Source organism: Salvelinus sp. IW2-2015, linkage group LG1 (genome assembly GCF_002910315.2).
Source record: "Salvelinus sp. IW2-2015 linkage group LG1, ASM291031v2, whole genome shotgun sequence".
Taxonomy (NCBI): Eukaryota; Metazoa; Chordata; class Actinopteri; order Salmoniformes; family Salmonidae; genus Salvelinus; species Salvelinus sp. IW2-2015.
Genome location: NC_036838.1, coordinates 26,038,690 through 26,109,248, shown reverse-complemented (window position 1 = coordinate 26,109,248; position 70,559 = coordinate 26,038,690). Strand labels below are relative to the sequence as shown.

Here is a 70,559-nt window from a genome sequence, read left to right as displayed (position 1 = left end):
CAAAACAGTTAAGTCTGAAAACTTTAGATTTTTAATCTGAACAATCAGGTTTAAACTCCCTGTTTGAAGACTGATTTAAGGTCTGTCAATCACACAGGCATCATCTGATTTAGGAATTTGCAGTGTGCATGCCTTTGTGAGAGACGACTGGTCATCTAAAGCATCATGGATTGGTCGTTGTTTAGCAACATTTGAACTGTAAAGCCACATTGGTACCTGTGCTGATTCATTGACTTCGCTGTGTAAAGGCAGAGATTGCACACTCAAAATTCTGACACGACGTGATTTGAACCACGCATACCTTCTGATCTGGAGTCAGACGCGCTAACCGTTGACGGCCACGAGGTCTTGGAAGAATTGCATCTAGGGGGGGATGCTAGTTTCAGATTTTGTTGACTGTCATCTATTGGAATGAAGGCCTGTGTCTGGTGAAATGTTACGATCTGACGTGCATCTGCCCGGCAGGTTAGGTGTATGAAAACAATTACATGCAGAGCCAGGATGCTCTAGTCGGTAGAGATCAGACTTTTAATCTGAGGGTCCCGGCTTCAAGTCCTGTTCGGGCGTTCTTTTAATGTTCCACTTCCATCAGAGCAAGTCTTTCTATAATTGGCAATTTCTTGTCACTTTCCATGACATGTCTCACTGTGAAATACAATCCCCATAGCCAAAACAGCTTAGTCTGAAAACTTTAGGATTTTTAATCTGAAACCCAGGTTTTAACTCCTGTTTTGAAGACTGATTTAAGTCTGTCAATCACACAGCTATAATTTGATTTAGGAATTTGCAGTGTGCCATGCTTTTTGTGAGAGACGACTGTCATTCTAAAGCATCATCGGATTGGTCGTTGTTTAGCAACAATTTGAACTGTAAAGCCCATTGGTACTTGTGGCTGATTCATTGACTTCGCTGTGTAATAAGGCAGAGATTGCACACATCAAAATTCTGACCACGACGTGATTGAAAACGCAACCTTCTGATCTGGGTCAGAGCGCTACAGGCGTTGCGCCACGAGGTCTGGAAGAATCGCGATCTATGGGGGGGATGCCTAGTTCAGATTTCGTTGACTGTATCATTTGGAATGAAGGCCTGTGTCTGGTGAAATGTACGATCTGACGTGCATCTGCCCGGCCAGGTTAGGTGTATGAAACAATTACATGCAAGCCTGGATAGCTCAGTCGGTAGAGCATCCGACTTTATCTGAGGGTCCACAGGGTATAGCCTGTTCGAATTCGCGTCGGCGTTCTTTTCTATGTTACCCGTTCCATCAGAAGCACGTCTTTCTACGAATTGCAATTTCTGTCACTTTCCATGGCATGTTCACTGTGGACAATACAATCCATAGCCAAAACAGCTTAGTCTGAAAACTTTAGGATTTTTCAATCTGAACTCCAAGTTTAAACTCCATGTTTGAAGACTGATTTAAGTCTGTCACACACAGCATCATTTGATTTAGGAATTTGCAGTGTGCCATGCTTTTGTGAGAGACGATGTCATCTAAAGCATCATCGATTGGTCGTTGTTTAGCAACATTTGGAACTGTAAAGCCACATTGGTACTTGTGCTGATTCATTGACTTCTGTGTAACAGGCAGAGATTGCACACATAAAAATTCTGACCACGATGTGATTGGAACACGCAACCTTCTGATCTGGAGTCAGACGCGCTACCGTTGCACACGAGGTCTTGGAGAAATCGCATCTATGGGGGGGATGCTAGTTCAGATTTCGCGGACTGTACATTTTTGGAATGACGGCTGTCTCTGGGGAAATTGTACGATCTGAGTGCATGGCACACTGCAAAGTCTTGTCTATAATTGCAATTTCTGTCACATTCATGACATGTTCACCTGTGGACAATTACAATCCCATAGCCAAAACATTTTCAGTTCCTGAAAAACTTTAGGATTTTTAATCTGAACATCAGGTTTAAACTCCTGTTTGAAGACTGATTTAAGTCTGTCAATCACACAGCATCATCTGATTTAGGAATTTGCAGTGTGCCATGCTTTTGTGAGAGACGACTGTCATCTAAAGCATCATCGGATTGGTCGTTGTTTAGCAACATTGAACTGTAAGCCACATTGGTACCTGTGCTGATTCATTGACTTCGCTGTGTAAGGCAGAGATTGCACACATCAAAATTCTGACCACGACGTGATTTGAACACGCAACCTTCTGATATGGAGTCAGACGCGCTACACGTTGCGCCCGAGGTCTTGGAAGAATTGCATCTTACGGGGGGGATGCCTATTCAGATTTCGTTGACTGTATCATTTGGAATGAAGGCCTGTGTCTCTGGTGAAATGTACGATCTGACGTGCTTCTGCCCGGCAGTTAGGTGTCATGAAAACATTACATGCAGGCCTGGATAGCTCAGTCGGTAGAGCATCAGACTTTTAATCTGAGGGTCCAGGGTTCAAGTCCCTGTTCGGGCGTTCTTTTTAATGTTCACCTTCCATCAGAAGCAAGTCTTTCTATAATTTGCAATTTCTGTCACTTTCCTGACATGTTCACGCTGTGGACAATACAATCCCTAGCCACAAACAGCTTAGTCTGAAAACTTTGGATTTTAAATCTGAATCCAGGTTTAAACTCCCTGTTTGAAGACTGATTTAGTCTGTCAATCAACAAGCATCATTTGATTTAGGAATTGCAGTGTGCCCAATGCTTTTGTGAGAGACGACTGTCATTTAAAGCAATCATCGGATTGGTCGTTGTTTAGCAAACATTTGAACTGTAAACGCCACATTGGTACTTTGTGCTGATCATTGACTCGCTGTGTAAGGCAGAGATTGCACACATCAAAATTCTGACACGAGTGTTTGAAACACGCAACCTTTGACTCTGGAGTCAGACGCGCCTACGTTGCGTCACGAGGTCTTCGAAGAATCGCATCTATGGGGGGGATGCCTAGTTCAGATTTCGCGGACTGTATCATTTGGAATGACGGCCTGTGTCTCTGGGGAAATGTACGATCTGACGTGCATGGCACACTGCAAAGTCTTTTCTATAATTGCATTTCTGTCACATTCCATGACATGTTCACCTGTGGACAATTACATCGCATAGCCAAAACAGTTTAGTCTGAAATTTAGGATTTTTTAATTCTAACCTACCAGGTTTAAACTCCCTGTTTGAAAGACTGATTTTAAGTCTGGTCAATCACACAGCATCATATGATTTAGGAATTTGCAGGTGGCCCATGCTTTTGTGAGAGACGAGTCAGTCTTAAAGCATCATCGGATTGGTCGTTGTTTAGCAACATTTGAACTGTAAAGCACATTGGTACTTGTGCTGATTCATTGACTGCTGTGTAAAGGCAGAGATTGCACACATCAAAATTCTGACGCACGACGTGATTTGAACACGCAACCTTCTGATCTGGAGTCAGACGCGCTACACTGTTGCGCGCCACGAGGTCTTGGAAGAATTGCAGCTACGGGGGGAATGCCTAGTTCAGATTTCGTTGACTGTATCATTTGGAATGAAGGCTGTGTTCTGGTGAAATGTACGATCTGACGTGCATCTGCCCGGCAGGTTAGGTGTATGAAAACAATTCTACCATGCAGGCCTGGATAGCTCAGCGGCTAGATGCAATCAGACTTTAATCTGAGGGTGCCAGGGTTTCAAGTCCCTGTCGGGCGTTCTTTTAATGTTTCAATACCTTCGATAGAACAAGTCTTTTCTATAATTGCAATTTCTGGTCACTATTCCATGACATGTTTCACGCCTGTGGACAAATACGAATACCCATAAGGCCAAAACAGCTTAGTCCTGAAAACTTGAGGTCATTTTAAATCTGAACCTCCAGGTTTAAAGCTCCTGTTTGAAAGACTGATTTAAGTCTGTCTAATCACAACAGGCATCATTTGATTTAGGAATCCTGCAGTGTGCCATCTTTTGTGCAGAGACGCTGTCATCGTAAAGCATCATCGATTGGTGTTGTTGTAGGCAACAAATTTGAACTGTAAAGGCCACATTGGTACTTGTGCTGATTCATTGATTCGCTGTGTAAAGGCAAGAAGATTGCAACACATCAAAATTCTGACCACGACGTGATTTGAACGCAAGCGTTCTGATCTGGAGTTCAGACACTACCGTTGCGTCACGAGGTCTTCGAAGGAATCGCAATCTATGGGGGGTGCCTAGTTCAGTATTCGCGGACTGTATCATTTGGAATGAACGGCCTGTGTCTCTGGGGAAAATGTACGATCTGACGTGCATGGCACACTGCAAAGTCTTTCTATAATTGCAATTTCTGTCAAATCTCCATGACATGTTCACCTGTGGACAATTACATCCCATAGCCAAAACAGTTTAGTCTGAAACTTTAGGATTTTTAATCTGAACCTCCAGGTTTAAACTCCCTGTTTGAAGACTGATTTAAGTCTGTCAATCACACAGCATCATATGATTTAGGTTTGCAGTGTGCCATGCTTTTGTGAGAGACGACTGTCATCTAAAGCACATCGGATTGGTCGTTGTTTAGCAACATTTGAAACTGTAAAGCCACATTGGTACTTGTGCTGATTCCATTGACTTCGCTGTGTAAAGGCAGAGATTGCCCACATCAAAATTCTGACCAAGACGTGGACTTGTAACACACCAACCTTCTGATCTGGAGTCAGACGCGCTACTTTGCGCCACGAGGTCTTGGAAGAATTGCATCTACGGGGGGGATGCCTAAGTTCAGGATTTCGTTGACTGTAATCATTTGGAATGAGGCCTGTGTCTCTGGTGAAATGTACGATCTGACGTGCATCTGCCCGGCAGGTTAGGTGTATGAAACACAATTACATGCAGAGCAGGATAGCTCAGCTTCGGTAGAGGCATCAGACTTTAATCTGAGGGTCCAGGCTTCAAGTCCCTGTTCGGGCGTTCTTTTAAATGTTTCACCTTCCATCAGAAGCAAGTCTTTCTATATTGCAATTTCCTGTCACTTTCCATGACATGTCACACTGTGGACAATAAATCCATAGCCAAAACGAGCTTAGTGTTAGCTGTAAAAGCTTTCGGATTTTTAATCGCTAGAACCTCCAGGTTTAAGCTCCTGTTTGAAGACTGATTTAAGATCTGTCAATCACACGCATATATGATTTAGGAATTTGCAGTGTGGCCATGCTTTTGTGAGAGACGACTGTCCATCTAAGCATCAATCCGGATTGGTCGTTGTTGTAGCAACAGTTGAACTGTAAAGCTCACATTGGTACTTGTGCTAGATTCATTTGACTCGCAGTGTAAAGGCAAGAGATTGCACCACATCAAAATTCTGAACCACAACGTGATTTGGGAACACACATATCACCTTTGATCTGGGAAGTCAGACGCACGCTAACCCGTTGCGCGCACGAGGGTCTTGGAAGAATTGCATTCTACGGGGGGGGATGCCTAGTTCAGATTTCGTTGACTGTATCATTTGAAGTTTTGGCTATGGGATTGTAATTGTCCACAGGTGAACATGTCATGGAATGTGACAGAAATTGCAATTATAGAAAGACTTTGCAGTGTGCCATGCACGTCAGATCGTACATTTCCCCAGAGACACAGGCCTTCATTGAATGTCGGTAGATGCTCTTTGGCCTGAATGTCAAGCATAACATCTGGAGGAAACCTGGCACCATCCCTACGGTGAAGCATGGTGGTGGCAGCATCATGCTGTGGTGATGTTTTCAGCGGCAGGTACTGGGAGACTAGTCAGGACAGAGGAAAGATGAACGGAGCAAAGTACAGAAAAACCTTGATGAAAACCTGCTCCAGAGAGCTCAGGACCTCAGACTGGGGCTAAGGTTCACCTTCCAACAGGACAACAACCCTAAGTACACAGCCAAGACAACGCAGGAGTGGCTTTGGGACAAGTCTCTGAATGTCCTTTAGTGGCCCAGACAAAGCCACGACTTGAACCTGATCAAACATCTCTGGAGAGACCTGAAAAAAGCTGTGCAGCAACGCTTTCGCTTTGTCAACCTGACAGAGCTTGAGAGGATCTGCAGAGAAGAATGAGAGACACTCCCCAAATACAGGTTTGCTAAGCTTGTAGCGTTAAACCAAAAAAGACTCAAGGCTGTAATTGCTGCCAAAAGTGCTTCATCAAAGTACTGAGTCAAGGGTTTGAATACTTAATGTAAATGTGACATTTCATATATATTTTTTTTATATATAAAGTTGCCAAAATTTCTAAAAACCTGTTTTAGCTTTGTCATTATTGGGTATTGTTTGTAGAAAAAAACTATTTAATACATTTTAGAATAAGGCTGTAACCTAACAAAATGTGGAAAAAGTCAAGGATTCTGAATACTTTCAGAATGCACTATATAACTTTATTAGCTGGATTGTCTGTCTTTGCAATTTGTTTCTTTTCTTTTGTGCTTATCAGCATATTTAGCTAGCAGCCTCCATGGATATCCGCTATTACTTGTGCTAATTTTGTTAGCATTCTGGTAATAGTAGCATTTTTGGCTCCCCCTTGTGTACTTAATCGGTAATACTGTAAATCCCGGTTTGAGAGAAGGACAGTATGAGGATATGAAAATCTGGATACCGCCCAACCCTACTATTCAAGGAGAGTTTGGCGGAAGCTTTAGGTTGCTAAGAAAAAGACAAACTGAATTACTTTCGCAGAGGACTGACTTGACCACACAATTTATTCTCATCTTGAGCAAAAGCTATTGGTTTCTACCCAAAGAAAATGTTGTGATGAATTTAATAAACAAGAGACCAGCAACAAAGGTGTGGCAGTAGCAGAAACAGCGGCATCTAGTGGGCAAAACCTGGTACTTTCACGCTAATTTATTGTAAATAATGCAAATGACTTCAATTACTATTTTCTCTAAACAGGAGAGAAAATCATCACCAGATTCACAGGGAATACATTACAAAGGATGAAGAAGCAATACTCCAAGCTGCAGCTCCCTACTTCTTGTCATTCTTAGAGGAGGGATACTGTATACTGGTTGTTGGGGTGGGATTGGCATGGGTTGGTGGGGTCCGTGCGTGGCTTTTGACCATTTTATTGGATTCCTAAGGTCTTACTCAATTGTAGTAATAAGTTTTGTCCAAATCGGATGTCGGGTACTATATTTATTGAATATTATATGAATCCTATCAATTAAAAGGCCAATTTGGGTGCAATCAATTATCTTAATTTTTCAGAGATCAAATGAAATGTTAAAAATACAATGTTTCAGCAATGCTAATCTTATCCGTTTCTAACTACAGAAACGATTTTAAAACAATCTGTGGGTGTCATGACTTGCTGAAATTTCATGACATTCAATCTCAAAAAGCACAAGAAAGAGGATTTCGACACTCACCATCTCTGATTGTTCGGAAATTATTTGTGTAGTTAGTAACAGACACAATTAGCATTCCAGAAACATTATATTGTAGAAAGAGAAATTGAGAAATTAAGCTAATTGACTGCACTCAAATTGTCCATTTTTGTTTATAGGATTCAGATAATATTAAATAAATATAGTACCCAATATCTGATTTGGACCAAACTTCTTCCTAAAAATGTCTAAGACATAAGGAATTGTCTAAGTTATTGTAAAAAATTGTCAAAAGCCATCCACGGACCCCCCACACCCCATGCCAATCCCACCCCAACAACCAGTATACAGTATCAGTTCTCTATGTTTGACAAGTAGTATGAAGCTGTGGCTTGTAGTAGGCTATTGCCTCTCCATACTACACAATGTATTCCCTGTGAACCTGGTGATGTTTTTTCCCCTCTCCAGAGAAATTAGTAATTAAAGTTGCTTGCATTATTTACCTTAAAGTAGTGTGAAAGTTACCGGCTTTGACCGCTAGATGCCGCTGTTCTTGCTATACCGCCTAACCCTTTTATCCATTTTTCTGATCTCTTGTGTTTATTAAATAGATCACAACAATTCCTTAATAATATGACTTCAATGACAAATTGAAGTCACAAATTGAACATCACCAGATTCACAAAGAAATACATTACATAGTATGGAGAAACAATACTCCAAGCCACAGCTTCATACTACTTGTCAAACAGACAACTGATACTGTATACTGGTTGTTGGGGTGAGATTGGCACAGTAGAGACTGGTGACTTGAACAATTTAGGAGGATGGGAGACCCACGATATAGGCGCGGAACGCACAGAGACGACAAAGTGTGTTTCAAAAATCGTCAAAGACTAATTATTTTAACCTAAAGCGTTTAATAAAGACATTTATAGTACAATATTATGGGGAATGGGAACGAGAGGGCTACTTACACAGTGTTGGGAAGGGATCACAGCAGTGATTGCTTGAGGGTATGAGGCATGAGTTGAGGTGTTCAGATGCTTGACTTTCAGTGCAGGACAGGATTTGACTGGGAAGACAAAAAACAGTAACACAACACACTACACAGTTAGACAAAATAACTAATAATGAGTTACTCCAAGCAAGGAGTAAAGTCATTGATGTGTAATAATGTTATTGTGTTTGTGTATGTGATTCTCTACATACAGTAATGAAAATTGATAGGGATACTCACAGTGCTTGGAGAGGAAACATTCAATGTGCCAGTGGATGAGACGGCACATGAGACGTGGCTTCAGTTCATGTCAGGAGAGAGTTGACAATGGTAGTGGAGTGGAATGGTCATCACCTCTTAATCAGGGAACAGGACGGGACTTAGCTGTAAATACAAATAGCAGATACATTCCATTACAGCTGCGCCATCGTAGGTTTGAACAAGTTTCCCCATAAAGTTAAACTCAGATATCTCAAAATTCACAAAGCCAAACACAGACTTCGCATCTCGCCCACTTGACACATCAAAGTAGCCCAAGAAACGTTCCTGAATAAAGCTCTGTTCATCCACAATGACTGACCACTGCGAGCAGACTGGTGGCACCATAGGTCACAGAGTGGTGGGGCAATTTTTACCCCCTGGGGCCCGGAGTTTTTCCTTATATGTTAACCTAACCAGGAAAACTTTGGACACTATAAGGTATGACTGATTAATCAGTTGTAAAAAGGTTTTATGAGGGCTATGATGGGACCAGTTTTTCCTAATCAGGTCAAATGTTTTTTTTATTTTTTACAAATGTCCTACACTTGTGGGGATGAAAACCCTGTCAAACTGCAGCAACCTTATACTTGTTCATATGAATTATATTTAGACTAGACTAACAGGGGGATTTCCTCTACCCAGACACAGAGACAACAACAGATAGACAATAGAACTCACAGGGCTGAGCTTGATTTATGCGTGTTTGCATCATGCAGGCCTATGCAACTGTAGGCCTTATAAAATATTAACACATATGTCATCACTATTATGTTGATTGATTAATTCCAGTTCATAATTTTGGATTGAAAACGTATAGGCAGCCTAGCCAGCACAATTTTGAATATAAACCAAATTTGATCACATGCACATTTTCTCCTGACACACAAATGGAATATAAATGCATAACATGACCAATTACTTACCCTGACCAAATGGACAGCGCACATTGGATGTATGCAGCTGCTCTTATTAGTAGCCTACAGTTGATCAGACTGAAAAATTGTCTCGTTTTCATCCCGTACCGCATGTCAGATCTCTAATGTTTAGGTGTAGCCTAGGCTGCTACAACGTTCATGTAATGAGTGTTTGCTTGTGTCTGTCTGTGATTATGTGTTATAATCTTTGCTAAATAAATACTGGATAGTGAAGAGCCTACTTGAGCGCACATGAAAAAATGTGATGCGTCAAAGTCTGCATTATGAAAGCTGTCAAATCATTCTGAATTCCAGGACCTTGAGCCACTCCAGGACCTTGAGATGCTTCTTACGGAGCCACTCCTTAGTTGCCCTGGCTGTGTGTTTCGGGTCGTTGTCATGCTGTAAGACCCAGCCACGACCCATCTTCAATGATCTTACTGAGGGAAGGAGGTTGTTGGCCAAGATCTCGCGATACATGGCCCCATCCATCCTCCCCTCAATACGGTGCAGTCGTCCTGTCCCCTTTGCAGAAAAGCATCCCCAAAGAATGATGTTTCCACCTCCATGCTTCACGGTTGGGATGGTGTTCTTGGGGTTGTACTCATCCTTCTTCTTCCTCTAAACACTGGAGTTTAGACCAAAAAGCTCTATTTTTGTCTCATCAGACCACATGACCTTCTCCCATTCCTCCTCTGGATCATCCAGATGGTCATTGGCAAACTTCAGACGGGCCTGGATGTGCTGGCTTGAGCAGGGGGACCTTGCGTGCGCTGCAGGATTTTAATCCATGACGGCGTAGTGTGTTACTTCTTTGAGACTGTGGTCCCAGCTCTCTTCAGGTCATTGACCAGGTCCTGCCGTGTAGTTCTGGGCTGATCCCTCACCTTCCTCATTATCATTGATGCCCCACGAGGTGAGATCTTGCATGGAGACCCAGACCGAGGGTGATTGACCGTCATCTTGAACTTCTTCCATTTTCTAATAATTGCGCCAACAGTTGTTGCCTTCTCACCAAGCTGCTTGCCTATTGTCCTGTAGCCCATCCCAGCCTTGTGCAGGTCTACAATTTAACCCTGATGTCCTTACACAGCTCTCTGGTCTTGGCCATTGTGGAGAGGTTGGAGTCTGTTTGATTGAGTGTGTGGACAGGTGTCTTTTATACAGGTAACGAGTTCAAACAGGTGCAGTTAATACAGGTAATGAGTGGAGAACAGGAGGGCTTCTTAAAGAAAAACTAACAGGTCTGGGAGAGCCGGAATTCTTACTGGTTGGTAGGTGATCAAATACTTATGTCATGCAATAAAATGCAAATTAATTACTTAAAAATCATACAATGTGATTTTCTGGATTTTTGTTTTAGATTCCGTCTCTCACAGTTGAAGTGTACCTATGATAAAAATTACAGACCTCTACATGCGTTGTAAGTAGGAAAACCTGCAAAATCGGCAGTGTATCAAATACTTGTTCTCCCCACTGTATATGCTCCCTGCTTTTGTTTTGCAGTTTAGCTGAACGGTCACTGTACCCCCATTTCGCCCAAGACTTTCCAAAAAACAGGCAAGGCCAGAAATACAGGCAGATTGATGAAATGCTCCCTGTTAACCAGCTATACTTTTGATAAGAATTGGTATTGAACGTCCTAACCTTTGCATCGTTCTTCATGAATCTGACCTCAGGCAGATGTCGACCCTCAGTTTTAAGGTTTTAATTCACACTTTTTCCGTATACCCCAGAGAATGAAAGGGGTTCTTCAACAAAAAAGTCAACAAAATTTGCGGTAGTGTTGGAGGCGAAAATAGCACACTTGAGCAGCTAGATAGCTAGCTAGCTACTGAAGTTAGCAAGGCAAATTTTAATAAATTGCACTAACTGGACACAAAAATAAAGTTCTAAAACCAAGAAAACTATTTATAATCTACCTCCTCCATCTCCTGTAATTTGAAGAAACAAATTTGAATTGAATAGTGTCCCAAAAATGCTCAACTATCACTTTTCAATATCTATCCAATAATGTCATCCCCCCATAATGCTCTGTGGTACAACCCCAATTCAACAAACTAGGTTCATTCTCTGATCCTAATACTATGATTGGATGAACAACGTGTCAGTTCAAACTGATTGGTTGGTTGGAGGTTGTCCTCTGGAAGTGGTAAAAATTACCATGTAGGTCCATGGAAGGGGGTGAGGCCTATGAGCCTCCTAGGTTTTGTATTGAAGTCATTGTACCCAGAGGAGGACAGAAGATCGCTGTCCTCCGGCTACAACATGGTGCTACCCCAGAGAGTGCTGTTGAAGTTACTTTTGACCTTCATTGCAAAACAGTGTGTTTTAATCTATTATTTTGTGACATTTGAATCTATTTAATATAGTTTAATCTAAAAAGGATAACTTTTTTAGTGTTTCACTATTTTATTTTTATACAATTTCACTGAGGATGATGGTCCTCCCTTCCTCTTCTGATGAGCCTCCACTGGATTGGCATGGGGTCTGGGGTTCCGTGAGGGGCTTTTGACAATTGTTTTGGATTCCTCATGTCTTACTCATTGATTTGAAGAAGTTTGGTCCGGATGCTGGGTACTATATTTTCTGAATATAATATTATCTGCCGCTCAGAGTGAAAACAATGAATGTGTCGATGATGTGGAGAGTGGAGGGCTACTGTCAGGGTCAGAGCCGCTATTGACAAGGAGAGCACGGACAAGGAAAAGCAAAAGACATGACAACCACAAATTTGCTCCCCCTGAAATCGCCCAGTCAAAGCCATGCTCCTTATTGTTGCAAGGCATGTGGGAGGTATTTTAATGTTAAAACATTTTTTTTTTCAACATGAGAAAACACATCAGTGTGAGTAGTGCATCAACTCTGAGAAAGCATTCTGACAAAATGTTTAAAATCCCACACCTTGGAGAAACCATATAGCTGTCATGTGTGCAGTAAATGTTTCCTTACAGAGGAATACCTTCAAAGACATACAGTATGCAAATACATACAGGGGAGAAATAATTTCATTGCCATGTGTGTGGCACTCACTTTACCCGGAAGGGACACTTGGCAGAGCATTTCAGGAAGTTACACCCAGAAGAGAAACCGTTCCACTGCCAGGTTTGTAGTAAAACTTTCAAACGTGCTAGTATTTTCAAGGATCATATGAAATTACACAAGGGGATACACCATATACATGCTCCCAGTGGGCTGCAGCTTCATATCTCAGAGTCGACAAAACATCCACCAGCTAGTTCACACAGGGGAGAAGCCTTTTTGCTGCAATGTGTGCAGCAAATATTTCCCTAGGGAGGGATACATTAACATACACTACATATGAGGATACACACAGGGGGGAAAACATTTTGTTGCCATGTTTGCCATAAAGGCGTCCATCCAAAGGCACACCTGACAGAGCATATGAAGAAGACAAGACACAAGGGTGGAAGTGCTCTATGAGGGGAACATAGTTCAGTCAGAATATCTGAAGAAACAGTTTAACAATGTAGGACATTCTCCTCATGTCACTTCTGTTAGTTTAATGAATCGAATGCATTGATGTATGTGGGAAATTGATATGTGTTAGTGTATTTCTTCACGTTGTCTTCTATTTGGCACTATATCAATTTATCACAAAGCATTGTACATTTGTAGTGTTTTGGCATATCCAAGGGAGACAATATCAAACAGGGTAACCATCCATGGTTGAACTAAAATGTTGGGATATTGGTGTCATTCATAAGAAAACTGCAACTATTGACACTCCTGTCCATATATAAATAAATAGGCCTAGATATGTTTTTCTGCAACTATCTTTTAACAGATTACTTTATACAACAAGGAGAAGGCTACACGACACAGGGCATAGATAAATGCTGATCCTCTATCAAAAGAGGAATACCTTGCCAAGAGAACAGCATGGTATAATTCTCATGAATTTCATTATACATTTCATCTTAATTAGTTCATTGTACACTGAGTGTACAAAACATTAGGAACACCTTCCTAATATTGCGTTGCACCCCCTTTTGCACTCAGAACATCCTCAATTCGTCAGGACATGGAGTACAAGGTGTTGAACATGTTCCACAGGGATGCTGGGCCTTGTTGACTCCAATGCTTCACACAGTTGTATCAAGTTGGCTGGATGTCCTTTGGGTGGTGGACCATTCTTGGAACACATGGGAAAATTGTTGAGCGTGAAAAAACGCAGCATTGTTGCAGTTCTTAACACACTCAAACTGGTGCCCCTGGCACCTACTATCATACCCTGTTCAGAGGCACTTACATATTTTGTCTTGCCCATTCACCCTCGATATGGCACACATAAACAAACCATTTCTCAGTTGTCTCAATGTTTAAAAATCCTTCTTTAACATGATTGAAGTAGATTTAACAAGTAACATCAATAAGGGATCATAGCTTCCACCTGGATTCACCTGGTCAGTCTGTCATGGAAAGAGCAGGTGTTCCAAATGTTTTGTACTCTTATGCCTGATCATGAACTACCACAGCTATCTTCAACACCAGTGAGAGACGTGCAACCAGAGTAGTTCTAAATCCTAACGCGACAAATAAAAGTGCAGATTTCATAAACAATGCAAAAGAGAAGTCAGTTAGTTAAACAGCTACGGACGGTTGCACAGCAATTGCAACAAAGCAAAAGAAAGGGAGGGACATTTCCAAAATGTTGAGAGGTCAAAGAAAATGAAAGCAAGTGAGCGAACATAAGAGGAGAGGGGTGGAAACTATTTTGAGAGAAAAAAACTAAGTCAATAAGTTCTTATGAAAACATGAAAATAGTGGGATTGAATTCTACTGTATGTTATAAACCACAATGCCTTTATGATGCAAAAACTAACCTTGGGAATATGAACTTGACATGGCCAGAAAAGGTGAGGAATGTATCTGCAATGGTTATGATATATTCGAGAAATTTGACATTACAGTATTCAGACGTGCAATACTTCAACCACTTAAAACTGTGCTTAGGCGTGGTCTAAAGTGTTCAGGAGGATACGCACATTCTTACCTCAAGTTTTTATAAATTTCAACTTTTGCGTGAAAACTAGCGCACGCATGTTTTGTGCGTACATTTACATTACATTTAAGTCATTTAGGAGACGCTCTTATCCAGAGCGACTTACAAATTGGATAGTTCATACATATTCATCCTGGTCCCCCCGTGGGGAATGAACCCACAACCCTGGCGTTGCAAGCGCCATGCTCTACCAACTGAGCCACACGGGACCACGGGACCTGCGTATGTAGCGTTAATAAAAATAGGCACATGGGTAGAAAATGTGTTGTTCAGTCTCATCTCTAGATCAGATCACACAACCCAACAGTGCAAATGCCTGGCATGCCTGCACAGTAGGTGGCGGTAATACAAATACTTTCAACGTCTTGTAGGCTACATCACTGACTGACTCAAAGGGAGCAAATATACAGCCATTGGAGCAAACCCTTATCGCTTCTCTGTATGATATATATCAATGGTATACACTTTACTGTATCGGACATAAGAGGTCAACTGCTTCTTTAGAAAATGTCTAGACTACAGTTGTTACACCTATTTGTCAGTGAGCGGCTAAGAGCGGCTGCTGCTGAAATATTTGGGGCCGTGGAAAAAACTATTACGGATTACCAGGAAGAAATCTCCCGTTCAAAGGAGGACAACGACCGTTTACGATCGCTGTTCGATATCGCTTTCCAACCTCAGTTACCGAAAGCAGGTTTGCAGTTTACTGATTTTCTTTTCTTTAACTAAAGCCACATTCCGTCTTTCTATGTCTAATGTGCCTTCCAACGGGCTTAACAATGGAGAGAGTGTATTCCATTCACATTAGGATGTGAAATTTCATTTAGGATTGCTATGGCAAAGACATTTTCTTTTTTAAAGCTATACATCAAGTCTCATACACAAAAACAAATATTTATTTTTGTAATGATTTGGTCACAGAAATCAAGGGAAATTACAAATAAGCATTTGGAATTTGTGTCAGGGCATATAGTGTCAGGGCATATATTCTAATTATATTTAGATTGTATGTCTCATGTCAGCATATGTGAGTTAGCTATGTTTTTGTTCTTCCCTCCAGACCCACTGCATCTCACTCTCTCCAAAGAGCTTCTCCCTGAGCATCAGCACCATGAGCAGGAGTGGAACCCCAGTCTGGACCAGGGAGACCCAGAGCCCACGCAGATTAAAGAGGAACCAGAGGAGTTTGGGACCAGTCAGGGGGGGGAGTTAATAACCAAAGACTCCATTTTGAGGGACTGTAATCAGAAACCACCTGAGCCACATCTTTACCACATCCAAATAGTGGAGAACAGAGAGAGGGACTCGCTATCGATCAACACAACAGGAGAGATCAAAACAGAACCTGGTGAAGAGTGTTACGGTGGGTCTCACTGGGAACCAACCAGTGACTCTCAGTCCCTCTCTGCAGTAAATCCTGACAGTTCTGCAGCTCAGACTGAAAACAGTGAAAGTGACGATGGGGTGGACAGTGGAGGACTACCATCAGGGCTACAACCATTACGATCAAACAACACCCAAACCACTTCTCAAGATAATAAGACGTTTCCATGCCGTACAAAATCACGCCGCCAAAGACTAGCCACACCGTGTTTTTGCAAAGTGTGTGAAAAGTCTTTTGACTTCATAAATCATTTAATCAATCATGTGCGAATGCATGCAAAGGATAAAGATCATGTCTGTGGTGTATGTGGAAATGGCTTTGAGTCCACAGACAGCATGCTGGATCACCTGCTAACACACATTGGAGCCAAACCTTTTTGCCAGATGTGTGGTAAATGTTTCACTAATAAGGCCAACCTGAAAGTGCATATTGTGAGGGCTCATGCCGGTGAGAGACCATTTGAGTGTCCTGTGTGTGGAAAGCGCTTTCAAACATCATTCATTTTAAAAACACACCAAGTCATTCATACTGGGGAGAAACCATTTCAGTGTCAAGATTGCGGTAAACATTTCAGTCGAAAAGGAAGCTTGCAGATGCACCTGAGGACACACACAAAGGAGAAGCCGCATCGTTGCCATGTTTGTGGAAAGGGCTTCCCTGTGAAGAGATCCCTGACCACACACATGACAAGTCACACAGGGTTGAAACCGCATCGCTGTGAAGAATGTGGCAAGGCCTTCGCTGTGAGTGAAGCCCTGACAGTGCATATGAAGACTCACCTAGAGGAGAAACCGCATCCATGCCATGAATGCAGCAAACGCTTCAATCGGATGGGATCACTTAGAAGGCATATGAGCTTGATTCACAAACTGGAGAAATCGTGATTTGCGTGGGGAAAATGTGTCAGTTTAAACTAGATTTGAAAAGTACTAACTGATATCTAGAATTATATACATACTGTATCTCAGAAGTCACTGCTTTAGGTTGAAAAAGGTAGACAATAATGAATGCATGAACTTGCATAACATTGTGGGGAGCCACAGAGTGGTGTGTCTAACAAAGACCTGCTACTGGATTAATTCAAATTGCATGTTTTGAAAATGTGTATGTGACTGGTTGAACTGAAAGACCTTCCATGTGTGTGGTTTGAGGAGGCTCTTTGTTTAAATATTGAAATATGTCAAATCTATTTTGACTGTGTTGCACAAAATGTAATGGTTTAATAAAACAAATGTTGCAAATGTTTTTTGAACAAAGGTCATTTTGAGAAAGCCTTTGTCCCTTGCCGTATTGTAAATTAAATTGGGTAGGACTTTTGGTAATAGTACGAATAGTGTAAAAGTGAGATTCTTATATACAGAAGACGCCACCACAGTACACACTTGACATGGTACTACACCCACACATATTGCTGCTGCCTGGATGGTAGAAGATTGCACAAATAGTCATCCTGACTTGAAACAGACCAATTATTTATTAAAACAGTTAAAGATGCACTATGCAGAAATCGCTCCGGCATTTCTTGGTTGCTAAAAAAGCATTTAGCACCGCTGCCCCCAAACTCTGGAAGTCTCTCCCCCCAAGCCACCTGCAATTCAGACTCCATCACCATTTTCAAAAACAATATCAAAGCCTACTTGTTTAGTCTTGCATTCACCTAAGCTTAGCTCACCCTTACTCAGCCCTAGCCTAAGATAAGTAGCTTTTATTCATTTTATTGTCTTGTTTTATACTCTTTGGTGTGCAGTGTTCTTATGGTTTTTGAAAGGTGCTTAAAGTCCCATGTATTATTATCATTAGGGATAAGGATAACTATGGCAAGACCCTAATAGGCTAATCATACAGCCCAGCAGTCAGGTCCAAGTCCTAAAGGGAAATAGATAAGGATGATCAAATAAATTGATTGATTGCATCTAGTTAGGTTGAATAAGATGGATTTTCTACCCTCTGCATCTAATATAATTACGAAAGAATAACATCACCAGTCCTCACTGTATTGTAATGCATTGTTCAAACATCAATCACTGGTTCTTCTAGTGTCTTAAATCCTGGACAATAGTTAAACTGCCCAGATGTACATGTTACTCTCCTTCTGAGTGTAGATGTCTCTGCTGTTAACGTTTTGACTGAGCCATTTTCCAGCTGTGTGGTCTCTCCCCTGGGTGAATTTTAAAGTGGGTGTTCAGGTGAGCCGACTGATTGAAACATTTCCCACAGATGTGACAGCGGTAGGGTTTCTCTCCAGTGTGAATGCGGTGGTGTCTCCTCAACAGGCTGATGGTGGTGAAGCTTTTTCGGCACACAGAGCAGCTGAATGGTCTTTCCTTGCTGTGCCATCGCATGTGGACTTCTAACTGACAAGAGAAATTGAAGCACTTCCCACACTCCCGGCAAGGATACACTCTCTGTATACCTTGGGCTTGATAGGGGGATCTCTGTTGAGGCAGCTTGGTGGTGTTCTGGTCTCTAACGTGTATGTGTAGACCAATACTTTCTCTTTCATATGTTCCCTGTGGCTGTGGGGCCTCATATTCTGAGAGTCCTCTCTGAATTCTATTGTTGATATTGGGTTGGGCACTGTTTTCACTCCGAGCTGCAAGACAGTCTGAATTCACGGTGAAGACGCGCTGTAAGTCACTGGTTGGTTCTAATGTGCTGTAGCCTTCTCCTTCATTCTCTATTTTGATATGCTTATTAGATATGGTTCTGGCTAAAGAGTCTCCTTCTCTGTTGTTCACAGTTTGGGGAAGATGTGAAGGCTGAGGTGGGTCCTGATCACAGTTACTTTTCAAAAAAGAAGGCGTATATATGGATTCTCCTTTGGTTTCAGACTCCAGCCCTTGAAGCAGCTCGTCCTCTGGACTGTTTCTGAGCTCCTGTTCCTCTTTAATCTGTGTGGGTTCTGGGTCCTCCTGGCCTAGACCGGGGGTCCACGCCTGCTCAAGATGCTGCTGCTCAGGTGAAGATGCATCTTCGGTGAGATGGATAGTATGACAGTCTAGAGGGAAAAAAAATTAAGAAAGTCTGGTAAAGGCAATTCTATTTCAGCGAACAACACAGCATACACAATCAATTCTAACTGAAGCTGGAAAGATGGCAAACTACCAGTTTTCTATTGATAGTTCTTTGTATATATCCATAAAAATTATTCTGATATATGGCTGAGAAAAGCTGCCTGCCTGTCTGTCTGTCTCATTCCAACACATTCATTATTATGGGACATCTGGAGATCGAATTTAAATATTGAAACAATGTTGCAAATGTCAGACACAGACAGCAAGGTTTATACAAGTCTCTGCTGTTGAAAACTAAATGTTAGTCTAAATGAAATGTGAGATAATATCTAGATGCTTTTTATAGTGGAGATCAAGTTAATAAATTTGGCTGGGCTGATGAGACAGTGGATTGTGCCGTCAGATGGAACAGAGTAAATAGGCATTTTAACGTCATAGAGTTAGCTGGTGAGAACTTGTGGAATAGACACCGGCTGGAATGCGGTTTTAACCAATCAGCATTCAGGATTAGACCCACCCGTTGTATAAGGTGTCTTAGAGTGTGTTAGTAAATTCAAACTGGAGTGCCAGAGTGCGTTCTGGGCGTTCGTAAATTTAGCTCACGGAGCATTCAGAGCGCACACTGGACGCTCTGGCCAAGGACTAAGGTTGATCCGAGTTCTCTGACCTCAACGCAGTCAAGCTAACTGGCTAGCTACTTCCAGACACATAATGAGAGAACACCCCACTCTGACCATTTTACTTGTCCTAGCAGAGCTGGTTTGGCTCTTTTCATGTTATCCAGAGCATTGGTGACTAACTGTGCTGCTGGCAACAATTTAATTACGCTATGCTTACTGACATCAGACCTATTCAACGGGTGTAGAGCGTTCGTAAATTCATCAGTTATTCTGCCCTCTGGTACACTCAGACGAGGGTGCTCTTAAATCGGTGTAGATAGAGTGAATTTACGAATGCACCCGTAATGTAACAATGAATGCGTTCAGACCCCAGTGCAGCTCAGTGTAAACAAGCGTAATGGTAGGGTCAGTATCTAACGTTAGTAGGCTTTTCATTTTCTCAAATACTTAGCAATAAAGTATAAACAAATTCTGGTAATGTATTTTCTATAGATTAATTAATGGTGTCCAACAACAACCAATTCCCTCATTTTGAGAAATAAAAATAGGTTGGTAGCCTAGCGTTCATTTAGCTAACTAGCTACTATACCTTTTTGAAGTAGAACGCGCTGAACAGCGATATCCAGCAGCTTTCGGAGATGATTGTTCTCCTCCTTGGAACGAACGATTTCTGTCTGGTACTCAACTATCGTACCCTTCACAGCCCCAAATATCTCATTGGCAGCCGTGGTTAATCTCTCGGTGAGAAATATATTCAACAATTCCAATTTTTTCATTTTGTTTTCTGTGTGAGTAGTATTTTCACAATCCACCATCTTTGTTTACGTCTAGTTTCACGGAAGTGACGATGATTGTGATCTTTGTTTCCGCTCTGATCGAACTAAAGAGCATCATGTGTGTATTGAAAAATTGTAATAAAATCAAATAGGGCACTTCTCCAGATTTGTCTAGTAGGGGTTCTCAAACCGCTCAGGGAATCCTAGCTATTCCATATATTTTAACTATTCCACAGCTAGCACACCGGATTCAAAAGTTAATCAATCATCAAGCCCTTGATTGAGTTATTTCAGGGCTTGTCTGGGGTGTCCCCAAGGAGAGGTTTGAGAACCACTGACATAATGAACTGAAACATGACCTCCACGGCACTCAGTTTTCCAAATGTAGCTATAAAGGAAACACTTTCTCAATAAGATCAACATGTCTTTGAATGTCTTCTCTTTGTGGGACATCTGGAATAAACAGCCTGGATGAAAGCAAATTTTCATAAAAGCATTTTTATTTAGTTTCAACACCCTTTAGAGATTTAGATCATGAATATCAGGACAGGCCCAAGCAGGTACAGATACACAACAGGCTCCTCGCGCCAGATCGTAAAACTGATCAGCAGATATAATCTGATCACAGTCAACATGGAACAGGAGGTACTCAGACAACAAAATGCCACATGCTAGCAGAGAAAAATGGAAATCGTCTGTTGAATTGTAACATTGTGTATGAACAGTACAAATAGGTTCAAACTCAGACAGCAAATAAGTACTCCCTGAGAAGCTGCTTTTTCACATTTTAAGAGCAAAAAACAATTTGTAACAAAAGTTCAATAGCAAACAGGCTGGATGTTGAACAGTGAAAGGAGTAATGTTTCATATTCAACTGTTTTGAGTGGGTCATGGTCAGATAAATTGGATAGGTTAAAATGTGGTCCGAACACATTTTTTTGGACCAAAAATGCACTAGGAGCAGAAACAGAGGAACATGGTGGGTGTATTTAAAAAATTGACATATTTCAGTGAGTTAGCTCTTCTGTTTTGTCTTACAGAAGCTAACTTTCACAGCCAAAAAGGGTACACACCTTAATTTCATACTTAAAACCATCGTTCCACGCTTATTCAATTAACCTCAAATCCAACTTAATCCGTTCCAACAGTTCCACATTTACCGTGATCAGCCCAAAATTAGAACAAAAACTTTGTACATGAGTTATAGTCAGTAGATGTGGGACATGAGATACAGGAGGCAAAGCAGGTTAACTATTTTAAGTGCAGTAGAATGTGTAGTTACTGTTACTCCATTTAAAGCAGTCTAGGCATACACAGTACACAAATTCACTCTTTCTGCAACAATGATTTAACATCCATAGGTGACAGGCAAAACAACATGCTTTTGTCCTTAAAATGCAAGATGGGGAATTACCTGAGGATGTTAGATATTTTTTAAATGTAATTCTGCAACCAAATGGTTGCTTTTTCATGTTCTCTTCCGGGACAAAGAAAGAACATAAATGAACAAAGATAAAATCATGACATGAGTATATCACTAGCACTGTAATCAAATAATAATAAAAGGTGCAGAAATGAAAACGCATGAAGGATTGTTTTTCCAGGACAAAAAAAGGTAACCATGAATTAAAAAGTAAAGAGTAAAACAATACCATCTAAAACATAAAATACAATGTGTTTTAATTGAAGAAAAATAAAATAAACCCACCAGTCCCCTCTGACATATTGTAGCAACCTTAGTCTACTCCGATGACATGGGCTGATAGACAGCGGTGGTTGGGAATCAGTAACAAATACATATATCCTCCCCAAATCAATGAAGACATCTGTCAAACCAACCCTCTACGGCAGTGATAGGTGATACCCAGCAAGTTGCTCTGGTAGTAGGTTGACGTTCAACTGGTGTTTAGTTCTGGTGATCATTTGAAATTATATTGGTGTTCATGAATGTAGGAGTTACTTTAGGTCAAGGGTCGGTCAGGGGTCGTGAACAGGGTATCAGGTGACATTAACATAGGCGTTGGTCAAGGGTCATGTACGGGGGTATCAGGTAGGCCAGTCTAGCTGTCGATCATCTCAGACAGCTCCAGCAGGTAGTCATCCTCTCCCTTGCCTGGATCCAGCTCCAAGTCATCGTCCAGACGGTCATCTGTGAACTCGTTCATCAACTCGTCGAATTCGTCCATGGCGGAGGTTGAGGAGCTAGCGGAAGGGGCTGTTGCGGCAGAGCGAGACATCGCAACGCTGGGCCGCCGGGGCTTGGGCTGGATGGGTGTATTCACCACAGAGCTGGAGAGGAGAGGGGAACAGAGTTAAAGCTCATTTACCCATTGATGTTTGGCTTTATGCTAGGTTTAACCATATGACAGTATACGGGTGAGTTGTAACCGCAGAGCAGTTTGCCAGTGTTACCTCTGTGGGACTGGGGCTGCTGTGGTGATGGCTGGGCTGTGTTGGTTGACAGGGACCGCCTGGAACTCCTCTCTCAGGGGGCTGGAGCTGAGGCCAGGGCCCGGGATGGAGGGGGGTCTCCTGGAGACCACAGGGCTCATCTGCACCTTAACACTGGAGGAAGTAGAGGACACCTGGAGAGAACACATAGTTAACACAAGTTACAATAACAGTGGTAGTACAAAGTACATCTCCATAACATCACAAAAGGAACCCCATCTATGCTGAGAGCGCAACGTACTCTGTTTCACTTCGGAATTTGACGAAAATTGGACAATAGGCAATTTTTGACCAATTAATTCAACGTGGTTACAGGGTTAATTATGCATGGTTACAGGCTTAAAACAGAAACAAAGGAGTTTAGGTATTTATTCAGAGTGGTTAAGGTTAGGGCTATGGTTTTTGGGAAAGCATAAAACTAAACTAGTCAAGTACTCTCCCTGCTTGCTGGTCAATTTATAATTGTTGAGGTGCAGTGGTCTGAGCAGAGCGCTCTGGTTCTGAACGTTGTGAGTTTGAGCCCAGTGTGTGTGTGTATAAATATATATGTATTTTGTTGTGAGCGCCGACGACTACATATATTGCCCTTCTCAGGACCTTTTCAAACATCCAAAATCAACGTCTGTTTCTAGTGACCAGCCTAAGAGAGCGAGCTTTGAGACATACCTCTCTCCGTTTGCAGGGCAGCTCCTGCAGTGGCTCCTCCTGCACTGCATAGGTGCTATTGAGAGGTTTGACTGCAGCGACAGCAGATCTAGCTGATGTTCTTTTCTGGCCTGGTTTCACCTGGGCAGCCAGCTTCATCACAGAAGGCCTCACGTTCAGCTTGGGCCTCACTGCAACAACAGCACACAGGATGTCAGACTAATACTTTGGAGTTGATCTTGCATAGGCTTTTTAGAGAAGTGTAGAAGAGAGCTTGTGAGAGGATTTCTCTCTGGAGGCATATACCTTTAGCTTCAGTAGCTTGCCCAGGGGACTTCTGGGCTCCATCCTGAGCCTTCTCAATCGGAAAACCTTTCACAGAGGGCCCAGGGGAGGCCGCTGCTGCTGCTGCTACTGCTAAGGCAGCCTGCTTTGGGGGACTGGAACCTCCTGGGGAGCCTCTCTTCCTCTTGCCTGGGGCAGTGCTGGAACTCCTGGGGCTGAGTGAGGGGGAATCTGCCTCTGTCTGCCTCAGTGGAGACCCCTGCTGGGGGGAGGTGGCGCAGGGCAAAGGAGAGGCAGCCTTGGGTTTGAGGGTGATGCGCTGGCGAAGGGAGGCTTTGGGTGCCTGGGCAGGTGCCTCCAGGGTGATTGAGGGGGGAGAGGAGGCGGCAGGGGGGCTCACACGCACCCTCTTCTCCCGCTGGAGGGCGGGGCCTGTGACCTGTTTTGGGAAAGAGTCTGCCTCGGCAGAGCCCTCTGGTTGGCTGGTGGACGAGGCCTGCTCTTCCTGCAGCTGTTGCCTGCGGAGCCTCTTCTCACGCATGATCTCCTCAAAGGTCTTCACCTTCACACTGTCACCGGACACAGCATCGCTCCTACCGTTAGCAGGGCTCGCCTAAGGACCAGAGGAATAGTGACATTCAGTGACTAACAAAGCTGATTGAGTATAACTACATATTTGGATGTACAGTATTCATACAGAAGGACACAATTCTTACCTCAGTAGCAACAGAAGACTCCGTCTTCTCGGTCACCTCAGATGTCTTCTGGGTGGTAGTGCTGGCAGCTGTCAGGACAACAAAAGAATGTCTTAGAATTATACAAAACACTGCAGCTAGTTGGGTCAAGCCACCTTACAATGTAAATTACTATGAGCAATTCTAAAAGGTTTATATCAAATCAATAATAAACTCCTTACCAGAAGAAGCTGCTTTGTTGATGCGCAGTCCCAGGGGCTTCTTGGTGCCTCCCTCTCCAGAGGCTGAGCCTGGGATTTTTCCGTTGGACGCCTCCTGTCCCCGGGCCTGCATCTTGGCTGCCTTCTCTCTGCGGATCTCCTCCAGGGTCTTCACCTTAACTCCACCTCCAGGAGGTGTGCCCCGGCTGGGCATGGCTGGCTCAGTTGGTCCCTGGGAGTTCCCTGGAGATGCTTCCATAGCCTCCTGCTTGGCCTTTCTGAGGCTGGGGCCTTGCTGCTGGTCCTCCTCCAGCTTTCTCTTGGCGTGGAGGATCTCCGAGAAGGTCTTCACGTGGCTGGCTGCAGGTTTGCCAGTGGTGCCTCTCTTTGAGGCCTTGCTGGTACCAGGAGTTAAAGGGAGAGGGTGGTCCCCCGGAGCTTGTCCTTGGGACTTGGCCAACTTCTCCTGCCTGATTTCCTCCAGGGTTTTGATGCGGATTATTTCAGGTGCTGTATTCTCACTGTTGCTCTCAGCTGAGGGAGAGGTTAGAGATTAAAATACAAACAATAATACATTTCATTCAACATATACAAACAAAAATAATTGTATACTGTTAAGATAATCGTTTCTAATGAAGATTGTATGAGCCACCCAACGCTCTCTTTGCAGGACATATGTTAATTGTGAGAGGAGGCGAGTTAATGATTTTACCTGATTCAGAGGCAGTAGTGGGTTCAACAGGTAATCCCAATCTATCCCTGACAGGTTTCAGAGCTAAGGGTAAAAAAAAAAAACATGAAATGAATCCAAATTATCAATGACAATTACTTTAAACAACGCTTTTACTTAGTATCGAACAATTATGCATCTCCTGTGGCACAGATGGTTCTAGAGGGAATCTAACGTGGATTCCTTTTTTCCAGAACAGACACCTGATTCTGCTTGACCACTAATCAGGGACTTGAACCAATGATGCGATTCAATTAATGCCCTGGGCATACCCCAGGTGAACCTGGTTAGTGTTGATTGCATTCGATTTGGAAGCAGGCTGCCTCCCACGTGTGAGCCAGGGGTGTAATCATTAGTCCAAATAGTAAAACAAGTTTGTTGGACAAATTCAGGTAGGTCCCTCCCTATTTTGTTTACTTCCATTAAAAAAATATTTATGCAACAGAATTGGCATAATGAATACACCCCAGGTGCTCCATTCTAAAAGTGACCTAGGTTAAAGAGCCACTGCCCCTAAAAAAACAACTAATCCCGTTGAAAATGGCATCGATACGAGTCAAACATTTAATCTCGTCTCAAAATTGACTACAATCTCAAAATTGACTACAAAGTGTAAATGGGATGATTTGTCAGTCTCACCTAAAACAAAGTTAAGGTTGGGTTTGAATTACAATTATGTCAACAATTCATGGCCCCCTTTGCCAAGCTCCACATACAAATCGCTCCTTCACCTACCTTCATTGAATGGGACTCTGTTGTTTCATCGCCCCTAGCACGTTAAAAGGATCACTGCCATTTGAGAATGAATAGCCCTATACAGATTGACTATGACTAGTTTGCATGCCCTGCTGAAGGACCCTAGTACCATACCATACGGAATAAGTGGTTGAAGCTTGTTGGTCTCCAAAGATGGTGAGTATAATGTTAGCTAGACCATACTGCTGGTTATGTATATTTAGACAATCATTATCATCGCTAGCATAGCTGACGTTACCTAGCTAGCTACCTAGCCAGAAACAGACTAGACCTTCATTACATTCTCTCTAGTCGGAACGTAGCTATGCCACGACCAGAACAGTGCAGAGCTGGCGTGAGATACGACTTGGAAAACGTGCCTCAATTCAGGTATGGGAGATGGCAGCATACTCCTAATTATCCCATTACCTGAACTTACAAATCAAGAAGCTTGAAAGACTGCAAGTTTTTAATGACTGCTAGTTTTTGTCAGCATGCTAGGCTAGCTAATGCTATAACAGCCCATTGGAATCAACAACAGTTCTGGTAGCTACTCACCTCAATGCTAGACGTCACATTTTAATGGAATCCAATGGGCTGCTATAGCATTATCTAGCCTAGCATGCTGACGAAAAGCTAGTAGCAAAACCTTTGTCATGGTTGTGATGTTGCCAGATTGACTTTAGATGCACTATAAGTTCAGCCAGCTAATGAAGATTGAGGGGACCACAGTATTTCACCACAGTATTTCAGCTAGCTAACATCAAGCATTGCGAACTATTTTTTGACAAACTTAATCATAGTAATGGCAACATTGCCATTTCTGTCAAGTAAATTTGACATATGGCAAAGTTGTTTCCTACTAACTATTTGCCCACTTTAGCAATGTCATCTTTCTATGCCACTTTAAATTAGTGGAATTTATACTAAACAGTCAGCCTCCGAGGTGCAACCCATGTTAATGGCACAAAAATGTATTGGATGCAGCTATGGCTAATACAATATTTTCTTGTATTAAATCATTATAGTGAATAAATTGCATATAGGCTGTGATTTACTTAGAATTAAATAAACAAAGAATACCTTTAGGCTCAGTCTACAGTGCCTTTGAATTCACTTTTAGAAACACGTTTAGCCAGCCTGTGGTTTCAGGCTCATGGGTGAGCAGACCAGCAGTGGAGAATACCATCTCTGCACTTGCAGAGCTACTGGGGTTGCTAAAAATCCTTCTGGCCACTCTTGCCAGGCTGGGCAGGGATGCAGAGTTGTTTTAAAACTTTTCTATAGGTAGGCCTAAAGGTTTTTAGGCAAATTAACCCTATCAAATCAGAAAGCTCCTTGAAAAGAGGTGATATGTCAGGCCTAATGGATCAAAATCCAGAATAACCTTTGGTATAGATAATAGAATGAAAATGAGTGCAACTTTTAAAGAGATCAGATTATTTAATTTATAAATACTTTTCTACAATGACACAGCTAGCAAAACACCTCGTTCCTTTCTGTTGGCATGTGAACGTAGTACACTATCATGCTTTTGGGATTTGGGTCTTTTCAGATTGCACAATGATTTTTTTAGTTGTGGACACTACATCACCACACTACCTCTCTTGCTTTTGGTCCTCCTCATCTTTGTAAGTCACCTTGATTTTGTACCTGTATGTTTAATCACTTCCTTTATGAAAATATTTAGCAAACTCCATCCCAGTAGCTATAGCAGCAAGTAGCCTACAAATGCATACTGGGGCGGGCATGCCCTGAGCTCGTGAAGTGAGCACTAGTGGAACGCTCCAGTCAAATTGGGCACGCTCTGGAACCAGCCTGATCACTGTGTTAGGTAGGTTTAGTCTGACCTGTTCAGACTTCAACTTTAACATAGGTAGTACCTGATGCACAAACATATACTATCTCTGCCATTGGTAATAGAATATTTAAAGCTTGCGCCGGCATTTCACCATACATCTGCTTGTAGTTATTGAACTCAACCTGCAGGAAGTTTGTTGTGATTGAGTGGGAGGAAACAGCTGAAGGCAAGGTTCTGACAGATCGGTGTCTTGGTGGTGGCAAAGACACACCCAAGAAACATCCACATCAAACGACACCCCCAACTCAACTCGTTTGGCTTCTGTCGTGGCCGCTAGCATTTCTATAGGAGCAAGTCAAAAAACGAGGCCAAATCAGCGGGTGCAGTTCACCTTTAAGCACGTGGAGTAATGAATAGGATTCTGTTTTCACACGTAATTGATTGCTTTTGTTTAAAACACTATCTGCCTTCCAAATGACAACTAGACTGAACAAAAATAAACGCAACATGTAAAGTGTTGGTCCCATGTTTCATAAGCTGAAATGAAAGATCCCAGAAATGTTCCATATGCACAAAAATCGTATTGGTGCCCTCCCAGGCCCACCCACGGCTGCTTCCATTGCAGTCATGTGAAATCAATAAATCAGGGCCTAATTTATTTATTTCAATTGACTGATTTCCTTCTATGAACTGTAACTCGGTAAAATCTTAGAAATTGTTGCATGTTGCGTTTATTTTTGTTCAGTATAGTTGTAAAATTCTAACATGTTTTATAGGACAGAGTTGTTTCTGAACAATACACGACGCTGCATTGTTGACAGACTGGCACAGATTACCGTTCCATTCGAGCAGGCAGTGTGCCTCCCTCACTGGTTTCGCTTGGTCATGTGACGAGCCATAGCCTGGTTCAACCTAGTTCCATCTTAATGTAACTCAATTAGTACAACCAGGGTCATTTTCATCAGGCACAGAAGACAAACCGGAAGGGACCATTAATACCTGTCCAATAAATGCTAATTTTAGTTTTCCATTGCCAAAAACGTCTAAATGTTTTCTGCAGCAAACATATAGAGGAAAAAAGGCTAACATGACATTTAAATTATATTTTCTAAATAAAGAACTAGTATTCCTAATAGTCTGAAGTAAATCAATCCATTGGGGATATTTGGTTGTCATTTCCCTTCGCATACCTTTCTGAGGCAGGTCCGTTTCACCCTTGTCCATTTTCCTCCCGAGGCGCTCGGCCAGACAGCGTTTCATTGGCAGGTCACCCCCGGCAGGAACTTCTAAAAGGTCAGAGGTCATGGAAGCTTAGTGATGGTGACCAATGGTACCACCAATAACGAGTGTAATTTTGTAGTTCATTTACCTCTAACAATAATTATTATTATTATTTGGGGGTGCTTATATTTTTCCACTTAGACTTGACAAATATGTCATGGAAATGTGTTTTTGCATATCCCAACTGGGGTCACAGCCAGCATCAATTGAGGTTAAGTGCCTTGCTCAAGGGCACAGCGACAGATTTTTTTACCTTGTCGGCTCCGGTATTCGAACAAGCAACATTTTGGTTACTGGCCCGAAACTAACCTTGAGGATACCATTGACTGGCAGTGACTTCCTTACATTTTATAGATAAACAAGATAATAGAAAACATTTACCTTTGACTATTATTCTCTTCCCAAGCCTGTCCGCAACATTGCGTCTCACGATCTCTTCACCAAAGACCACAGTGTCTGAGGGGGCAGCAAGCATATGTTACAAATGACATGTAGCAAGTGTGTGTTCATATGTACTCGTGCGATTCACTTCAACAATATTCAATCTGGGATCTTGTGTTAATCTATACACAAGGCTCAGTTAGATCAGTGTTCAATGATTCTTACCATCCTTGGCTGTAAAGAGAGATGGACGGATGAAGGATCTCATGTTCTCCTTCTCTCCGCTGGCACCATTGTTCCGCTGATCTGAGCTCTGGCCAGGAACTGGATAACCTGACAAATAACAGTTGATAAACTCACACCTCATCATTTACAGCATAATAACACAAAAGGCAATAGTAAATGTATTTGGGAGGTAAGAGGAAGGATGAACTCACCAGCTCTCCTCATACTGGCTTTCAGCGCTTTCCTCAGTCTGATCTCCTCCAAGGTTCTGACACCAAAGTCCAGCGAATCATCTGTACCAAAGAAACACCGTTAGCCAATCACAGAGAGTCATAGGGTCCGCTCAAAGAAAATGGGGTCATTCCAGTCTCCTGTTCACCTCATTTAACACCTGATTTACTTAACAAAAGGAACACCTCAATAGGTGGTCCAGGTACAGTGCCTTCAGAAAGTATTCACACCCCTTGACTTTTCCCACATTTTGTTGTCTTACATCCTGAATTTAAAATAGATTAATTCAGGGTTCGTACAGAAAGTGGCAAGTCAAATTCAAGGACTTAAGTACTTTTTAAAGCACTAATATTTATTTTCAAAGACCATCAATTTGGCCAGGTCGGAGTTGTAAATGAGAACCTCGTAATAGGTCATATTATGCAATTGGTTCTAGTCGCCACCAGATGGCAGTATATAGCTACAACCTCATGAAAAAATGAACTTCGTATTCATCACTACCTTGCAAGTTCTACTCGTTAATACATTGTTTCACCACTTATTTAATACATACATGAGTGTGAGTACTGATGATTGTCATTTGAGTACTGATAAGAAAATTGGGACATGTCTACTGGTGAACACACATTTCCCATTTGCATTACTAGACAATTCCAGCTTAATGATGACTTTTTAATTGGGCATTTGGGAAGATACTACTTAATAGCATCGAAAAGGCATCTTGCTTCCGACTGGCAGCTTTGGTGCCGCAGGTTGGGAGAAGGGCGGGTGGTCTTTTCGAAGCACTAATAATTCAAGCATCAATGTAATATATCCTATATGCAATTGTTCCTAGTCACCACCAGACAACAGTATATCTCCAAAACCTCAAAAAAGTAACTTACTATGCATTACCTTACACCTTCTACTCAATAATACGTGTTTCACTACATAGCGTAAGTGGTAAGTCAGGACTGATTTCCTTATATGAACTGTAACTCTAAAATCTTTGAAATTGTTGCATGTGTCGTTTATTTTTGTTCAGTGTACATAATATTACATTGTCTTTATATTTAAAATTTTATTTATTTCACAAAATTTTTGGTCCCACAGGCTTTCCAAACACATGAACGTGAATTCTGACAGTGAAAAATGCCCTTAGTCGACTCTAAAATGTATTCTATACACATTTGAAGAAAAACAAGTTATTCATGTATTTGATAAGATTAAAGATTCTATCAGGGGACCCCTATTTAAATTTTAGGGGACCCCACATGGGCCCTGGACCGCAGGTTTGGGAACCCCTGTACTACTAACCTCTTTCCCTGCTTGCTTCAATGCTTCCTATCTAAGTGCATCTCCTTTGCCTAATTCATTGCAGCCTCACTCACCACTGTCTCTAACTACTCTATAAAAAAAATTGTATTTTGTTATCTGAACTTATAGTTACCCATCTTGATTATAGCTAGCTTAATTTCAGTCAAATGCTGCTGCCGAGGTCATGCTCCATTCAAGGTTAGCTTCTAACTTCATCCTTCTAGCAAGCTAGCTACCTAGCTAATAGCCAGAGCCCTTGAACTACATTGAAATCGGACTTATATATAAGCGACTATTTGCCAGTTGTATACTCATTCTACAACTGAATCTACATGTGCCCGGCATTTTAGCTATCGATGTGACGTTTGGCGGCACTTAGTCAGTTCTGCACCTGGCTGGCTGAGTTGCAGTGTTGGTGGAATGAGCGAGTTCGCCTGGCAACCAGAGCGCAAAACACGTGAGGGTAAAAAAAACATCTGCAGTCTGCCTGGAAGGTCTTTCAGTTACAACACTGTTTTGTCAATGAGGCACTGAAAAGCGAAGCCGTCAACTGAAGTTTGAGCCTACCCTTGAAGCGTTTCAAACTAAATCTGTGTTAAAACATGCATTGTTTAAGATGTTGATATCTATACTATGTGTTCTGTTTCTTTGTCCTCTTCTTACCTGAGGTGGAGCCCACGGCCATCTTCCTGGGAGAGACCACTCTGGATCCGTCTGAGCCAGACCTGCTGTCCTCCCCCTCTGACAACTGATCTGCACGCACACACAAACCCCCATTTGTCAAATGGCATTTTTCAAATTATTCTGGGAAAAAACTATTGTACTGTACCCAAAAATATCAATACCATTTCCACCATTGAATATAATTTTCACCTAGCACTTTAATCACCTGCTCCACTGTCTCTGCGCAACTGCCCCTTTAAGAGCTCCTTTCTGTGACTGCGCTGTCTATCTTTCCACTGTGTATCTTTCCATTGCCGAGCTCCTTCTTGCCCTACGGACTACATGCTGTTCAAATTTTATATTGCTTTTATTGTTTCTTTCTACAATGTTTGCTCTTCCTTTCTAGTGATAGTGTGTAAAGTGTGTTGTGACCTTTGTAGATTGCACTTTAAATAAACTTGATATGATGTTTCTCACCATCTTCATCCTCATCTTCGTCATCTGCCGGGTTAATAACCACAGGCGGGTGAGTGGGGCTGGGAACGTTCTCCTGAGTCTCTGCCTTAATGACCCCACGGAGCTGGGGATTGGCTGGGCTGGGGATGGGGACAGGAGGCAAAGAATCCTCATGAGGCTCCTCTTCTTCTTTCAGGGCCGAACCTGAGTGAAAAGACAATCAAGCTCAGAAACTATGGATAAACTCTGGTTCTGGTGAAGAATAGGTTCATAAGTGAGTCCAAATATGTTATTCATCTCAATCATCATTTATCTGCTGATACACTACCATGTCAAGTGAAAATCATATCAATAACGTGTTTATGAGCCATGCGATGCTAAGGGGATAAAGATCAGTAAGCTAACGGTGGCTTGGTCAGGATCGGCCTCTTCAGGGCGACTACTCACTTTTGTTGGGCGGTACGTATTGGCCGTCTATTAAGCGTGGTTTCTCGTGGTGGAAGGCACAGTGCGGCTTCTGGCAGCCAGCAGGCTGGTTCTCCCAGTAACAAGCAATCTCCTTCCTGTTTTTCTGTAAGAGGGGAAGAGGTATAGAGAGCAGGTCAGAAAATGTAGCATAATGTCTTGCAACATGAGTCTTCATGAAAGCTCACTTTAAAAAACAAAGTGAAATTCATCCCTTAAAAGCTATGACTGATTGCCTCAAAATGGCCAGGTGAAAAACTAGAGAATATGGTATTACTGCGAGGAGACCAAAAAAATGATTTAAATGGCCCCCCCGACAAGTCCAGAGGCACACAACCCCTGACCCAGGTTAAGAGAGGGTATTTCTCTACACCTCTGTAATGGCAAATCGAGACACACACAGCCTTGAGTATGCAAAGCTTTAAGGGGATATTCCTGAAATACTTTTTTGGTTTGTGTGACAAAATTGAGGCAATAATGAGCAAAGATGGTCTACTGAAAAAGAGAGCACAATCGTTACCTTGATCTCCATGTGGCGGAACTTGCAGACCTGTCGGAAACAGCGGCTCTCCTGCCACAGGCTGCAAACGACCTCACTGCCCATAGCGGCTTCACAGTGTCTGAAGGGGCAACTGTCACCCTACACCAGGAGACAAAAACACAACCTTGTTAATACTTACACCTGAGAGCTGCATTTACACCACCAAAACACAGCAACACAGAAAATGCTACAGTGCTAGTTTCTCTTTGTTATGACCCCTACCTTAGCGCAGTTGGAGTAGTAAAAGAAATAGCAGTCATCTCCATGGTTAGTCATGTTCAGGATGGTGGACTGGATTCACGTCCAGGTCAGGGATGTTCTCTTCAGGGCCAACAGGACTCTCCCTGGGCTGGCAACAGTGAAACATAAGCCATGGTCATTTCTCTGCCATTAGTGGATTTGATTGCTTCACTGTGGTGGCAACAGAACTCCACAGAGTTGAATTTGAATTTCTTTGAGGACTATGGTGACATACAGGTAACTGACTAAATAAAGGAAACACCAACATAAGTGTGTCTTAATTAATAGGGTGTTGGGCCACCACGAGCAGCCGGAACAGCGTCAATGCGACTTGGCATAGATTCTACAAGTGTCTGGAACTCTACTGGAGGGATAAAACACCACTCTTCCACAAGGAATTCCATCATTTGGTGTTTTGTTGATGGTGGTTAGTGCTGAGTGATTAACCTCAATTTTTTTTTAAGCACGAATTTACTGACATCGGTTCAATTATTTGAATTCCACTTCGTTACGTCTTTTTCTTCCTGTGAGCTCAATGTGCAGTTCTTGTCAAGATATCAGATGAAGCCTGAACTATGCGATGTAGAAGGGAGTTGTAGTTTCCAGTACGCCAACATTCGACATAGTGTAGCTCAGAAAACATGGTAATTATCTACAATGACCATAATCCACTGTGCCTTCACTTAAACCCAGAAATCTGCTCCTTTTATTCTCTGTTCCAAACGCACTAAACGACCAGTTCTTACAGCCTTTAGCTGTACCTTTATCCTACTCCTCCTCTGGTGATGTAGAGGTTAACTCAGGCCCTGCAAACCCCAGTACCACACCTATTCCCACATGGACTATCATTTGTTGACTTCTGTAACCGTAAAATCCTTGGTTTCATGCATGTTAACAACAGAAGCCTCCTCCGTTAGTTTGTTTTATTCACTGCTTTAGCACACTCCGACAACCCTGATGTCCTAACCGTGTCTGAATCCTGGCTTAGGAAGGCCATAAAAAATTCTGAAGACTACATCCCCAACTACAACATTTTCCGCCAAGATAGAACTGCCACAGGGGGCAGGGTCGCAATCTACTGCAGAGTTCTGTCACACTATCCAGGTCTGTGCCCAAACAGTTCGAGCTTCTTCTTCTCAAAATCCACCTTTCCAGAAATAAGTATCTCACTGTTGCCGCTTGCTATAGACCCCCCTCAGCCCCCAGTTGTGCCCTGGACTCCATACACGAATTGATTGCCCCTCATTTATCTTCAGAGTTCGTACTGTCAGGTGACCTAAACTGGGATATGCTTAACATCCCGGCCGTCCTACAATCTAAGCTAGATGCCCTCAATCTCTCACAAATTATCAAGGAACCTACCAGGTACAACCCCAAAACCGTAAACACGGGCACCCTCATAGATATCATCCTGACCAACCTGCCCTCTAAATACACCTCTGCTGTCTTCAACCAGGATCTCAGCGATCACTGCCTCATTGCCTGCGTCCGTAGTCAAACCACCACCCCTCATCACTGTTAAATGCTCCCTAAAACACGTAAACTCCTGCTTTCCTTAGTTCTCTGCTGCCAATGACTGGAACGAATTTCAAAATCACTAACTTTAAGCATCAGCTTACCGATCACTGTACCTGTACACACACAATCTGTAAATAGCCCACCCAACTACGTCATTCCCCAAATTGTTATTTATTTTTGCACCCCAGTATCTCTACTTGCACATCATCATCTGCACATCACTCCAGTGTTAATGCTAAATTGTAATTACTTCACCAGGCTTATTTATTGCCGTACCCCCCTAATCTTACTACATTCGCACACACAGTATATAGATTTTTCTATTGTGTTCCCCCCCCCCATTGTGTTATTGACTGTACGTTTGTTTATCCCATGTGTAACTCTGTGGTGTTGTTTTTGTCGCATTGCTTTGCTTTATCTTAGCCAGGTCGCAGCTGTAAATGAGAACTTGTTCTCAACTGGCCTACCTGGTTAAATAAAGGTTAAATAAATATAATTTTTTTAAGCAAAAAAAATTTGGGGTGAGATCTGGTGACTGACACAAACACACCCTTTAAACCCTATGCTCCTTTGAGACCCCCTTTCAGCCACAGCTCTTTTCTTCTAGCCACGGTAGCCAAAATAATGGACAACTGGCCCTAAACATGATGGGATGCTAATTGCTTAATTCATTCAGGAACCACACCTGTGTAGAAGCACCTGCTTTCAATATATTTTGTATCACTCATTTACTCAAATGTCCACGACAGGAATATGACCCAGAGTAGAAGTTGCAGAGAAACTAAACTCTGCTTGAAAGGGTTGTGGGGCTAAACTCACCTGTAGTGGCTAAGAAGATTCCTCCCTTCCTCACACACTTCTGATAGGGTGTCTCCGTGGCAACAAAGGTCCTGAAGGAACACTGGATCCGTGAGATAAGAGGAAAAAGGGAAGGTCCAGAGACACTCGTCGTCCTATGACCTCCCTTATGACTCCTTCCAGCCAGACTGCTAAGCATTACAGATGGATGGTGCAAGAACGTCCTTTTTTTTTTGTTGATTATTTTTTGTTAATGGGGGGGAATAATGTGAGATAGAAGCGAATCCAAAAAGACAGCCAGAGGGGAAAAAAGGAGGTTTTGAAAGAGAAAAAAAATGGGGTGAAGAGAGGGTGGAAGAAAAATCTTCGACTTCTTCTTAAACTTGATGGCATAAAGGATGCTGTAGAAAAATATAAGTAAGGGTGGGGCTTCTAGGGATTCCAGCAGGCAAAAAGTCTGGAGTGGAAAAAAAGTGGTGGGAATTTCACATAAAATCTTCTGTGAATCTACTTTCTTTATAATGAACTCTATCTCCCATCCAAAGATCTTCAGGAACGGACAAGAAGCTGCTTCTTAACCTAGATTTAAATAAAACAAAAACACTCCCCTGGAGAACTGAATAGAAATTGGTTAGAGTACAGGACAGAGAGAGACTTGCACACAAACACAGTATCTGAACTGCAGTTTCTCACCAAAGTGTAGTTAACAACATCAAGAGAGAAAATGTAGAACATGACAAGGATGTGCCAACACCATCCACAATAACGTATGATTAACCATTGTTTCCCAACTCCGGTCCTGGAGTATCCCCAACAGCACACATTTTTGTTGTAGCCCCTGACAAAAACATCTGTTCCAACTTAGCAATGGCTGGATGATTAGTTGAGAAGTAATATCAGGTGTGCTTGTCCAGGACCACAACAGAAATATGTACTGTTGGAGATACTAGAGGAAAAGAGTTGGGAAACATTGTAGAGCATGGGTCAAACTGAATTTGACTATAACAGACTACACAACTGGGTATTGTGTAATCCATTATTGGGAGCTCAATCAGCTCATACTACTACATATGTTTGGATATCAACCCATTGTTTCAATTTTATGTATTTCATTTGGAATAATAAAATGTTAAACTGTATGTTGTTTGTAACATTTGACATCTGTCCAGAGGCCCCCACAACATCTTGTTAACTTGAAGGGCCTCGATGTAGGTTTGCAATTTTGATGAGTAACATACCGCACTGTTATCGTACAATCCAGGACAGACATATCGAATAATGTAATTAGGCAGTTAAACAGCTAAAAAACACGTCATTTAAACGTAAAATTATAAAACACTAAATATATTGGCAAGACGAATTACCAGAATTACTGGGCGAATGCGATTTTCATCTTCATACGTGGTAGTTACTGAAAACACAAAATGCATTGCAACATTAATAGATAGCTAACGTTACTCATGTTAACGTCACAATATGAATGATTTAGAAAAAGAACGTTCCAAATTACGATACACGCGTTTGTAACCATCTTGCCCCACATCAAAATGACTAACGTTAGCTAAGGTAACTAGAAACAAATCGTTCTGCTTGTATTTATATTGACGTGTGTATTATGTAAATCGTTATTCACATTCAGGGTTCCCTGACATAAGACTCCCATATCAAATAATGGCTGAATAAACTCCAAAGCCAAGTTACCTGGCTAACGTTAACTAGTTACAGTAACAGTTAGCTAAATAATAGAAACAGTCACTTGCTATTTTAGGTACGTTATTGCAAATGAAATGTCTAACCGTTCTTAGCTAGCTAACGTTAAACTCAGTCACCATTATGTCATTGGCAAAATTAACTGGGTGGTAATTGTATTTAACTAACGTTAGCTAGTTACCAGCTATGTATAGACTCTGGTTACAAGGCCTCGATGCTAGCAACTAACATTATACTTCTTGGCCTAGCCAAACTCTGTGGCCTGGTTGTTAGCGACGAGGCTCGAGCTAACTCGTTGTTGCTAACATTAGCTAGCTAACTCGGACGTTTTACACCTCGCTTCCAAATAACGATCTACCCTTAAATAGTAATGCAATGACATCAAGACAAAACAATGATTTAATAAAGCGAGTTAGTTACCAGTATTACAAAAAAGGTTAAAATGTTTGTCCCACTACAAGAGAAACAACACGTCCGCCGGGTTCCTTGCTGCGCAGCACTGGAGCCTGGAACAAAATGGCGTAGACTCACACAAAGAATACACATAGAAAATCGAATGCTAGATCAGAGATGAACAATTCAAAGTTATCTTTTTGGAGTTTTACAGACATAACTATAACGCACGTGTGTATTTTAATATACGATCTCAATAAGATCTCAGACTTTATGGATAAAAAAAATAAGTAAACTTATTATCCATATCCATAAAATTTGAGATCTTATTGGAAAATGCATGCACATTCTATTTACTTTTTGTCTATGGTCAATAGTCACCACAGACAAAAGGGAAATCAGTATCTTCGACGTCACTTACTGTATATTACGTCACGATTTATGTCAGTCTACCTGCTAGTTGAACAATTCAAGTTGAACTTGTTAGACCTTTACAGACATAACTATCACACGTGTATTTTAATAACAATGATATGTTATCATGTTTATGTATAAACTAACTTTTTTCTCCATAAAGTCTGAGATATTATTGGAAAAAGCATGTGCATTCTATTTACTTTTTGTCTATAGTCAATAGTCACCACAGACAAAAGGGGAAACCAGTATCTTGTCACTTACTGCATTGTCACAATTTATTTGATTTTATTTCCAATCTGATCACAAGCTGAATATCATGCCCATCATGTGTACATGCTTTTTAGTGTATAAAGACAATGGGGATGTACGATATGCCTTGTACGCTAGACTCAAAAATAGAGATTGTGTATACTGTTCTTTGCCTAAAAATATTTAGACATACTTTATCTGTTTATTCCATGTGTAGCTGAGGTAAGCAACATATCAATTATATGTTTGTCTGGATTGTTTTGGAATGAGGGTCTGCACAGACCACCCTTTTTACATTAGTAATTTTAGCATACACTTCATATCCAGAGTGACTTATAATCAGTGCATTCAAGCAAAGAACATTACAGGACACAAACATCTTCCATTAATTGATTGCTTGATTAGCTTATTTACAGTTTTTCCCTATTAATTTAACTTCATTACTTTCTCCCCCAATCCTAGTCAATAATTCACTCATGTGTTTCATCTTATTGTACATTGTTCAGTAGCTCCTTTGTGCAAATACTGCTACAAACATGCCTGCCAGATTTCAGTCTCAACATATGGCTGCATTGTCCTCTACAGCTTTCAGTAGCTATGTTTCAGTAGCTTGTCCAGTGATTTTCTTTTCAACATTTAGAAAGTTAGCATAGAAAATAGAAGCATCAACTGCCTCAAGGGTGTGTTTTCATTTAACTAATTATCTTGTCCAAAAAACAGCTGGACGTAATGACATCACATCAACAACACTAAAAAACTATAGTAACCATGTTTCCATCCAACCTTTTTATGCGAGAAAAGTACATGTCAGATAAAAAGAAATGATGAAAACAGAACATGTGTAGGTAAACTTTCCAAATGTCGACAAAACATATGGAACCCTGTCGATGAAACATATGGAACCCTGACCTGTCCACCGGACGTGCTACCTGTCCCAGACCTACTGTTTTCAACTCTCTAGAGACCGCAGGAGCGGTAGAGATACTCTTAATGATCGGCTATGAAAAGCCAACTGACATTTACTCCTGATTATTATTTGACCATGCTGGTCATTTATGAACATTTGAACATCTTGGCCATGTTCTGTTATAATCTCCACCCGGCACAGCCAGAAGAGGACTGGCCACCCCTCATAGCCTGGTTCCTCTCTAGGTTTCTTCCTAGGTTTTGGCCTTTCTAGGGAGTTTTTCCTAGCCGCCGTGCTTCTTCACCTGCATTGCTTGCTGTTTGGGGTTTTAGGCTGGGTTTCTGTACAGCACTTCGAGATATTAGCTGATGTACGAAGGGCTATATAAAATAAACTTGAGTTTGATATGTCTTTTGTGTTGGTAAAATAACAATTTAGTGGTGGAAGTGTTTCAATTACCCTTTTTAGGCAAATTGTACATTAATACATTTCCGACAGTCTGTACGCCCTCCCACCGATCTGTCTCATGTCACAGGTAACACGCGAAAGCCAGCATGGATAGAATGTAATAATTAGCCATATTCTAATAATTCCCATGTGCCAACATATCACCACGGTCCGTGCCGTGGAAAGTCAGGACAATCCTTAACCTGCAAAGAAACATCATTTTTTTATAGTTTAAAAATAGATTTAGCAAGCAGTACACATTTAGAATTAAATATGGAGTGGAGCTTTATAGTTAGGTCTATGTGGTGACATCATATGCACCACACCTTCAAAATGATTCAACAATCATAATTTGTTCGAAAAACACAGTTTCCACAATCATTTGTCGCAATAAAGAAAGTTAGAAAAAATACAAATCCACCCGTTGAACTTAAAGCCATTTTTCGAAAATGTCTCCAATATATATGCTGTTTCCAGTGGTTATTTTAGCATGTAAATCTTGGTGGGGCAAACTCAATTGACAGCAAAGCCACTACATAGCACTAAACAATACATGAATTACACTATAACGGTGAAAAAACGGTCCCGACTAACTGTTAGCGCCTACATAAAGCTGTCCCAACAGCAGTCCTAACATCTTACTACTGCTACACCTGGCTATCAGCGGATCCTTGTCTGGCAGCGAAACAGTTCATTCAGCCTCATTTACTGCCTTTTAATAACATAGCTGATATGGTTGACTTGCTTAAACAAATGTGGTTTCTACTGACAATTGAGATATACAAACTATGGCATAAAGGGACAACGAGCGGATAAGAGGCAATCCGTAATTTCGATCAAGACATTAATGAGCTAGCTAGGATGGACGTAGTCACTATAACTATTTGTTCAACACTTGTTAAATGTACGGCGACAGAATTCAGAACATGGGCCATTCTTACAGTATTCACCCTGTACACTAAGTCAGAATTGTATGATAAAAAAAGAGGGCATATAAGCAGACAATGAAAGCTCTTACAATATTCAATGACCACATTTCTCTAAAACGGGCTAAAGGCTGAATATGCACCACCAAGTCAGAACTGTAGGCTAAGTTATGAGGTGAAAAGGGAGCAAATTATTAGAGTGAGGCACATGGCCTACTAACAGCTTACTACACAACATACACTTAGTATTACTTTCTTAGCTACAGTATACATATCTCCCTGGCAAATACATAAATTATGCAGCAGCATATAATACATTTTTGGACTCACCTTGTTGGTCTGTGCTCACTTGAACAGGAATGTGGCGCGGCGGTCCTTCTTGTGGGCTCTAGAAAGACGCCCGAAATCCCAACTTGGAATTCAGAGTTGGATAACCGTTCAAAACTATTTTCTGTATTTTCCCAGGCAGAGCTAGTTTTATCCTAGTTCCCAGTTGTCTCAGACTCACTGAAGTCTGAGACATCCCAGATGTGAGTTTCCAGTTGTTTTGAACGTGGTAGAAGTCATGCTGGATTTAGAGCATGGCCAATGTATTCAAACTTTTCTGGCCCATGGCGTTACCCTCTTTTTCGTGATGTTCAATTGGTCATTACGATCTTGTCTCATCGTTGCCAATCCCCTACGGACTCTGCGAATGTCGAGAGGCAAGCCGCACTGCTTATTGACACACAACCCGGAAGCAAGCCATAGCAATGTGTCGGAGAAAACACTGTTGAACTGACGAACAAAGTCAACCGACCGGCCCGCCACAAGGAGTCGCTATAGCACGATGAGACAAGGACATCCCGGCCAGCCAAACCCTCCCCTAACCCGGACGATGCTGTGCCAATTGTACGCCGTCCCATGGGTCTCCCCAGGGAAACAGTGGCACCTTAGCACTCATTGTTGAATTTGCGATTTCCAAATTGTTGTGTAATATTTATGTCCAATGGCTGATGAGCACCAATACGTTTTATCCATCATTTCTCTTAATTTGACAAAGCTTGAAAAGGATTTACCAGTAGATTGCTGACTTGATGCATGATGATGACTGCTTGCCTCGCTTGCTAGCTAAGATTTTGAAAGTATGATGTTGACATGATCAGTCCAATCGAAGCTAATGTAGATATAAAGTGATTTGATGTTATTTTATCTGTGGCCAATGACCTTGAGCCTTCTTGGATGGGCACTTCTAATTTAAGTCTATGACAGCACCCTAGGGGCTTGAATTTTCGAGCTCTACCCGTAGATTTTGCGGTGACGTAGTGTCCCCATGAGTGAAGGAACACTGAGCCAATCACGGCGCAACTAGAGAGCATTACCAACCCCTACGCTCCATATTTTCTGCTGGCTGCCCCACCACCACAGAAAGCACTGAGCTAGGCTGAAACACTTGCATTTTGGAGCGGCCTTACTCAAGAAAGCAAAAAAGAGACCATCTTTGTATGCGGCTTTATTAACTCAATTATCTTTTTTTTTAATTTATTTTTTTACATTGTTTGCAAACTGATATGTAACACGTAATAACTTCTACGGGTTCGGTGTCCCTATACCGGGATGGTTGTTGCCAACGTGCGCTAATGTAACTAGAACGATGTTGTAAGTCACAGCCAACTTTCCAGGACATAGACATGTCTTATATGGGCAGAAAGCTTAAATTCTTGTTAATCTAACTGAAGTGTCCAATTTACAGTAGCTATTACAATGAAAAAATACCATGCTATTGTTTGAGGAGAGTGCACAACAACAAAAACTTTTATCACGGTAGCTCTTTTCATACTTTCACCACTGAAAGTAAATAATGTACTGAAATTCAGTAATCTTGCTCTGATTTGTTATCCTGAGGGTCCCAGAGATAAAATGTAGCATAGTTTTGTTTGATAAAATCTATTTTTATATTCAAATGTAGGAACTGGGTTCTACAGTTTGAACCCCTGCTGTGTCTTTTACCAGATCTAATGTGTTATATTCTCCTACATTAATTTAACATTTCCACAAACTTCAAAGTGTTTTCTTTCAACTGGTTTCAAGAATATGAGTATCACATCACATGTATGTAAGATTATGAAACGTATGACTATGGAGAGGCTAACTTACTTCCTGGAGAGCAGGGGGCTAGTATCGCCACACCAAAGGGAGTTCAGGAAGGGGAGGGGAACTATGGACCCAGTGCTCTGCTTAGAAGCAGATGTCCGGAGGCTCAGGTGAACAAGGAGACAGTTGTAGCTTTCTTTTTTGATGTGGATAAGGCGTATATGATATGTGGAAGAAGGGGTTGTTAATCAAGCTTGATATTATGGGGGTAGGAGGAAGAATGCACAACTGGATAAATGATTTCCTGTTTGGAAGGTCTATCCAGGTGAGGGTGGGGAAGTCTCTATCAGGCAGCTACATGGTAGATAACAGTACACTGCAGGGGAGCTTGATTAGGAGACAGCAGCTGGCAATTAATTATTGAGTCAACCTACAGGGACAAGGGGTGTCTCATCCTGCATGCTGGGAACATGAGCGAGGACAGAATACGAGCTTTGGGTGTGTGGGTAATACCCAGGCGAGGGAGATGGGACTGTATGTAAGGGAGATTTGTCCAACTTTAGATATTCCTGTAAACCCATCATGGCTACTACCACCTCCAATAGTTGATCTAGAAGTGTTGGAGAGACTACAGAAAGACAGGGATGGGTGTTGATCCATCTGGTTTGTTTAACAGACGTCTGGATACTGTGTATTAGGATTTTGTGGCTGTTTACAGAGATGGTTAAAAAGATCCAAGGACAGGACGTACTTGGCCAGCATTTGTAGTGAACGAATGTGGGGTGGGAGTCAGGAAACGTATTACAGATCATCTGGCTGTATGTACGGCGGAGCTGATGGCCATACTGTTGGCCTTGCAGTGGGTGGAGGAAGTCAAGCCAGACAGACTAGTTATTTGCTCTGATTCATGTGCAAATCAAATCAAATCAAATTTTATTAGTCACATACACATGGTTAGCAGATGTTAATGCGAGTGTAGCGAAATGCTTGTGCTTCTAGTTCCGACAATGCAGTAATAACCAACAAGTAATCTAACCAATTCCACAACTACTACCTTACACCACACACACAAGTGTAAAGGGATAAAGAATATGTACATAAAGATATATGAATGATGGTGGTACAGAACGGCATGGCAGATGCAGTAGATGGTATAGAGTACGGTAATACATATGAGGATGAGTACTGTAGGGTATGTAAACATAAAGTGGCATAGTTAAAGTGGCTAGTGGTACATGTATTACATAAAGATGGCAAGATGCAGTAGATGATATAGAGTACAGTATATACATATGAGATGGGTAATGTAGGGTATGTAAACATTATATTAAGTGGCATGTTTAAAGTGGATAGTGTACATTTTACATAATTCCATCAATTCCCATTTTTAAAGTGGCTGGAGTTGAGTCAGTATGTTGGCAGCGGCCGCTAAATGTTACTGGTGGCTGTTAACAGTCTGATGCCTTGAGATAGAAGCTGTTTTTCAGTCTCTCGGTCCCTGCTTTGATGCACCTGTACTGACTCGCCTTCTGGATGATAGCGGGGTGAACAGGCAGTGGCTTGGGTGGTTGTTGTCCTTGATGATCTTTATGGCCTTCCTGTGACATCGGGTGGTGTAGGTGTCCTGGAGGGCAGGTAGTTTGCCCCCGGTGATGCGTTCTGCAGACCTCACTACCCTCTGGAGAGCCTTACGGTTGTGGGCGGAGCAGTTGCCGTACCAGGCGGTGATACAGCCCGACAGGATGCTCTCGATTGTGCATCTGTAGAAGTTTGTGAGTGCTTTTGGTGACAAGCCGAATTTCTTCAGCCTCCTGAGGTTGAAGAGGCGCTGCTGCGCCTTCTTCACAACGCTGTCTGTGTGGGTGGACCAATTCAGTTTGTCCGTGATGTGTACACCGAGGAACTTAAAACTTTCCACCTTCTCCACTATTGACCCGTCGATGTGGATAGGGGGTGCTCTGCTGTTTCCTGAAGTCCACAATCATCTCCTTTGTTTTGTTGACGTTGAGTGTGAGGTATTTTCCTGACACCACACTCCGAGGGCCCTCACTCCTCCCTGTAGGCCGTCTCGTCGTTGTGGTAATCAAGCCTACCACTGTAGTGTCATCCGCAAACTTGATGATTGAGTTGGAGGCGTGCATGGCCACGCAGTCGTGGGTGAACAGGGAGTACAGGAGAGGGCTCAGAACGCACCCTTGTGGGCCCCAGTGTTGAGGATCAGCGGGGTGGAGATGTGTGTACCTACCCTCACCACCTGGGGGCGGCCCGTCAGGAAGTCCAGGACCCAGTTGCACAGGGCGGGGTCGAGACCCGAGTCTCGAGCTTGTGACGAGTTTGGAGGGTACTATGTGGTTAAATGCTGAGCTGTAATCGATGAACAGCATTCTCACATGGGTATTCTTCTGTCCAGATGGGTTAGGGCAGTGTGCAGTGTGGTTGCGATTGCCTCGTCTGTGGACCTATTGGGTCGGTAAGCAAATTGGAGTGGGTCTAGGGTGTCCGGTAGGGTGGAGGTGATATGGTCCTTGACTAGTCTCTCAAAGCACTTCATGATGACGGAAGTGAGTGCTACGGGCGGTAGTCGTTAGCTCAGTTACCTTAGCTTTCTTGGGAACAGGAACAATGGTGGCCCTCTGAAGCATGTGGAACAGCAGACTGGGATAAGGATTGATTGAATATGTCCGTAAACACACCAGCCAGCTGGCTCTGCGCATGCTCTGAGGACGCGGCTGGAATGCCGTCTGGGCCTGCAGCCTTGCGAGGGTTAACACGTTTAAATGTTTTTACTCACCTCGGCTGCAGTGAAGGAGAGCCCGCAGGTTTTGGTAGGGGGCCGTGTCAGTGGCACTGCACCGTCCTCAAAGCGGGCAAAAAAGTTGTTAAGCCTGTCTGGGAGCAAGACATCCTGGTCCGCGACGGGGCCGGTTTCTTTTTGTAATCCGTGATTGACTGTAGACCCTGCCACATACCTCTGTGTCTGAGCTGTTGAATTGCGACTCGATTTTGTCTCTGTACTGGGACTTAGCCTGTTTGATTGCCTTGCGGAGAGAATAGCTACTCTGTTTGTATCGGTCATGCTTCCGGTCACCTTGCCCTGGTTAAAAGCAGTGGTTCGCGCTTTCAGTTTCACGCGAATGCTGCCGTCAATCCACGGTTTCTGGTTTGGGAATGTTTTAATCGTTGCTGTGGGTACGACATCGTCAATGCACTCCGAATGAACTCGCTCACCGAATCAGCATATTCGTCAATATTGTTGTTGGACGCGATGCGGAACATTTCCAATGTCCGCGTGATCGAAGCAGTCTTGAAGCGTGGATTCAGATTGGTCGGACCAGCGTTGAACAGACCTGAGCGCGGGAGCTTGTTGTTTGAGTTTCTGTTTGTAGGCTGGAATCAACAAAATGGAGTCGTGGTCAGCTTTTCGTGGCCAGCTTGGTGGTCAGCTTTTCGTAACAGTGCAGTGTTGATGAGTCTGCAATCCTTTAGATCATGTAGCAGACAATACCTGCTTTATGACGTGCTACGAACCCATGGCAGGATTAGACAGATGGGTATACAGATAAGATTTACTTGGGCCCCATATGAGGGTGGAGGGAAACGAGGCAGTTGATGCACTGGCTGAACAAGCACTTAGTAGTGGGAATGTTGATGTTGTAGTTTCAAGGAGCAAGGCAGAGGCAAAAAGCCTGATATGAACAGTGATGGTGCAGAAATGGCAGGAGCAGTGGAATAGAGATACTAAGGGCAGGCATTTATTTCAAGTACTGAGGAAAGTTGGGGAGGGGAGGACGGCAGGAAGGCACAGAAGAGAGGAGGCTATTTTTACAAGATTAAGGGTGGGACACAGCCGGTTGAATAAGACTTTAAATGTGATGGGAAAGAGTCCAGCAGGAAAGTGTGATTATTGCCAGGAAACAGACAGTGGAGCATTTATTGATACAGTGTGGGCAGTATGAGAGGGAAAGAGAGAGGCTGAGCTCTAGTATGAGGGAGAAGGGGATACAGGAAATTAGTTTAAAGAGTATATTGAGTAAAGCGTCATTAGGTACAGTCTCAAATATTTTGTTATATTTTTTAAGAGAAATGGGGCTGCCAGGTAGGATTTAGTCTCTGGCTCACACTCCAGTACAGTAGGTGGCGGTAATGCACCATAACATTTGATGACAACTGCCAATAAACCCCACCGAAGAAGAAGAGGAGGAGGAGGAGCAGCAGCAGTTGTTGTTGTGATTTTGGATGGCTACCAACAATGATAAACTCCCTAAATACAGGTATGCCAAGCTTGTAGCATCATACCCCAAAAGACTCTAGGCTGTTACCACTGCCAAAGGTGCGTCAACAAAGTACTGAGTAAAGGGTCTGAATACTAATGTAAATACATTTTTCTTTTTTACATTTCTAAAAACCTGTTTTCACTTTGTCCTTATGGGGTATTGTGTGTAGATTGCTGAGGATTTTTTATTTAATCAATTTTAGAATAAGTCTGTAACATAACAAAATGTGGAAAAAGTCAAGGGGTCTGAATACTCACCATAACTAACAGGTCAGTTATTAGGTACACCACCCCGTTCACGAAAATGGATCGCTCCTACAGACAGTGAGTCATGTGGCTTGCTACATAAATCAGGCAGACAGGCATTGATTCATTCATTCATTCAGTTACTGTTCGATTGAATGTTAGAATGGGCAAAACGAGTTGTGTAGATCATCGTCGGTACCAGGGGCGCCGGATCCAGTGCCTTAGAAACTGCCGCCTTCTGGGATTTTCACGGACGACAGTGCCTAGTGTTTACCGAAAATGGTGCGACAAACAACAACATCCAGTCAGCGGCAGTCCTGTTGGCAAAAACAGCTTGTTGATAAGAGAGGTCAAAGGAGAATGGCAAGAATCATGCAAGCTAACAGGCGGGCCACAAACAGACAACGGCGCAGTACAACAGTGGTGTGTAGAACGGCATCTCAGAACGCACAACTCGTCAATCCTTGTCACGGATGGGCTATTGCAGAAGATGACCACACCGGGTTCCACTCCCATCAGCTAAAAATGAGAAGAAGCGGCTCCAGTGGGCACGTGATCACCAACATTGGACAACTGAGGAGTGGAAAAACATTGCCTGGAACTTGACAGCGAATTCAGTTTACTTGAGTGGCCTGCGCATACCCCAGACCTCAACTCAAAAGAGCATCTTTGGTATAAAATGGAAGGGCTGTTCGCAGCATGAAGGTGCCGCCGTCCAATCTGTGGTAGAATAAGAGGAGATGTTAGGGTCTTCCATTCTAACAAAGAATATCAGAAAGAGAAATAAACATTTACCCCATAATGTCATGTGGAATTATGTTTTTTTACTAAATGATTTCAAAATGAAAAGCTGAAATGTCTTGAGTCAATAAGTATTCAACCACTTTGTTATGACAGCTTAAATAAGTTCAGGAATTAAATGAGTTGCATAGACTCACTCTGTGTGCAATAATAATGTTTAACATGATTACCTCATCTCTGTGCCCCACACATACAATTATCTCTAAGGTCCCTTGGTTGATCAGTGAATTTCAAACACAGATTCAACCACAAAGACCAGGGAGGTTTTCCAATGCCTCACAAAGAAGAGCACCCATGACATGTTGGGACTAAAACAGCATAAAACAGGGTGTATCACAAAGAATGATCAAATTAATTTGTCAGCTACAGAAACATTGAGAAATAGTTTGGTTGAATTAGTTTTTTTGGGTCAAATTAACCAGCTATCTACTTTTTGATAAGCAGCTAGCTGGTAGCTTGCTACCTAGTTAGCTCCCATGGCAATTGTAAGTCTTTCTAAACTCAAATTTGACTAACTCGGAAATATGAAGATATTTCAGAATGAAAGTTAAATGTCCAGTGCATCATGCTTTGTGACATGACGTTAGCTAGCAATCCTGGTGCACTCGCTCTTTTGTGAGAAGGCAGCTCCTTCTAAACAGCATAATTGAATCCAGTGGAGGCTGGTGGGAGGAGGGACCTCATTGTAGTGGCTGTATTGAAATAAATGGAATGGAGTCAAACATGCGGTTTCCATGTCTTTGATGTGTTTGATACCGTTCCATCAATTCCATTCCAGTAATAACAATGAGCCTGTCCAGCTTCCACTGATCTAATTCAAAACAGTGGCAGCATGTGCAGCAGTGGTCATTCGTTCTTTTTGACATGCAAAAGTGAAATGGGTGTATTTATGCTGTTGTTCAAATGCACAGATAGCTGTATATATATCTAACGGTTGTTTGAAAACTTGGCATCATATGTCTGTCAGCCAATCAACGACCGCTGCAGGTATGTATGTGTCCATCCTCACCGATAGTCAGCAGAGTCTTTAGGTTTGTGATCAGAGGGTTTGTCCCTTGTCCACAGAACTGCCCAGAGAAGACATCCATGTCCAGAGCCCACACATGGACACTTTCAGATAGCGAACCCGATGGAACTAGATAGATAGAGAAAGACCAGTATTATCAGTGTAAAAGATATGCATGAAAGAAACACACAATCACAAAGAAATAATCCTCAGATTTAGATGGTCATGCATGTCTGGAGATTTTGTTAGAAGATCTTAGCCTTGGCCTCATAACTCATCTGAGGAAAGCGTAGCTCTGAGGAAAAAAACAACAACATTGGATTATGATGAAATGGATTTCAGTCTTTGAAAAAGAGGAGTGCAAGACTTCTGAAAACGTGTGAACCCTATAAGCAGGGATTCCCAAACTCAGTCGACGGGACCCCAACGGGGCACATTTTAGTGTTTTGCCCTAGCACTACACAGCAGATTTAAATAATCAACTAATCATCAAGCTTTGATAATGTGAATCAGCTTTGTAATGTTAGGGCAAAAACAAAACGTGAGTTTGGGAAACGCTGCCTTATAGTAAGCCCAGAGGCCCATCTCCTGAGTGTAGGGCCCAGGAGAAGCAGGTCCACTGACAGGGGCCCCACATAGTCCTGCAAGGAAGGAATAGAGTTAGTGGAGCAAAATACTACCCTAATCTGAAGGCTTCATTAAAACAGTAAACAAGCTAATTTACTTTTTGCAACTTTACCAAAGAGACATTTGCAACTGTGTTTTTGCCTCTTGCCTCAGAGTCCTGTTTTCCTTACTGTGTTAGTGTATTTGTCATCTCCAGTTCACCCTGATAGTGGGCGGTGACACTCCCCGAGGCTCCATGGAGGTTGAACGTCACTGATGAAGTCCAGATTACTTAGACACACAAAAACAGAGACATGTAACCCTAACAGTGACCGAGGAGTATCACTTGATCAACCAGATGCAGGCCATACTTGGACAGCGCAGTGATTTCATATACCCCATCAATGTCATCCCTCCTGGCTGCCAGTGCAGTTGACAGAATCAGTCTTGAGTTTCCGCTGGCCTTGCTTTCTGTGACATAAGCCTCAGAACTCCTGTGGGTGCAGATAAAGACACACAAAGACACCGTAGTGAGCACAATGGATGCATTTCTATTTCTATCATACTAGTTAATGTATTGTTTTGTGAAACATTGTTAGTTTAATCAATGTTGAGCTAGAACAAAAACATGCACCACATGGGTCCAGCAGGAATGGATTGAGAAGCTAGGTGTGACTCATCTGGCAGCGCAGAGTAAACCTCTTCTTGTCCTCTGGGGGGCTCCCTTGGGACCCGGGATGCTCTGTCCAGATCCAGACTGTCAAAGCCATGTCCTCAGGAAGCTGATGGACGGTGAGGATAATTCCCCGTAACACCCTGTTTTTATGTGAGGGTAACTAAGATCAGTGTTTCTTCGACCAATGTGACGTTTCACTTTGTACTATGTGAAATTTGTAATATAAACTTTATAGAAGTTTAGAAGCACTGAGTCACTCCTTTCCATTATAGTGTAACATGTCAATGTTCTTAGTTTGGTCTCTAGAGGGAGACATTTCGTAGGGAGTAGATGTGCTGGCTGCTTCGGCGTACCTTGCATTGTAGAGTTCATGGTTCCTCCCTCTCACCATCAGTTTGGGGTGTCTGTACACAAACAAGAAAAAAACAGAAGACCTCTTCAATATGAATATCAGAATATGTGTATCTCTCGCTCTCTCCCGGTGTGTGTGTGGTAGAGAGAGAGAAAGGTGGAAAAAAAGAGAGCAAGAGGTGGCAGGTAGCCTAGTGGTTAGAGCATTGGGCCAGTAACCGAAAGGTTGCTGGATTGAATCCCCGAGCTGACAAGGTAAAAATCTGTCGTTCTGCCCCTGAACAAGGCAGTTAACCCGCTGTTCCCCGGTAGGCCGTCATTGGGAATAAGAATTTGTTCTTAACTGACTTGCCTAGTAAAAAAAAAAGAGAAATGTAGTGTTTTACCAAATGAGCAACAAATTACCATTTGAATAGGTACAACATTTATTTAATTGTATTCATCATCATAAACTATTACTTGGTCTTCAAGGCGGTGAAAGACTTGTAGAGGGTCTTGTCGTTCCACTCGTAGGGGATGAGCTCATTAGCATAATTTGTGATGGCAAAAGTATAGACCAGGTGGGTGCACAGGTAAGGATCCACATTCTCACCAAACTGAATAAGTAGACTCAGACCTATAAGACACATTACAGATATAATTGTGTGCAGCTAAAATAAATGTATAGAGTTTGGTAAATAATCTATAATACGATCTGACAAAAGCAACGGTACTACCAAAAAATATGTAGCCATCTACAAAGAAAACAAATTCTGTGGAAATCGCACCTGCTAAATATGCTATGCCTCTCATTATTTTATCTGTCCTGGTGTGCTCCTGGCTCTGGCAGTGTGGAGAGTCCCATGGAGAGGTACCCGGGAGAGCAGAGAGGGAGAGAAAGAAAGAGAGAGAGAGTGGGAGGAAGATGCATACATCGCATAACGCCAGATGAACATTACCTCTCCGGTTACAGACATACGGTGAGCCAGGTGGAATGCTATTCCACTGGCCGGAACATTTATACAACATAGCCTAAAATAGACTTCTATTTGTCTTGTTGAGAAGTACAATGACAGACTGAATGACATGTAGACGAGAGTACAGGGTGTGGACCAAAATAATTTTTACTCAGTTGACAGCCTCATTTATCAGTTTAAATAGTAGGCCTATATTAGCCTACATGCACAGTACAGCTTTGGTTGGCCTTACTGGTCTAAGACCAATTTATAACAGTATGTCACTGTTTCTGCCTTTCCTTCGGCAGGCGGGCCATTTGGCAAAGACCCAGAGTTACCTCTGCTGCAGAGGATAAGTTCATTAGAGTTACCAGCCTCAGAAATTGCAGCCCAAATAAATGCTTCAGAGTTCAAGTAACAGACACATCTCAACATCAACTGCTTAGAGGAGACTACGTGAATCAGGCATTCATGGTCGAATTGCTGCAACGAAACCACTACTAAAGGACACCAAAAAGGACCCAAGCCTATGATCACCATGCGCAATGCCAAACGTCGGCTGGAGGGGTGTAAAGCTTGCCACCATTGGACTCTGGAGCAGTGGAAATGCCTTCTACGGAGTTATGAAATAATACTTCACCATCTGGCAGTCTGACAGACAAATCTGGGTTTGACGGATGCCTGGAGAACGCTACTTGCCTGAATGCATAGTGACAACAGTAAAGTTTGGTGGAGGAGGAATAATGGTCTGGGGCTGTTTTTCATGGTTCGGGCTAGGCCCCGTAGTTCCACTGAAGGGAAATGTTAACGCTACAGCAGACAATGACATTCTAGACAATTCTGTGCTTCCAACTTTGTGGCAACAGTTTGGGGAAAGCCCTAGCCTGTTTCATCATGACAAGGCCTCCATGCACAAAGCAAGGTCCATAAATTAATGGTTTGTCGAGATCGGCGTGGAAGAACTTGACTGGCCTGCACAGAGCCCTGACCTCAACCCTTTCGAATACCTTTGGAGTGAATTGGAACGCCGACTGGAGCCAGGCCTAATCACCCAAGATCAGTGCCCAACCTCACTAATGCTCGTGGCTGATTGGAAACAAGTCTTCCCAGAAGAGTGGAGGCTGTTATAGCAGCAAAGGGGGACCAACTCCATATTAATACCCATGATTTTGGAATGAGATGTTCGACTAGCAGGTGTCCACATACTACATTACCAAAAGTATCTCTTTTTAGAATTGTTTGAACACTTGAACAGTTTTCCTAAATGGAACACATTTTTTGCTGAATTCCTGATGTTTTTTTGAGCCCAAAACTAAAATCTCCCTTCTTTTTTGTTGTGCTAAAGGACTTTGTGAGTAGTAATTATTCAGGATGTTATGGTTATGTATTTTTTAACCATTTTAATTTACTCCCCTAACCTCATCTGCACACGTATCATAGAATTCTATCACTTACTGCTACAGTTTAGTGTAAGTCCACACTACCTGATAGCGCTGGTGTAGCACACACCCACGGCTGTCCCATTGTATGTATTGGTAATCAACTGTGGGCTACTAAACTATGCTGTGATGTCAGACAGTTTTTCTTATCCCTTTTATTTGTAATTTCTGTTATGCCCCTATCACCCTCTCCCCTGGTTGGAGGACTGAACACAAATATAAACACTATGTAAAGTGCTGGTCTGATGTTTTATGAGCTGAAATAAAAGAGCTCAGAAATGTTCCATTCACACAAAAAGCATATCTCTAAACTTTTGTACACAAATTTACTTTGTTGTAAGTGAGCATTTCTCCTTTGCCAAAATAATCCATCCACCTGACAGGTGTGGCATATCAAGAAGCTGATTAAACAGCATGATCATTCCACAGGTGTACCTTGTGCTGGGGACAAATCCACTAAAATGTGCAGTTTTGTAACACCACAGATGTTTGAGGGAGCGAGTAATTGGCACGCTAACTGCAGGAATGTTCTCCAGAGCAGTTGCAAGAGAATATGTTAATTTCACTACCATAAGCCACTTCCAACGTCATTTTAAAGAATTTGGCAGTATATCCAACCTACCTCACAAGCACGTGTTACGTCTCCCAGCTAGAAAACCAAATAATGTCACTCAAATAGAAAGGGGAACTAACAGTCTCTGACAACAACCAAAACAGAACAGGTGAGGTTATAGGAGGGATTTCTGAAAGACAATCATGGGGGTGTCCACAAAAAGTTGACCAGCAACAACTGGAACTTAAAAGGCACCCACTAAATTTGCCCAAGAGGCAATAACAAGAAAAACACACACCAAACTTAAAGACAAGAAGCAAAACAAAATCAGGGAAGCTCAACCAAATGAATGAATGTTTTTTCTATACATCAACTAGGGGAGCACCAACTAAAGGTGTTGACCCTCCACAACTGGAACACTGGGCCAGCCACTCTTAAATAGCACTTGGGCCAGCACAGGTGAAACACCTTCTGACTAGCGAGATGAACAAGCCAGCACAGGTGTAACACATATTGACTAATCGGTGCACACTACATGCAAAAAGTTTAACCTCAAAACATACATGGAAAAAACAAAACCTGTAACAACTTCCTCCTTAAGACAACAAAGATATCCTCTATTTTTGATGGAGAAGTTCACCACCAACAGAAAATAACATTTCAGAGCAGCTGATCGGATTACCAATCTTGAAGAATCCATTTGAGATATCCAAACTGGTGGAGCGACTGGTGGGTAAAGTGAAGGCTGTGAGGATCACGAGAGGTGGGCATGTTTAGATTTTTTGTGCTTCTGCGGATCAGAAAGAACTTGTGTTGCGTCTCACCTGATTTGATCCGTTTGAAGTGTCGTGTGTGTCTCTTCAGAACAGGGCACCCCTCGAGGGTTATATCTGGCGTCTCATGGGAAGACGATGTTGAAGAGATTAAAAATATTCCTTGAATGATTGCACGTCGTATGAATCGTGTGGTGAATGAAGAAAAAGTTATTTTGTATTTTGAAATGGAGTCTCTACCTACTCAAGAGTAGTTGGGGTATATAAACTACAGTCAGAGCATTTATCCCAAGACCAATGCAGTGTAATTATTGTAAAGCTTTTGGTCATGTTTCAAGTGTTTGCAGAAGGGAGAAGCCAAGATGTCAAGTTTTGGAAAAGATTATGTTGTGTTTTAAAAGTGATGAAAATGTGACATTTTGCATTTGTGGTGGGAAAAATGAAGCCACGTCTTTTGAATGCCCGACAAGGTTGAAAGAGAATGGAGTGGCCAGTAAGAGCTGTCCAAAGCATTTCATATGTAGCAGCTGATAAAAGGGTTGAGGGTTTGAATGGGGCACATGAAGAGTCCATGGTGGTGGATAGGCCTTCAATACAGACTGCAGGGGTTAACTTTCACCAGCAGGAGCTATGGTGATTACTGGCACTGCCAATGTGGAGAGAAGGTCCAAGAAGATAGATATCATTGTGGAAGCGGCAGAGCAGTTCCTGGGACTGAAAGATTTCTCCGAGGTCGAGTTATATGGAATTTTGTCACAAGCCGTACCACCCTCTCAGGCCCTAGAACCTGAGAAGGAAGATATGGAGATTTGAAAGAAGGATGAAGTGGGAGTTTTTATTTGTTTTTTCAACTTGTCCAGTTGTTGGCGGCAATACACCTTTTGGGGTTGGAGTCCGCCATAAAACCCACAGAAGAAGAAGAAGAAATGCCTGCAAGCTGCAAATCTTTGCCTGTGCATGTTTAGGCTACCTGCCCCTCCCCCCTCCGAAGCATAGGCTACTGACATTACATTGACATAGGCTACTGACATTACATTGACACTTGATTCAGAAGATAGAAAGATTTTTTGTTAGCTAGAGAAGAATGAATTCACTTTTTCAATGCTAGTTAAGGACACTATAGGCCTAGTTATCACGTTTCACGTTGGATTTATTAACTACAAAAAGGTGTTTTTAATTATGTTGCCCCTGTGCAAACATAAACTTGTTAGCTAGCTAGCTCAAGCTTGTTAGCCAGCTACCTCAAAGGACATTCAAAGTTCCTCCTTAGAATCTGCTCCTCCTAGGTATAATTCTGTGGACGTAATTCATATAAATGCATGTCATAACAAGTTGCCCAGTGCATCAAGCCTCCACCTCAACCCTCTCACTCTCACCCCACCCGCAAAAGTCAGATCTTGCACTATAGGCTACACTTGTCTGTCCATCACACACATAAGGAACTAGATTGCCTGCTCTATCTGCACTGATTGGTGAAGTAATTTAATTAGTTAAATGTACAAAAACTGTTTATTTCACAGGTTAAAACCGGTTCAGAACCATATTTTGCTAGTCGGGAACAGTGGAACGATATGAACAAAATTGTTGTTCTGTTCATGTTCTGTTATGATATACACTGAGTATATAAAACATAAAGAACACCTGCTATTCTATGACACGAAAGCTATTTTCTCTTATTGATGTCACTTGTAAAATCCATTTCAATCAGTGTAGATGAATGGCAGGACACAGGTTAAAGAAGGATTTTTAAGCCTTGAAACAATTGAGACATGGATTCTGTATGTGTACCATTCAGAGGGTGAATGGGCAAGACAAAAGTGCCTTTGAATGGGGAATGGTGGTAAGTGCCAGGCGCACCGGTTTGTGTCAAGAACTGCAACGCTACTGGTTTTTTTGCGCTCAAAAGTTTCCCATGTGTATCAAGAATGGTTCACCACCCAAAGGACATCCAGCCAACTTGACTCAACTGTGGGAAGCATTGGAGTCAACATGGGCCAGCATCCCTGTGGAACACTTTCAACACCTTGAAGAGTCCATGTACTGACGAATTAAGACTGTTCTGAGGGAAAATGGTGGGGGTTGCAACTCAATATTAGGAAGGTGTTTGGTATACTCAGTGTATGTATTATGTTAAGAAATTAAATGTTGTCTAGGCTACCAGAGAAATTTGACATTACAATATTCAGATGTAGCCTAAAAATACCAATGGAAAAGGTGAACCGTCTGTTCTACCCTTATACTGTGCTTTGGATCAGATCTCGAAGAGCCAAATACTTTAAATACCGGTAGCTCATCTATTTACTATTGTGAAGTGGGTCCAATTAAAAGAGAGGTGGGATGAGTTATAGCATATCCTAATTTATGGGCCTATAGGCTATTTTGTGAGTATGAAACGATCAGTATCAACAAAGATAAGGAATTTGGAAATGATCATGGAAATGAAATAAATAATCGGAAAAAGATTTATAATGATTTTAGAATGCAAAGATAAAAAAAAATACATTTTCATCTCTTCTCACTAACAGAAAGTTATTCCATCTTGTTATAAAATTTAGCTACCTGTTTTTTTTGTTCTGAATAAGTCATATATTCCTCATTTACAGAAGGCTAATTTAGCTTTCTTGCAATGCAATACTTCAATCACTAGAAACTGTGCATATGCATGGTCTAAAGTTTGGAGGTGAAGCACATCTTCACGTCAAGTTCAGTTTTTCTGAATGCCAACTTTTACGTGAAGCAGTGAGCATTCTTTTTTTGGTGAATTTCAAATAATAGTTCAATTTGAAAAGAATGGATTGATGCATCAATTGTTTTGCATATCAGTTCATGAATCCTATGCCATGGTACTGGGACATAAAAAATATGTTCCAACTATCGTGAATTTTATACGGCATAATTGTCAAACTAGTGGAACAGATACATTCTACGATTTACACTAGTCATTTTAAGCCATGCATGGTTCATCACTGGAGGCAGACAAACCAATATATTCCTTTCTCTTTTGAGTAATTGCCCCTTCTATTTTTGTGGCAGAGCTGCGACGACTTGGTTATACTTTCGTATTGAGCATACATCTCCAAAACCTTTTGTTAATTGCTTGTGTGACATAATTTTACAGTATCATTCATAAACATTATACCTTCCTTATACAGTACCAGTCAAAAATTTGGACACACCTACTGARTGCAGTATTTTCTTTATTTGTACTATTTTCTACATTGTAGAATAATACTGAAGACATCAAAATTGTGAAATAACATATCGAATCATGTAGTAACCAAAACAGTGTTAAACAAATCAAAATATATTTTAGATTTGAGATTCTTCAAAGTAGCCACACTTTGCCTTGACAGCTTTGCACACTCTTGGCATTCTCTCAACCAGATTCACATGGAATGCTTTTCCAAGAGTCTAGAAGGAGTTCCCACATATGCTGAGCACTTGTTGGCTGCTTTTCCTTCCCTCTGCAGTCCAACTCATCCCAAACCATCTCAATTGGGTTGAGGTCAGGTGATTGTGGAGGCCAGGTCATCTTATGCAGCACTCCATCACTCTCCTTCTTGGTCAAATAGCCCTTACAGAGCCTGGAGTTGTGTTGGGTCATTGTCCTGTTGAAAACAAATGATAGTCCCACTAAACGCAAACCAGATGGGATGGTGTATCGTTACAGAATGCTGTGGTAGCCATGCTGGTTAAATGTGCCTTGAATTCTAAATAAATCACAGACAGTGTCACCAGCAAAGCACCCCCACACCATCAAACCTCCTCCTCCGTGCTTCATGGTGGGAAAAACACATGCGGAGATCATCCGTTCACCTTCTCTGCATCTCACAAAGACACGGTGGTTGGAACCATAAATCCAAATTTTGGACTCATCAGACCAAAGGACAGATTTCCAACGGTCTAATGTCCATTGCTCATGTTTCTTGGCCCAAGCAAGTCTCTTCTTCTTATTGGTGTCCTTTAGTAGTGGTTTCTTTGCAGCAATTCGACCATGAAGACCTGTCGTGGAAATTGCAAGATTATGTTATAATGCTTGTATTGTATTATAATGGTTGTTTTATTCGACAGAATAGAGTATTCTGTTAACTATTGTGTGTGTGTTTTACTGAGGGCCTCTATGAGATAGCACTGACGGAGGAGATTTACGATGTCTTTGGGTGATAAAACCTAAAGAGCATTCTAGATAACATGAGGTAATGTTTTTGTGCTATACCATACCAGGGTGAGACTGTTCCAGTTTGGAGTAGGAGGACCAGACACTGGTCTTCACAGTGAAAACTGTTGACTATGTATTATAGATACATTTACATTTAAGTCATTTAGCAGACGCTCTTATCCAGAGTGACTTACAAATTGGAAAGTTCATACATATTCATCCTGGTCCCCCCGTGGGGAATGAACCCACAACCCTGGCGTTGCAAGCGCCATGCTCTACCAACTGAGCCACACGGGACCGATACCTTTCATACAAATCTTAACCTTGTGACCATTCTATGTATCTGTTGTTCGTCATGTAGGTTGAGAGGGGTGTATCTTGGCTATAAAAGATCTTTGTACTTTTGTGTTGTCACTTTCAATGGTTCATTAGAAATGGCGCATCATTGAAAGTCAGTTCTATTGCAAAGCTCTTATTATTAAAGATGTAGTTTAAGTATAACTCTGACTGGTGTGTGTAGTTTGTCTCTCTCCTCATTTGGTAATACAGAAATTAACCACCACAGACCTGATTCACGCAGTCTCCTCTGAACAGCTGATGTTGAGATGTGTCTGTTACTTGAACTCTGTGGAGCCTTTATTTGGGTTGCAATCTGAGGTGCAGTTAACTGTAATGAACTTATCGTCTGCAGCAAAGTAACTCTGGGTCTTCCTTTCCTGTGGCGGTCCCCATGAGACCCAGTTTCATCATAGCGCTTGATGGTTTCTGCGACTGCACTTGAATAAACTTGAAAAGTTCTTGAAACTTTCCAGATTGACTGACCTTCATGACTTAGTGATGATGGAATGTCGTTTCTATTTGCTTATTTGAGCTGTTCTTGCCATAATATTGACTTGGTCTTTTACCAAATAGGGCTAACTTCTGTATACCACCCCTACCTCGTCACAACACAAATGATTGGCTCAAACGCATTAAGAAGGAAAGAATTTCCTCAAATTAACTTTTAACAAGACACACCTGTTAATTGAAATGCATTCCAGGTGACTACCTCATGAAGCTGGTTGAGAGAATGCTAAGAGTGTCCAAAGCTGTCATCAAGGCAAAAGGTGGCTACATGAAGAATTACTTAAATTACTGACAGTGTCACCAGCAAAGCACCCCCACACCATCACACCTCCTCCTTCATGTTTCGCTGTGGGAACCACACATGCGGAGAACATCCGTTCACCTACTCAGCGTCACACAGAGACACTGCGGTTGGAACCAAAAATCTCAAATTTGGACTCGTCAGACCAAATAACAGATTTCCACCGGTCTAATGTCCATTGCTCGTGTTTCTTGGCCCAAGCAGGTGTCTTCTTCATATTGGTGTCCTTTAGTAGTGGTTTCTTTGCAGCAATTCAACCATGAAGGCCTGATTCACGCAGTCTCCTCTGAACAGTTGATGTAGAGATGTATGTGTTACTTAAACTAGCTAATGTTGAATATTTCAATCCTGTTAATTTGCTGATGGTCTAAATATGTTATACAAAATAGTGGTGAGAATATCATGCATAAACTTAATTTCATGTTTTTTCTTTGTCATGCCTCTGGAAGAACAGTCCACCATGTACTGCCTGCTGGTCAGTCAGCTGAGATTTAAGGACACAGACAGTGAGTGGTCCCATAAAGACATGGACTGACCGTAACATTGTTCTACATCTTACAATTTTCTCAAGGATTTTGATGCATGTAACCATTGCTAATACACCACACTGACTCAGATGCAGCTGCAAATCGGTATTGGACTGAAAGAGAGAGGCATAAGTTGCCGTCTGACACCCCACACAAAGAGAGCAAAGGAACGGGAAATAAAAAGGCATTTAACACTTTTTTGGTTACTACATGATTCCATATGTGTTATTTCATAGTTTTGATGTCTTCACTATTATTCTACAATGTAGAAAATAGTAAAAATAATGAAAAACCCTGCAATGAGTAGGTGTGTCCAAACTTTTGACTGGTACTGTACATTTATTTCAAGAAAATTGGTCTTTCCTCTGTCAGTACCTTGGAGTTCAGCCATATTATTTGTTGTAATATTTGTTCTTCCTCTTCCGGAGGAATTTTAGCCAACTAATTTAAAAAGGAAGATACTTTAAACAAGGTTCCATTGTCAAGCCACGAGAAAGGGTTGGTTTTACTCTGTATAATGGCAAAAACACTGCTTTTGAATATTGGATGTACCTCTCTTAGTAGCCTGCTGGAAAACCAGTTTGGATTTAGATATATTTACTGTATAATGGAGGCTTTAAGATAGAGGTTTAATGCCTTAATATTTAATAGTTTCACTATCCAAACTCATGTTCGTTATATAAATATGACTGTTTAACTTGATCTGGTTTGCTATCCACCCATTTATTTGGGAGATAACATGGCAATTTAAAGTTTGCATGTTTTAGAAACCCAATGCGTAATATAGTACTCTTATCATAGTTGGGTTTTACTCCAGAGAAACTGGAGAAATTATCCAGGTCCTCAATAAGGCAGGTCCCAAGGTTGAAGATTGAGGAAAACTTAAATCATTGGCATACATTGATACTTTAGTCCTTAATCCCAAAATGTTTGCCCCTTAATTAATGTTATCATTAGATTGTTATATTTAACAGTTCAACGGCCATAACAAATAAGTATGGTGACAGAGTGCAACTGTGTTTTACATCTCTTTATAATTCAAAGATCTCAAAAATTAACCGATATTTAGGATTTTACATAAAGGATTGTTGTACATTACTTTAACCCATCTCATGAGAGATTTTCCAAAATGGAAAAAAATCCAGGCACTTATAAACAGATTCTAAACATACTGTATGGAAAGCATACTGTATGGATATTGGTGGACTTACAACTGTGTTGTAATAGTTATTTGTATCTTGGAGACTACTCGATTTATTTAAAATATTTTCAAATAAGTTTGGATCGTCATTAGTCGGTCCATATAGATTTATGAGCTATATCTTTTTATCATCAAGTAGAACAATGCCTTCAGAAGGTATTCACAGCCCTTGACTTTTCCCACACTTTGTTGTGTTACAGCCTGAATTTAAAATGTATTAAATTTAGATTTATTGTCACTCTCCTACACACAATAACCTGTACTGTCAAAGTGGAATTATACTTTTTGAAATTATTACAAATGAATAAAAAATGAAAAGCTGAAATGTCTTGAGTCAATAAGTAGTTACAGAGTTTAATGACTGTGATAGGAGAAAACTGAGGATTGTAGTTACTCCACAATACTAACCTAATTGACAGAGTAAAAAGAAGGAAGCCTGTACAGAATACAAATATTACAAAACATGCATGCTGTTTGCAAGAAGGCACTAAAGTAATAGTTTTTAAAAATGTGGCAAAGCAGTTAGCTTTTTTTCCCTGAATACAAAGTGTTATGTTTGTGGCAAATCCAATACAAAACATTACTGAGTAGCACTCTCCATATTTTCAAGCATAGTGGTGGATGCATCATGTTATGGGTATGTGTCTAATTGTTAAGGATTGGACAGTTATTCAGGATAAAACATTTATGGAATGGAGCTAAGAATAGACAAAATCCTAGAGGAAAACCTGTTCAGTCTGCTTTCCACTAGAAACTGGGAGATTAATTCACCTTTCAGCAGGACAATAACCTAAAACACAAGGCCAAGTCTACAGTGGAATTGCTTACCAATAAGACAGGCATGTGAACAAGTTATTGTTTTGACTTAAATGTACATGAAAATCTATGGCAAGAGTTGAAAAAGAAAATTCAGCTTGAAGAATTTTGAAAAGAATAATGGGCAAATGTTGCACAATCCAGGAGTGGAAATCTCTTAGAGACTTACCCAGAAAGACTCACAGCTGTAAATGCTGCCAAAAGTACATCTGAAAACTTATGTAACTGAAAACATTTCTAAAAAACATGTTTTCACTTTGTCATTATGGGGTATGGTGTGTAGATTGGTGAGAAAAAAGTTATCAATTTAATCCATTTTGAATTCAGACTGTAACAAATAAATGTAGAATAAGTCAAAGGGTATGAATACTTTCTGAAGGCACTGTATACAGTGCATTTGGAAAGTATTCAGACCCCTTTTTCTAAATTTTGTTACATTACAGCCTTATTATGAAATTGATTAAATCATTTGTTTTACTAATCAATCTACACACAATGCCCCATAATGACAAAGCAAAAACAGGTTTTAGGAACTTTAAACTTATTTATTGAAAATTTATTATTAAAATATCACATTTACATAAGTATTCAGACCCTATACTCAGTACTTTGTTGAAGCACCTTTGCATTGAGTCTTCTTGGGTAGGACGCTAATAGCTTGGCACACCTGTATTTGGGGAGTTTCTCCCATTCTTCTCTGCAGATCCCCTCAAGCTCTGTCAGGTTGGTTGGGGAGCGTCGCTGCACAACTATTTTCAGGTCTCTCCAGAGATGTTTGATCGGGTTCAAGTCCGGGCTCTGGCTGGGCCACTCAAGGACATTCAGTGACTTGTCCCCAAGCCACTCCTGCATTGTATTGGATGTGTGCTTAGTGTCATTGTCCTGTTGGAAGGTGAACCTTTGCCCCAGTCTAAGGTCCTGAGTACTCTGGAGCAGGTTTTCATCAAGGATCTCTCTGTACTTTGCTCCATTCATCTTTCCCTCAATCCCGACTAGTCTCCCTGTCCTTACCGCTGAAAGACATCCCCACAGCATGATGCTGCCACCACCATGCTTCACCGTAGGGATGGTGCCAGGTTTCCTCCAGACATGATGCTTGGCATTCAGGCCAAAGAGTTCCATCTTGGTTTCATCAGACCAGAGAATCTTGTTTCTCAAGGTCCGAGAGTCCTTTAGGTGCATTTAGGTAAATTCCAAGTGGGCTGTCATGTGCTTTTTACTGAGGAGGGACTTCCGTCTGGCCACTCTACTATAAAGGCCTGATTGATGGAGTACTGCAGAGATGGTTGTCCTTCTGGAAGGTTCTCCCATCTCCACAGAGGAACTCCAAGTCTTGGTGCTTCCAAACGTATTCCATTTAAGAATGATGGAGGCAACTGTGTTCTTGGGGACCTTCAATGCGGCAGAAATATTTTGGTACCCTTCCTCAGATCTGTGCCTCGACACAATCCCGTCTCTGAGTTCTACGGACAATTCCTTTGACCTCATGGCTTGGTGATTACTCTGACATGCACTGTCAAGTGTGGGAACTTATATAGACAGGTTTGGCTTTTGCAAATCATGTCCAATCAATTGAATTTACCACAGGTGGACTCCATTCAAGTTGTAGAAACATCTCAAGGATGATCAATGGAAACAGGATGCACCTGAGCTCAATTTCGAGTCTCATAGCTAAGGGTCTGATTATTTACGTAAATAAGATATTTCAGGTTTTATATGTAATAAATGTGCAAAAAAAACAACAGTTTTTGCTTTGTCCTCATGGGGTTTTGTGAGTAGATTGATGAGGAAAATGTTTTATTTAATCCATTTTAGAATAAGGCTGTGACGTAAAAAAATGTGTGAAGGCATCTGAATACTTTCCGAATGCACTGTATATAAATATAAAAACAAATGATTTTAAAACATTCCCAGATTTTGTTGTTTGTATCTTTATCAGATGTGTTATGTTTTATTTTTCCCGATTTTAAAGACAATCCCAGACATGCATAGTGTAAGGCAGTGGAGACTGATAGGAGGCGCTATAGGAGATCTGGCTCATTGTATCCTATATATCCTATATATCCTATGTATCCTATATAAGGATCCTTGTAATCCCTGTCACATCCTCAGGACTATGCTGTCAACCCGACTGCTGCTCACATAGCTAAGGGCTGTTGTATACTGTCCTGTACATAGAAACATAACCTACGATGTCATGTACCGGTATGTGTTAAAATGCTGTGTGTATGTCCATTTGATTGAGATTGCAAAGGTTTAAAAGAAAAAATCTCTCTGGGATGTTTTTCATGCATGTTTGTATATGAGGAATTTCAACGCTTGTATTCTACTGTATGTAATTCACAATGCAAGGTGCCCCAATTCTGAAGATAGTGGCTATGCATTCCAACACCAACATTTGAATGTGTTTTCTACTATGTTTTCACTCCCCTTTCCCATTGCCTTGTCAGTAGCAATATAGGCCACATTCATTTCTGACTTGGACCTGCTCCTGTATTGTGATTTATGAACATATTTTTAATACTAAACCCCACACCAGAGACAACCCACATAGACCATTGACATAATCTGCTCAAGTTCTCCCTTAAACCACTTGATTTCCACTAATGCTTTGTCCTTCACCACATGTGACCGGCTGTAAAACTTTTTGTCCGCTATGTAACCCAACCCCAACCCTTTTTATACATGGCCGTTTTGGCTGGGTCTCCAAAAATGCTTTTATCGTTTGAATACTATATTGTATCACCAGTGTATTTTCAAATGCTATTTGATGAGGAGTCATTAATTAGAAGGGAAAAGAGACAGATATTCAAGTAGAATAAAGACTATAGAGATACAGTATATGGCTCTGGGTTTGTAGAAGTATCGCAACACAAATGTGTTTGTCATGCAAAACCAAGAAGGTAATAAATGTTTTAGTGTAAGAATTAAAAGTATTAAACATGTCAAACAAAGGGAAAATACAAGATAAGGCAGAATGTTTTATTTTTTGAACTCATTCAAAACAAATCCTTTTCACTACTACAAAACTAAGCGCGAGACTCAACTAATTGCATCTCAATTACTGTCTACACACAACTTTCTTCCCTTCCCACACAACATGTTTTAGCACCACAGTAACACTTAAAGATGCACTATGCAAAAATCGCTCCACCATTTCCTGATTGCTAAAATTCTAATAGTTCGCCTAATTTCAGTTTATGTGACAAAACAAGCAAGTATAGTGTAGAGAATAATTGTACCATCTAAACCACTGTGAAATATATTTTCAGCTGTATGAAGCTGGTGTACAAAACCAAAAGTAAAAGACGCAAAAACTAAACTTGAGCATTAGAAGCATAGAAATACCACACATAGAACAGATCTACCACTTCTTAGACTTGCTTTTGATGAGCATGACAGATCTATAACTCACAGTTCTATGTGAATTTGTTGGGTCACCCAAAAAGATTAATATAGCATCTTAAATCCCCGATGCAGTCTTTGTAATTACATTTTCAAATCCTCACTGTATGTCTAATAAATTACCGTGTGTGTTTCATGAAAAAAACTAATAAAATAACTAAATATATGTTTTCCCTGTGCCTCCTTTTCCGTTTGAAATACTCAGTCTGGTCATGTGGGCGTGTTGATACAAATTTAAATATATTTACATACACAGCCCTGATAGGAGCATCTAGACCATACAATTAGAAACTAAAATACTAATTTTGTAGAATCTCTATGATCTAGAGCCTACCCGTCTTACCCCTAGGAGGAGGATACATATGCAAATAAAAGATGACTGGTCATTGGTCAGAATAATCAGATCAGATTGTGATGTCAAGTTGTGGACCAAAAACTCCATCCCATCTGAACAGGCTGAAATTCCAGGTGTACACTAAAGGGCATTATCATAACATTTTCCAATTTCCTAGTGTTATTTCGACCTCATATTGTGGAAATATATTTTTTTTAAGTAAATTAAAGGGGCAGTGCAGTCAAATTTAAAGTTGGTAAATACAACGTTGGCATTAGCGATGCTAATTCAAACACTTACTTCCTCACAACACGCTTAAGGCCACACGCAGACTTTGAGGCTGGGGTCAAAGACCGAGCCGTTGCTGCAGGTTTTGAGGTGGGTGAGGCCATGGGCGCACATGTAGAAGGTGGTGATGTCGTCTGGGTTGGCGTAGATGCCATCAGGGTTTCCGTTGCAGAAACCTGTCCCAGGGGCGTGGGTGGTGACGGTGGTGGTGGGGCGGGTGGTGGTGACTGAGCCAGGTTTGGGGGTGGTGGTAGGGGGAAGAGGGGGTAGTTCTGGATGGAAGGAAAAATAAAAGGAGAGAGGGTTTTACCATGAAGGACAGAGCTGAGGTGATGAAACAGTTAACAGTTAACATTATTTAATCTGACTGGATTTATCATAGTGGCCCATCACACAATGGGATAATCTGGTCTAGTAGTTGATTCATTTCAGATTACACTTTAGTTTTTAAATATCAGGTTTGCTCCTTCACTAAAACCTCAGACTTACCGATGTCAAGAAGTTTGCGCAGATGTCCCAACAGAGGGTGGTTGCCCTCAGCGCAGAACTGGTTGGCAAAGTCATCAAGATCCAGGGCCCACACGAAGGCACCGCCAAACTTGTTGTCCTTCATGTAGCGGACCTGTGCAGCGGATCGAATGAGGAGACAGCGGTAGATAGACATAGATAGAGAGGGTGAATATATTTAGAGGATATGTCACAGAAGTATCATCCCAGACTTTTTGTTGACCACTTTAATGACTATGGGCAAAAATGTCTTCTTATCTAAATTACAATATTATGTTAACTGATTAGGGGAAATGACCTTGGTCTCAAAGCTCTGCCTGGAGTCAAATCCAACCCACTCATTGCCCCTGTAGGCATAGGGAACCATCTGGTCTGCACTCATCTCAACTGTTGCGCCATTTATGAAGGTGCAGATCTGAACAAAACACACAAAAAGGGAGTTTGTTTTGTGAAAAACTCATGCAAAGGTCTCCGTTGTAAAGCATTCTTGGAATAACAATGAAAAAGGATTTCTAACTTTGCTTAACATTTTGATGTTGAATGTTTTGGCCCCCAGCAGCCAGGCTCTCACCTCATAGTAGGCCCAGAAGCCAGCTTCGCGGGTGTAGGGCCCGGCGGAGGCGGGGCCACTGGCTGGTGCTCCAACGCTGGTGTCAGATGATGTCAGGCGGAAGGTACGACCATAGGTGGCAAAGCCCATGTTCAGCTTCTCCACTGGGGTGCCATTGTCTCTCCAGTACTTCATGGCGTAGTCCTGAGAGAGAAAGAGGGGGTTAAGAGGGTTGGAGGGATGGATGGAGAGAGAAGTGAGAAATGTAGCAAGTACTTCAGCAGTGCTAGAGTATTTATTGTTGTGGAATAGCACACCGCAGTAAAGTGGCACTATACTTTTTCTATCATGGTGAAAATGTGTAGCAAATGTCATGATTATACCGCACCATTATAAGTAAATAACATCAGTAAAGCTGTATGATGTTTAAAACCTATTTTCCTTTATAAAGATGGAATGACAAGGGTTTTAAACGCAGTACTTGCATACTATGGGTTTACAAAAGTATCATTATACACACTGATAAAGATTCTGTCAGTCTGTGTGTTATTTTTCCTTACAGTGTTGAAGTAGATAAGCTCTCCCTCGTCATGAGCACCGCGATACAGGGGGCTGTTGTGTCCAGTGAATCCCTCCCAAGTTCCGTGGAAGTCGTAGGTCATCACGTTGATGAAGTCCAGAGACCTGGAGATGCACACACAAACTAGAACCACTGAGAACAGAAATGGCACCTGGAAACTGTTTCTAAAGCTCCATAGCTATTTAAACTGATTGACCTCAGGAAACATTGTTATTCAAAATGGCTGGCAGACTCACTTGGCAATCTCGGCAATCTCATATCCAGCATCGATGGTTCCCTTTCCAGCGGACACTGCAGCGGTCAGCATGAGCTGGGCATTGCCGGTGGACTTGGCTTCAGCTGCGTAAGCTGCCACGAGCTCCTGTAAAATACACACACACACACAAACATCATGTGTCAGGGAGGGTTGGGGATGCAGAGTAAAGACGTATTATGGGGATCCATAGGAACTGGGGAAAATATATGAATAGTATGCCCCCAGTATGCTAGTGAATAAGGAGAGTTTCTCTTCTTTTGTAAAGCTCTTTGAACGCTTGGAAAAGCACTATATACATCCAAACCATTATCTATCTGCATTACTATCATTGAGTAATAACTGTAGTGGAGGAGCCACACCCACCTGGCAGAGCAGAGTGAACCTCTTCTTGTCCTCCGGGGGGCTCCCTCGGGCCCCGGGGTACTCCCAGTCCAGATCCAGACCGTCAAAACCATGAGTTCTCATGAAGCTGATGGACGACTGGATGAATGTCTGACGGTTGGCAGCATTACTCACCATGATGGAGAACCTGAGGAGAGGAAGATGGTTTTATCATGAGGCTGTATTACAATACACCATATGGTTTCTAGTCTCTCATGGACAAACTAGGTAAACATAAATCGAGCATATGACCAAATTATGCAAGGTTTTAGTTCTGGGTTAACTGAGAGTTTTCTACTACAACAACATGATGGAACACCTGAGAGATGATCAAGGTTTTATCATGACGCCATAATATAATACACCATATAGTTGCTAAAGTGTACTAAAAGTACATTAGTACAGATACCAGTAGTCATATAGTACTGATAGTCATGATCAAAGTTATCTTGACAACACAAACGTGTTGTCCTCTGTCAAAAGCACTTTGGAGAGCATCATCACTGAAAAACATGATAGTTGTGTTATTTCACATGCCCTAGTAGCTATAGTTAACACACTTCCAGAGAACCTAAAATCAGCTACAGAGATGATCTCACAAACACTACGATACAGTAGGTAGTGTTGCAGATACTCTAAATCCAAGTAATTCAAATGTATGGTGCTTTTCATAGCCCTGTAGCATGACTAAGGGAGGTACTCACTGGGAAGAACCAAAGTTCCATCCTCCGACGGCCAGCAGAGTCTTAAGATGAGGGTTCCTGCAGAGAGACGGCAAAGAGAGGAGGGGTTGAGATTATTCAGCAATTTTGTATATGAGTAGATTGATAATTCTGCAAGTGGCTGCTAAAACAAGCTCCAGTTCAGAGGAGGGAGTAATAAAACCAAAGCATTAACCCTGGACACTTGAGAAACTAAATTCCTCATTCAACACCGACACTAATAAGTTGTGAAGCGCGCTATTTACTTGGTCTTCAAGGCGTTGAAGGACTTGTAGAGGACGTCATCGTTCCACTCGTAGGTGACCAGCTCATTGCGGTGGTTGAGGATGGAGAAAGCGTAGATCAGGTGAGTGCACAGGTGGGCGTCCACATTCTCGGGCTTGTACTTCCCTTTGTCTGGTCTGTACTGAGACCAGTTGGTGAAGTAGCACACCATTTTGGGAGAAGCAGCAGCTGCGGTGGAAACTGAGGTGGAAGCGCCCAACTGGCACAGCACCAGGCACAAGCCTAGAGCGAGAGAGAAAGAGTTTTGAAAGGTAAAGCAAATGTCCATGTAAATAGCCCCAAAAACATTTGTCAAAGCATATCATTTTATTTCACGATAAAAGGCAGTGATAGTGCCTGATGTAAATGATGGAGTCATAGTCACCTGCTAAGATTGTCAGCTTAGACATCTTGACTATTTGCTGTGAGACAAAGACAGAGAGAGAGTAAGAGAGAGAGTGAGAGACAGACAGAGAGATATTTTCAACAATGATACTTGGACCTGTTATCATGATATTTACACTGGGTTATGCCAGCATGGAACTGATGCAAGGTTTTGAACATTACCTGCTCACTACAGAGAGAACAACAATAAACTACCACCACTCACATTTCCCCATTAAATTAACATTACCCACTGCACTGCACAGGGTACTGTCCTAAACAAGTGCCACAGTATTTAAATATTGAAATAATAGTTAAATAATAATTTGTGCATTCAATGACTCTCATTACTACA

General features: G+C 41.8%; 4 protein-coding genes and 1 non-coding gene across 6 annotated transcripts in view; 2 read left to right on the top strand and 3 right to left on the bottom strand.

The window, feature by feature from the left end:
• Positions 1–2,364: 2,364 nt before the first annotated feature.
• trnak-uuu (transfer RNA lysine (anticodon UUU)) lies at positions 2,365–2,437 on the top strand. The gene has a single exon. It is a non-coding gene; the product is annotated as a tRNA-Lys (tRNA).
• Positions 2,438–14,890: 12,453 nt separating this feature from the next.
• LOC111963669 (zinc finger protein 391) lies at positions 14,891–16,883 on the top strand. Its single transcript, XM_023987186.3, has 2 exons — positions 14,891–15,165; positions 15,532–16,883. Exons 1-2 carry the CDS (start codon positions 14,979–14,981, stop codon positions 16,737–16,739), a joined length of 1,395 nt encoding a protein of 464 aa, XP_023842954.1. The 5' UTR covers positions 14,891–14,978; the 3' UTR covers positions 16,740–16,883.
• Positions 16,884–17,885: 1,002 nt separating this feature from the next.
• LOC111963680 (zinc finger protein 19) lies at positions 17,886–20,341 on the bottom strand. Its single transcript, XM_023987196.2, has 2 exons — positions 20,079–20,341; positions 17,886–18,853 (listed from the first exon to the last, which is right to left on the bottom strand). The coding sequence occupies exons 1-2, from the start codon at positions 20,302–20,304 to the stop codon at positions 17,970–17,972; spliced, it is 1,110 nt and encodes a 369-aa protein (XP_023842964.1). The 5' UTR covers positions 20,305–20,341; the 3' UTR covers positions 17,886–17,969.
• Positions 20,342–21,610: 1,269 nt separating this feature from the next.
• Positions 21,611–38,128, bottom strand: LOC111963633 (zinc finger CCCH domain-containing protein 11A). Of its 2 annotated transcripts, XM_023987172.2 has the most exons (19): positions 38,033–38,128; positions 37,267–37,313; positions 35,924–35,994; positions 33,569–33,695; positions 33,326–33,445; positions 32,788–32,911; positions 32,362–32,544; positions 31,885–31,974; positions 29,907–29,987; positions 29,695–29,802; positions 29,470–29,544; positions 28,998–29,093; positions 25,254–25,316; positions 24,563–25,075; positions 24,363–24,430; positions 23,668–24,259; positions 23,383–23,552; positions 22,678–22,850; positions 21,611–22,554 (listed from the first exon to the last, which is right to left on the bottom strand). In XM_023987172.2, exons 4-19 carry the CDS (start codon positions 33,620–33,622, stop codon positions 22,326–22,328), a joined length of 2,739 nt encoding a protein of 912 aa, XP_023842940.1. In that variant the 5' UTR covers positions 33,623–33,695; positions 35,924–35,994; positions 37,267–37,313; positions 38,033–38,128; the 3' UTR covers positions 21,611–22,325. The 2 variants fall into 2 exon arrangements, with proteins under 2 accessions (XP_023842940.1, XP_023842946.1); XM_023987178.2 differs by lacking the exon at positions 37,267–37,313 and having other exon boundaries at positions 38,033–38,122.
• A 27,876-nt stretch (positions 38,129–66,004) lies between these two features.
• The window catches only part of LOC111963623 (acidic mammalian chitinase-like), a 4,850-nt gene continuing 295 nt past the window's right edge, over positions 66,005–70,559 (bottom strand). Inside the window, exons 2-11 of the mRNA XM_023987144.2 lie at positions 70,206–70,242; positions 69,802–70,063; positions 69,539–69,595; positions 68,817–68,982; positions 68,434–68,558; positions 68,178–68,301; positions 67,639–67,821; positions 67,366–67,482; positions 67,050–67,182; positions 66,005–66,832 (exon numbers count right to left, since the gene is read on the bottom strand). Coding sequence (XP_023842912.1) covers positions 66,588–66,832; positions 67,050–67,182; positions 67,366–67,482; positions 67,639–67,821; positions 68,178–68,301; positions 68,434–68,558; positions 68,817–68,982; positions 69,539–69,595; positions 69,802–70,063; positions 70,206–70,230 — 1,437 coding nt within the window. The 5' untranslated portion in view covers positions 70,231–70,242 and the 3' untranslated portion in view covers positions 66,005–66,587. The remainder of the gene's footprint in view (positions 66,833–67,049; positions 67,183–67,365; positions 67,483–67,638; positions 67,822–68,177; positions 68,302–68,433; positions 68,559–68,816; positions 68,983–69,538; positions 69,596–69,801; positions 70,064–70,205; positions 70,243–70,559) is intronic.

Coding starts and splice junctions, on each gene's coding strand:
- LOC111963669 (XM_023987186.3), top strand. CDS start 14,979: ATGTCTAGACTACAGTTGTTACACCTATTTGTCAGTGAGCGGCTAAGA. Junction 15,166..15,531: donor ACCTCAGTTACCGAAAGCAG/GTTTGCAGTTTA, acceptor TCTTCCCTCCAG/ACCCACTGCATCTCACTCTC.
- LOC111963680 (XM_023987196.2), bottom strand. CDS start 20,304: ATGGTGGATTGTGAAAATACTACTCACACAGAAAACAAAATGAAAAAA. Junction 18,854..20,078: donor GCGCGTTCTACTTCAAAAAG/GTATAGTAGCTA, acceptor TTTTCCCTCTAG/ACTGTCATACTATCCATCTC.
- LOC111963633 (XM_023987172.2), bottom strand. CDS start 33,622: ATGACTAACCATGGAGATGACTGCTATTTCTTTTACTACTCCAACTGC. Junction 31,975..32,361: donor CGAAGATGAGGATGAAGATG/GTGAGAAACATC, acceptor GTGTGCGTGCAG/ATCAGTTGTCAGAGGGGGAG. Junction 23,553..23,667: donor GCAAGCTACTGAAGCTAAAG/GTATATGCCTCC, acceptor CTGTTGTTGCAG/TGAGGCCCAAGCTGAACGTG.